Source organism: Ambystoma mexicanum, chromosome 10 (assembly GCF_040938575.1).
Source record: "Ambystoma mexicanum isolate Mex_15411 chromosome 10, UKY_AmexF1_1, whole genome shotgun sequence".
NCBI lineage: Eukaryota > Metazoa > Chordata > Amphibia > Caudata > Ambystomatidae > Ambystoma > Ambystoma mexicanum.
This window is the reverse complement of record NC_090932.1, coordinates 581,868,856-581,940,944: the sequence shown is the minus strand read 5'-3', so window position 1 is coordinate 581,940,944 and position 72,089 is coordinate 581,868,856.

Below are 72,089 nucleotides of genomic sequence, written 5' to 3'. Positions count from 1 at the left end.
CAAACCTGAGATCCTTCCTATAACATGAGATGTGATATCCAACTCCTTCCATTCCAATCCTGAGACCCTTCCTATAGCATGAGATTTGATATCTCAATGCTTATACCAAACCTGAGACCCTTCCTATAGCATGAGATGTGATATCCAAGTCTTTCCCATTCCAATCCTTAGACCCTTCCTACAGCATGCAAAATGATATCTCAATGATTCTAATAACAATCCTGAGACCCGTCCTATAACATGAGATGGGATATCCAATTCCTTCCCATTCCAATCCTGAGACACTTCCTATAGCAGAGATGTGATATCTCAATGCTTATACCAAACCTGAGACCCTTCCTATAACATGAGATCGGATATCCAACTCCTTCCCGTTCCAAACCTGAGACCCTTCCTTTAGCATGAGATGTAATATCCAGCTCCTTCCCATTCCAATCCTGAGACACTTCCGATAGCATGAGATGTGATATCTCAATGCTTCTAATATCAAAACTGAAACCCTCCCTATAGCATGATATGTGATATCTAAGTCCTTCCCATTCCAAACCTGAGACCCTTCCTATAGCATGAGATGTGATATCTCAATGCTTCTACCAAACCTGAGACCCTTCCTTTAGCATGAGATGTGATATCCAACTCCTTCCCATTCCAACCTGAGACCCTTCCTATAGCATGAGAAGGGATATCCAACTCCTTCCCAATCCAATCCTGAGACCCTTCCGATAGCAGAGATGTGATATCTCAATGCTTATACCAAACCTGAGACCCTTCCTATGGCATGAGATGTGATATCCAACTCCTTGCCATTCAAATCCTGAGACCCTCCCTATAACAAGAGATGTCATATCCAACTCCTTCCCATTCCAAACCTGAGACCCTTCCTTTAGCATGAGATGTGATATCCAAATCCTTCACATTCCAATCCGGAGACCCTTCCTATAACATGAGATGTGATATCCAACTCCTTCCCAATCCAATCCTGAGACCCTTGCAGAGATGTGATATCTCAATGCTTATACCAAACCTGAGACCCTTCCTATGGCATGAGATGTGATATCCAACTCCTTGCCATTCAAATCCTGAGACCCTCCCTATAACAAGAGATGTCATATCCAACTCCTTCCCATTCCAAACCTGAGACCCTTCCTTTAGCATGAGATGTGATATCCAAATCCTTCACATTCCAATCCGGAGACCAATCCTATAGCATAAGATGTGATATCTCAATGCTTCTAATACCAAACCTGAGACCCTTCCGATAGCATGAGATGTGATATCTCAATGGTTCAAAAACCAAACATGAGAACCATCCTATAACATGAGATGTGAAATCCAAATCCTTCCCTTCCCAAACCTGAGACTCTTCCTATAGCATGAGATGTGATATCTCAATGCTTCTACCAAACCTGAAACCCTTCCTATAGCATGAGATGTGATATCCAACTCCTTCCCATTCCAATCCTGAGACACTTCCTATAGCATGAGATGTGATATCACAATGCTTCTAATACCAAACCTGAGACCCATCCTATAACATGAGATGTGATATCCAAATCCTTCCCCTTCCAAACCTGAGACCCTTCCTTTAGCATGAGATGTGATATCCAGCTCCTCCCATTCCAATCCTGAGACCCTTCCGATAGCATGAGATGTGATATCTCAATGCTTCTAATATCAAAACTGAGACCCTCCCTATAGCATGAGATGTGATATCTAAGTCCTTCCCATTCCAATCCTGAGACCCTTCCGATAGCAGAGATGTGATATCTCAATGCTTATACCAAACCTGAGACCCTTCCTATGGCATGAGATATGATATCCAACTCCTTGCCATTCAAATCCTGAGACCCTCCCTATAACAAGAGATGTCATATCCAACTCCTTCCCATTCCAAACCTGAGACCCTTCCTTTAGCTTGAGATGTGATATCCAAATCCTTCACATTCCAATCCGGAGACCAATCCTATAGCATGAGATGTGATATCTCAATGCTTCTAATACCAAACCTGAGACCCTTCCGATAGCATGAGATGTGATATCTCAATGCTTCAAAAACCAAACATGAGAACCATCCTATAACATGAGATGTGAAATCCAAATCCTTCCCTTCCCAAACCTGAGACTCTTCCTATAGCATGAGATGTGATATCTCAATGCTTCTAATATCAAACTTGAGACCCTCCCTATAGCATGAGATGTGATATCCAAGTCCTTCCCATTCCAATCCTGAGACACTTCCTATAGCATGAGATGTGATATCTCAATGCTTCTAATACCAAACCTGAGACTCTTCCTATAACATGAGATGGGATATCCAACTCCTTCCCATTCCAATCCTGAGACTCTTCTGATAGCAGAGATGTGATATCTCAATGCTTATACCAAACCTGAGACCCTTCCTACGGCATGAGATGTCATATACAACTCCTTCCCATTCCAATCCTGAGACCCTTCCTATAGCATGAGATGTGATATCTCAATGCTTATACCAAACCTGAGACCCTTCCTATAGCATGAGATGTGATATCCAACTCCTTCCCATTCCAATCCTGAGACCCTTCCTATAGCATGAGATGTGATGTCTCAATGCTTCTAATACCAAATCTGAGATCCTTCCTATAACATGAGATGTGATATCCAACTCCTTCCATTCCAATCCTGAGACCCTTCCTATAGCATGAGATTTGATATCTCAATGCTTATACCAAACCTGAGACCCTTCCTATAGCATGAGATGTGATATCCAAGTCTTTCCCATTCCAATCCTTAGACCCTTCATACAGCATGCAATATGATATCTCAATGATTCTAATAACAATCCTGAGACCCGTCCTATAACATGAGATGGGATATCCAATTCCTTCCCATTCCAATCCTGAGACACTTCCGATAGCAGAGATGTGATATCTCAATGCTTATACCAAACCTGAGACCCTTCCTATAACATGAGATCGGATATCCAACTCCTTCCCGTTCCAAACCTGAGACCCTTCCTTTAGCATGAGATGTAATATCCAGCTCCTTCCCATTCCAATCCTGAGACACTTCCGATAGCATGAGATGTGATATCTCAATGCTTCTACCAAACCTGAGACCCTTCCTTTAGCATGAGATGTGATATCCAACTCCTTCCCATTCCAACCTGAGACCCTTCCTATAGCATGAGAAGGGATATCCAACTCCTTCCCAATCCAATCCTGAGACCCTTCCGATAGCAGAGATGTGATATCCCAATGCTTCTACAAAACCTGAGACCCATACCATGGCATGATGTGATATCAAACTCCCGTCCTATACCATGAGACTTGATATCTCAATGCTTCTAATACCAAACCTGAGACCGGTCAAATAACATGAGATGTGATATCCAAATCCTTCCCCTTCCAAACCTGAGACCCTTCCTTTAGCATGAGATGTGATATCCAAATCCTTCCCATTCCAATCCTTAAACCCTTCCTATAGCATGAGATGTGATATCTCAATGTTTCTAATAAAAAACCTGAGACCCTTCCTATAGCAAGAGATGTGATATCCAAATCCTTCCCATTCCAACCTGAGACCCTTCCTATAGCATGAGAAGGGATATCCAAATCCTTCCCATTCCAATCCTTAAACCCTTCCTATAGCATGAGATGTGATATCTCAATGTTTCTAATAAAAAACCTGAGACCCTTCCTATAGCAAGAGATGTGATATCCAAATCCTTCCCATTCCAACCTGAGACCCTTCCTATAGCATGAGAAGGGATATTCAACTCCTTCCCATTCCAATCCTGAGATCCTTCCTATAACATGAGATGTGATATCCAATTCCTTCCCATTCCAAACCTGAGACCCTTCCTATTGGATGAGATGTGATATCCAACTCCTTCCCATTGCAAACCTGAGACCCTTCCTATACCATAAGATGTGATATCTCAATGCTTCTAATACCAAACCTGGGACCCGTCCTATAACATGAGATATGATATCCAAATCCTTCCCATTCCAATCCTGAAACCCTTCCGATAGCATGAGATGTGATATCTCAATGTTTCTAATAAAAAACCTGAGACCCTTCATATAGCAAGAGATGTGATATCCAAATCCTTCCCATTTCAATCTTGAGACCCTTCCTATAACATGAGATATGATATCCAACTCCTTCCCATTCCAACATGAGACCCTTCCTATAGCATGAGAAGGGATGTCCAACTCCTTCCCAATCCAATCCTGAGACCCTTCCGATAGCAGAGATGTGATATCTCAATGCTTATACCAAACCTGAGACCCTTCCTTTAGCATGAGATTTGATATCCAAATCCTTCACATTCCAATCCTGAGACCCTTCCTATAGCATGAGATGTGATATCTCAATGCTTCTAATACCAAACCTGAGATGCTTCCTATAACATGAGATGTGATATCCAACTCCTTCCCATTCCAAACCTGAGACCCTTCCGATAGCATGAGATGTGATATCTCAATGCTTCTAAAACCAAACATGAGAACCATCCTATAACATGAGATGTGAAATCCCAATCCTTCCCTTCCCAAACCTGAGACCCTTCCTATAGCTTGAGATGTGATATCAAACTCCTTCCCATTCCAATCCTGAAATAGCTTGAGATGTGATATCCAACTCCTTCCCATTCCAATCCTGAGACCCTTATTATACCATGAGATGTGATATCTCAAGGCTTCTAATACCAAACCTGAGACCCTTCCTATGGCATGAGATGTGATATCCAACTCCTTGCCATTCAAATCCTGAGACCCTCCCTATAACAAGAGATGTCATATCCAACTCCTTCCCATTCCAAACCTGAGAAGCTTCCTTTAGCATGAGATGTGATATCCAAATCCTTCACATTCCAATCCAGAGACCAATCCTATAGCATGAGATGTGATATCTCAATGCTTCTAATACCAAACCTGAGACCCTTCCGATAGCATGAGATGTGATATCTCAATGCTTCAAAAACCAAACATGAGAACCATCCTATAACATGAGATGTAAAATCCAAATCCTTCCCTTCCCAAACCTGAGACTCTTCCTATAGCATGAGATGTGATATCTCAATGCTTCTACCAAACCTGAAACCCTTCCTTTAGCATGAGATGTGATATCCAGCTCCTCCCATTCCAATCCTGAGACCCTTCCGATAGCATGAGATGTGATATCTCAATGCTTCTAATATCAAAACTGAGACCCTCCCTATAGCATGAGATGTGATATTTAAGTCCTTCCCATTCCAATCCTGAGACCCTTCCGATAGCAGAGATGTGATATCTCAATGCTTATACCAAACCTGAGACCCTTCCTATGGCATGAGATGTGATATCCAACTCCTTGCCATTCAAATCCTGAGACCCTCCCTATAACAAGAGATGTCATATCCAACTTCTTCCCATTCCAAACCTGAGACCATTCCTTTAGCATGAGATGTGATATCCAAATCCTTCACATTCCAATCCGGAGACCAATCCTATAGCATGAGATGTGATATCTCAATGCTTCTAATACCAAACCTGAGACCCTTCCGATAGCATGAGATGTAATATCTCAATGCTTCAAAAACCAAACATGAGAACCATCCTATAACATGAGATGTGAAATCCAAATCCTTCACTTCCCAAACCTGAGACTCTTCCTATAGCATGAGATGTGATATCTCAATGCTTCTAATATCAAACTTGAGACCCTCCCTATAGCATGAGATGTGATATCCAAGTCCTTCCCATTCCAATCCTGAGACACTTCCTATAGCATGAGATGTGATATCTCAATGCTTCTAATACCAAACCTGAGACTCTTCCTATAACATGAGATGGGATATCCAACTCCTTCCCATTCCAATCCTGAGACCCTTCCTATAGCATGAGATGTGATATCTCAATGCTTATCCCAAACCTGAGACCCTTCCTATAGCTTGAGATGTGATATCAAACTCCTTCCCATTCCAATCCTGAAATAGCTTGAGATGTGATATCCAACTCCTTCCCATTCCAATCCTGAGACCCTTATTATACCATGAGATGTGATATCTCAAGGCTTCTAATACCAAACCTGAGACCCTTCCTATGGCATGAGATGTGATATCCAACTCCTTGCCATTCAAATCCTGAGACCCTCCCTATAACAAGAGATGTCATATCCAACTCCTTCCCATTCCAAACCTGAGACCCTTCCTTTAGCATGAGATGTGATATCCAAATCCTTCACATTCCAATCCGGAGACCCTTCCTATAACATGAGATGTGATATCCAACTCCTTCCCAATCCAATCCTGAGACCCTTCCGATAGCAGAGATGTGATATCTCAATGCTTATACCAAACCTGAGACCCTTCCTATGGCATGAGATGTGATATCCAACTCCTTGCCATTCAAATCCTGAGACCCTCCCTATAACAAGAGATGTCATATCCAACTCCTTCCCATTCCAAACCTGAGACCCTTCCTTTAGCATGAGATGTGATATCCAAATCCTTCACATTCCAATCCAGAGACCAATCCTATAGCATGAGATGTGATATCTCAATGCTTCTAATACCAAACCTGAGACCCTTCCGATAGCATGAGATGTGATATCCAACTCCTTCCCATTCCAATCCTGAGACACTTCCTATAGCATGAGATGTGATATCACAATGCTTCTAATACCAAACCTGAAACCCATCCTATAACATGAGATGTGATATCCAAATCCTTCCCCTTCCAAACCTGAGACCCTTCCTTTAGCATGAGATGTGATATCCAGCTCCTCCCATTCCAATCCTGAGACCCTTCCGATAGCATGAGATGTGATATCTCAATTCTTCTAATATCAAAACTGAGACCCTCCCTATAGCATGAGATGTGATATCTAACTCCTTCCCATTCCAATCCTGAGACCCTTCCGATAGCAGAGATGTGATATCTCAATGCTTATACCAAACCTGAGACCCTTCCTATGGCATGAGATGTGATATCCAACTCCTTGCCATTCAAATCCTGAGACCCTCCCTATAACAAGAGATGTCATATCCAACTCCTTCCCATTCCAAACCTGAGACCCTTCCTTTAGCATGAGATGTGATATCCAAATCCTTCACATTCCAATCCGGAGACCAATCCTATAGCATGAGATGTGATATCTCAATGCTTCTAATACCAAACCTGAGACCCTTCCGATAGCATGAGATGTGATATCTCAATGCTTCAAAAACCAAACATGAGAACCATCCTATAACATGAGATGTGAAATCCAAATCCTTCCCTTCCCAAACCTGAGACTCTTCCTATAGCATGAGATGTGATATCTCAATGCTTCTAATATCAAACTTGAGACCCTCCCTATAGCATGAGATGTGATATCCAAGTCCTTCCCATTCCAATCCTGAGACACTTCCTATAGCATGAGATGTGATATCTCAATGCTTCTAATACCAAACCTGAGACTCTTCCTATAACATGAGATGGGATATCCAACTCCTTCCCATTCCAATCCTGAGACTCTTCTGATAGCAGAGATGTGATATCTCAATGCTTATACCAAACCTGAGACCCTTCCTACGGCATGAGATGTCATATACAACTCCTTCCCATTCCAATCCTGAGACCCTTCCTATAGCATGAGATGTGATATCTCAATGCTTATACCAAACCTGAGACCCTTCCTATAGCATGAGATGTGATATCCAACTCCTTCCCATTCCAATCCTGAGACCCTTCCTATAGCATGAGATTTGATGTCTCAATGCTTCTAATACCAAACCTGAGATCCTTCCTATAACATGAGATGTGATATCCAACTCCTTCCATTCCAATCCTGAGACCCTTCCTATAGCATGAGATTTTATATCTCAATGCTTATACCAAACCTGAGACCCTTCCTATAGCATGAGATGTGATATCCAAGTCTTTCCCATTCCAATCCTTAGACCCTTCCTACAGCATGCAATATGATATCTCAATGATTCTAATAACAATCCTGAGACCCGTCCTATAACATGAGATGGGATATCCAATTCCTTCCCATTCCAATCCTGAGACACTTCCGATAGCAGAGATGTGATATCTCAATGCTTATACCAAACCTGAGACCCTTCCTATAACATGAGATCGGATATCCAACTCCTTCCCGTTCCAAACCTGAGACCCTTCCTTTAGCATGAGATGTAATATCCAGCTCCTTCCCATTCCAATCCTGAGACACTTCCGATAGCATGAGATGTGATATCTCAATGCTTCTAATATCAAAACTGAAACCCTCCCTATAGCATGATATGTGATATCTAAGTCCTTCCCATTCCAATCCTGAGACCCTTCCTATAGCATGAGATGTGATATCTCAATGCTTCTACCAAACCTGAGACCCTTCCTTTAGCATGAGATGTGATATCCAACTCCTTCCCATTCCAACCTGAGACCCTTCCTATAGCATGAGAAGGGATATCCAACTCCTTCCCAATCCAATCCTGAGACCCTTCCGATAGCAGAGATGTGATATCTCAATGCTTATCCCAAACCTGAGACCCTTCCTATAGCTTGAGATGTGATATCAAACTCCTTCCCATTCCAATCCTGAAATAGCTTGAGATGTGATATCCAACTCCTTCCCATTCCAATCCTGAGACCCTTATTATACCATGAGATGTGATATCTCAAGGCTTCTAATACCAAACCTGAGACCCTTCCTATGGCATGAGATGTGATATCCAACTCCTTGCCATTCAAATCCTGAGACCCTCCCTATAACAAGAGATGTCATATCCAACTCCTTCCCATTCCAAACCTGAGACCCTTCCTTTAGCATGAGATGTGATATCCAAATCCTTCACATTCCAATCCGGAGACCCTTCCTATAACATGAGATGTGATATCCAACTCCTCCCCAATCCAATCCTGAGACCCTTCCGATAGCAGAGATGTGATATCTCAATGCTTATACCAAACCTGAGACCCTTCCTATGGCATGAGATGTGATATCCAACTCCTTGCCATTCAAATCCTGAGACCCTCCCTATAACAAGAGATGTCATATCCAACTCCTTCCCATTCCAAACCTGAGACCCTTCCTTTAGCATGAGATGTGATATCCAAATCCTTCACATTCCAATCCAGAGACCAATCCTATAGCATGAGATGTGATATCTCAATGCTTCTAATACCAAACCTGAGACCCTTCCGATAGCATGAGATGTGATATCCAACTCCTTCCCATTCCAATCCTGAGACACTTCCTATAGCATGAGATGTGATATCACAATGCCTCTAATACCAAACCTGAAACCCATCCTATAACATGAGATGTGATATCCAAATCCTTCCCCTTCCAAACCTGAGACCCTTCCTTTAGCATGAGATGTGATATCCAGCTCCTCCCATTCCAATCCTGAGACCCTTCCGATAGCATGAGATGTGATATCTCAATTCTTCTAATATCAAAACTGAGACCCTCCCTATAGCATGAGATGTGATATCTAACTCCTTCCCATTCCAATCCTGAGACCCTTCCGATAGCAGAGATGTGATATCTCAATGCTTATACCAAACCTGAGACCCTTCCTATGGCATGAGATGTGATATCCAACTCCTTGCCATTCAAATCCTGAGACCCTCCCTATAACAAGAGATGTCATATCCAACTCCTTCCCATTCCAAACCTGAGACCCTTCCTTTAGCATGAGATGTGATATCCAAATCCTTCACATTCCAATCCGGAGACCAATCCTATAGCATGAGATGTGATATCTCAATGCTTCTAATACCAAACCTGAGACCCTTCCGATAGCATGAGATGTGATATCTCAATGCTTCAAAAACCAAACATGAGAACCATCCTATAACATGAGATGTGAAATCCAAATCCTTCCCTTCCCAAACCTGAGACTCTTCCAATAGCATGAGATGTGATATCTCAATGCTTCTAATATCAAACTTGAGACCCTCCCTATAGCATGAGATGTGATATCCAAGTCCTTCCCATTCCAATCCTGAGACACTTCCTATAGCATGAGATGTGATATCTCAATGCTTCTAATACCAAACCTGAGACTCTTCCTATAACATGAGATGGGATATCCAACTCCTTCCCATTCCAATCCTGAGACTCTTCTGATAGCAGAGATGTGATATCTCAATGCTTATACCAAACCTGAGACCCTTCCTACGGCATGAGATGTCATATACAACTCCTTCCCATTCCAATCCTGAGACCCTTCCTATAGCATGAGATGTGATATCTCAATGCTTATACCAAACCTGAGACCCTTCCTATAGCATGAGATTTGATGTCTCAATGCTTCTAATACCAAACCTGAGATCCTTCCTATAACATGAGATGTGATATCCAACTCCTTCCATTCCAATCCTGAGACCCTTCCTATAGCATGAGATTTGATATCTCAATGCTTATACCAAACCTGAGACCCTTCCTATAGCATGAGATGTGATATCCAAGTCTTTCCCATTCCAATCCTTAGACCCTTCCTACAGCATGCAATATGATATCTCAATGATTCTAATAACAATCCTGAGACCCGTCCTATAACATGAAATGGGATATCCAATTCCTTCCCATTCCAATCCTGAGACACTTCCGATAGCAGAGATGTGATATCTCAATGCTTATACCAAACCTGAGACCCTTCCTATAACATGAGATCGGATATCCAACTCCTTCCCGTTCCAAACCTGAGACCCTTCCTTTAGCATGAGATGTAATATCCAGCTCCTTCCCATTCCAATCCTGAGACACTTCCGATAGCATGAGATGTGATATCTCAATGCTTCTAATATCAAAACTGAAACCCTCCCTATAGCATGATATTTGATATCTAAGTCCTTCCCATTCCAATCCTGAGACCCTTCCTATAGCATGAGATGTGATATCTCAATGCTTCTACCAAACCTGAGACCCTTCCTTTAGCATGAGATGTGATATCCAACTCCTTCCCATTCCAACCTGAGACCCTTCCTATAGCATGAGAAGGGATATCCAACTCCTTCCCAATCCAATCCTGAGACCCTTCCGATAGCAGAGATGTGATATCTCAATGCTTATACCAAACCTGAGACCCTTCCTATGGCATGAGATGTGATATCCAACTCCTTGCCATTCAAATCCTGAGACCCTCCCTATAACAAGAGATGTCATATCCAACTCCTTCCCATTCCAAACCTGAGACCCTTCCTTTAGCATGAGATGTGATATCCAAATCCTTCACATTCCAATCCGGAGACCCTTCCTATAACATGAGATGTGATATCCAACTCCTTCCCAATCCAATCCTGAGACCCTTCCGATAGCATGAGATGTGATATCTCAATGCTTCAAAAACCAAACATGAGAACCATCCTATAACATGAGATGTGAAATCCAAATCCTTCCCTTCCCAAACCTTAGACTCTTCCTATAGCATGAGATGTGATATCTCAATGCTTCTACCAAACCTGAAACCCTTCCTTTAGCATGAGATGTGATATCCAGCTCCTCCCATTCCAATCCTGAGACCCTTCCGATAGCATGAGATGTGATATCTCAATGCTTCTAATATCAAAACTGAGACCCTCCCTATAGCATGAGATGTGATATTTAAGTCCTTCCCATTCCAATCCTGAGACCCTTCCGATAGCAGAGATGTGATATCTCAATGCTTATACCAAACCTGAGACCCTTCCTATGGCATGAGATGTCATATACAACTCCTTCCCATTCCAATCCTGAGACCCTTCCTATAGCATGAGATGTGATATCTCAATGCTTATATCAAACCTGAGACCCTTCCTATAGCATGAGATGTGATATCCAACTCCTTCCCATTCCAATCCTGAGACCCTTCCTATAGCATGAGATGTGATGTCTCAATGCTTCTAATACCAAACCTGAGATCCTTCCTATAACATGAGATGTGATATCCAACTCCTTCCATTCCAATCCTGAGACCCTTCCTATAGCATGAGATTTGATATCTCAATGCTTATACCAAACCTGAGACCCTTCCTATAGCATGAGATGTGATATCCAAGTCTTTCCCATTCCAATCCTTAGACCCTTCATACAGCATGCAATATGATATCTCAATGATTCTAATAACAATCCTGAGACCCGTCCTATAACATGAGATTTGATATCCAATTCCTTCCCATTCCAATCCTGAGACACTTCCGATAGCAGAGATGTGATATCTCAATGCTTATACCAAACCTGAGACCCTTCCTATAACATGAGATCGGATATCCAACTCCTTCCCGTTCCAAACCTGAGACCCTTCCTTTAGCATGAGATGTAATATCCAGCTCCTTCCCATTCCAATCCTGAGACACTTCCGATAGCATGAGATGTGATATCTCAATGCTTCTACCAAACCTGAGACCCTTCCTTTAGCATGAGATGTGATATCCAACTCCTTCCCATTCCAACCTGAGACCCTTCCTATAGCATGAGAAGGGATATCCAACTCCTTCCCAATCCAATCCTGAGACCCTTCCGATAGCAGAGATGTGATATCTCAATGCTTATACCAAACCTGAGACCCTTCCTATGGCATGAGATGTGATATCCAACTCCTTGCCATTCAAATCCTGAGACCCTCCCTATAACAAGAGATGTCATATCCAACTCCTTCCCATTCCAAACCTGAGACCCTTCCTTTAGCATGAGATGTGATATCCAAATCCTTCACATTCCAATCCGGAGACCCTTCCTATAACATGAGATGTGATATCCAACTCCTTCCCAATCCAATCCTGAGACCCTTCCGATAGCAGAGATGTGATATCTCAATGCTTATACCAAACCTGAGACCCTTCCTATGGCATGAGATGTGATATCCAACTCCTTGCCATTCAAATCCTGAGACCCTCCCTATAACAAGAGATGTCATATCCAACTCCTTCCCATTCCAAACCTGAGACCCTTCCTTTAGCATGAGATGTGATATCCAAATCCTTCACATTCCAATCCAGAGACCAATCCTATAGCATGAGATGTGATATCTCAATGCTTCTAATACCAAACCTGAGACCCTTCCGATAGCATGAGATGTGATATCTCAATGCTTCAAAAACCAAACATGAGAACCGTCCTATAACATGAGATGTGAAATCCAAATCCTTCCCTTCCCAAACCTGAGACTCTTCCTATAGCATGAGATGTGATATCTCAATGCTTCTAATATCAAACTTGAGACCCTCCCTATAGCATGAGATGTGATATCCAAGTCCTTCCCATTTCAATCCTGAGACACTTCCTATAGCATGAGATGTGATATCTCAATGCTTCTAATACCAAACCTGAGACTCTTCCTATAACATGAGATGGGATATCCAACTCCTTCCCATTCCAATCCTGAGACTCTTCTGATAGCAGAGATGTGATATCTCAATGCTTATACCAAACCTGAGACCCTTCCTACGGCATGAGATGTCATATACAACTCCTTCCCATTCCAATGCTGAAACCCTTCCTATAGCATGAGATGTGATATCTCAATGCTTATACCAAACCTGAGACCCTTCCTATAGCATGAGATGTGATATCCAACTCCTTCCCATTCCAATCCTGAGACCCTTCCTATAGCATGAGATGTGATGTCTCAATGCTTCTAATACCAAACCTGAGATCCTTCCTATAACATGAGATGTGATATCCAACTCCTTCCATTCCAATCCTGAGACCCTTCCTATAGCATGAGATTTGATATCTCAATGCTTATACCAAACCTGAGACCCTTCCTATAGCATGAGATGTGATATCCAAGTCTTTCCCATTCTAATCCTTAGACCCTTCCTACAGCATGCAATATGATATCTCAATGATTCTAATAACAATCCTGAGACCCGTCCTATAACATGAGATGGGATATCCAACTCCTTCCCATTCCAATCCTGAGACACTTCCGATAGCAGAGATGTGATATCTCAATGCTTATACCAAACCTGAGACCCTTCCTATAACATGAGATCGGATATCCAACTCCTTCCCGTTCCAAACCTGAGACCCTTCCTTTAGCATGAGATGTAATATCCAGCTCCTTCCCATTCCAATCCTGAGACACTTCCGATTGCATGAGATGTGATATCTCAATGCTTCTAATATCAAAACTGAAACCCTCCCTATAGCATGAGATGTGATATCCAACTCCTTCCCTTTCCAACCTGAGACCCTTCCTATAGCATGAGAAGGGATATCCAACTCCTTCCCAATCCAATCCTGAGACCCTTCCGATAGCAGAGATGTGATATCTCAATGCTTATACCAAACCTGAGACCCTTCCTATGGCATGAGATGTGATATCCAACTCCTTGCCATTCAAATCCCGAGACCCTTCTTATAGCATGAGAAGGGATATCCAACTCCTTCCCAATCCAATCCTGAGACCCTTCCGATAGCAGAGATGTGATATCTCAATGCTTATACCAATCCTGAGACCCTTCCTATAGCATGAGATGTGATGTCTCAATGCTTCTAATACCAAACCTGAGATCCTTCCTATAACATGAGATGTGATATCCAACTCCTTCCATTCCAATCCTGAGACCCTTCCTATAGCATGAGATTTGATATCTCAATGCTTATACCAAACCTGAGACCCTTCCTATAGCATGAGATGTGATATCCAAGTCTTTCCCATTCCAATCTTTAGACCCTTCATACAGCATGCAATATGATATCTCAATGATTCTAATAACAATCCTGAGACCCGTCCTATAACATGAGATGGGATATCCAATTCCTTCCCATTCCAATCCTGAGACACTTCCTATAGCAGAGATGTGATATCTCAATGCTTATACCAAACCTGAGACCCTTCCTATAACATGAGATCGGATATCCAACTCCTTCCCGTTCCAAACCTGAGACCCTTCCTTTAGCATGAGATGTAATATCCAGCTCCTTCCCATTCCAATCCTGAGACACTTCCGATAGCATGAGATGTGATATCTCAATGCTTCTACCAAACCTGAGACCCTTCCTTTAGCATGAGATGTGATATCCAACTCCTTGCCATTCAAATCCTGAGACCCTCCCTATAACAAGAGATGTCATATCCAACTCCTTCCCATTCCAAACCTGAGACCCTTCCTTTAGCATGAGATGTGATATCCAAATCCTTCACATTCCAATCCGGAGACCCTTCCTATAACATGAGATGTGATATCCAACTCCTTCCCAATCCAATCCTGAGACACTTCCGATAGCAGAGATGTGATATCTCAATGCTTATACCAAACCTGAGACCCTTCCTATGGCATGAGATGTGATATCCAACTCCTTGCCATTCAAATCCTGAGACCCTCCCTATAACAAGAGATGTCATATCCAACTCCTTCCCATTCCAAACCTGAGACCCTTCCTTTAGCATGAGATGTGATATCCAAATCCTTCACATTCCAATCCAGAGACCAATCTATAGCATGAGATGTGATATCTCAATGCTTCTAATACCAAACCTGAGACCCTTCCGATAGCATGAGATGTGATATCTCAATGCTTCAAAAACCAAACATGAGAACCGTCCTATAACATGAGATGTGAAATCCAAATCCTTCCCTTCCCAAACCTGAGACTCTTCCTATAGCATGAGATGTGATATCTCAATGCTTCTAATATCAAACTTGAGACCCTCCCTATAGCATGAGATGTGATATCCAAGTCCTTCCCATTCCAATCCTGAGACACTTCCTATAGCATGAGATGTGATATCTCAATGCTTCTAATACCAAACCTGAGACTCTTCCTATAACATGAGATGGGATATCCAACTCCTTCCCATTCCAATCCTGAGACTCTTCTGATAGCAGAGATGTGATATCTCAATGCTTATACCAAACCTGAGACCCTTCCTACGGCATGAGATGTCATATACAACTCCTTCCCATTCCAATCCTGAGACCCTTCCTATAGCATGAGATGTGATATCTCAATGCTTATACCAAACCTGAGACCCTTCCTATAGCATGAGATGTGATATCCAACTCCTTCCCATTCCAATCCTGAGACCCTTCCTATAGCATGAGATGTGATGTCTCAATGCTTCTAATACCAAACCTGAGATCCTTCCTATAACATGAGATGTGATATCCAACTCCTTCCATTCCAATCCTGAGACCCTTCCTATAGCATGAGATTTGATATCTCAATGCTTATACCAAACCTGAGACCCTTCCTATAGCATGAGATGTGATATCCAAGTCTTTCCCATTCCAATCCTTAGACCCTTCCTACAGCATGCAATATGATATCTCAATGATTCTAATAACAATCCTGAGACCCGTCCTATAACATGAGATGGGATATCCAACTCCTTCCCATTCCAATCCTGAGACACTTCCAATAGCAGAGATGTGATATCTCAATGCTTATACCAAACCTGAGACCCTTCCTATAACATGAGATCGGATATCCAACTCCTTCCAGTTCCAAACCTGAGACCCTTCCTTTAGCATGAGATGTAATATCCAGCTCCTTCCCATTCCAATCCTGAGACACTTCCGATAGCATGAGATGTGATATCTCAATGCTTCTAATATCAAAACTGAAACCCTCCCTATAGCATGAGATGTGATATCCAACTCCTTCCCATTCCAACCTGAGACCCTTCCTATAGCATGAGAAGGGATATCCAACTCCTTCCCAATCCAATCCTGAGACCCTTCCGATAGCAGAGATGTGATATCTCAATGCTTATACCAAATCTGAGACCCTTCCTATGGCATGAGATGTCATATCCAACTCCTTCCCATTCCAAACCTGAGACCCTTCCTTTAGCATGAGATGTGATATCCAAATCCTTCACATTCCAATCCGGAGACCCTTCCTATAACATGAGATGTGATATCCAACTCCTTCCCAATCCAATCCTGAGACCCTTCCGATAGCAGAGATGTGATATCTCAATGCTTATACCAAACCTGAGACCCTTCCTATAGCATGAGATGTGATATCCAACTCCTTCCGATTCCAATCCTGAGACCCTTCCTATAGCATGAGATGTGATATCGCAATGCTTCTACCAAAACTGAGACCCTTCCTTTAGCATGAGATGTGATATCCAAGTCCTTCCCATTCCAATCCTGAGACCCTTCCTATAGCATGAGATGTGATATCACAATGCTTCTAATACCAAACCTGAAACCCATCCTATAACATGAGATGTGATATCCAAATCCTTCCCCTTCCAAACCTGAGACCCTTCCTTTAGCATGAGATGTGATATCCAACTCCTTCCCATTCCAATCCTGAGACCCTTATTATACCATGAGATGTGATATCTCAAGGCTTCTAATACCAAACCTGAGACCCTTCCTATGGCATGAGATGTGATATCCAACTCCTTGCCATTCAAATCCTGAGACCCTCCCTATAACAAGAGATGTCATATCCAACTCCTTCCCATTCCAAACCTGAGAAGCTTCCTTTAGCATGAGATGTGATATCCAAATCCTTCACATTCCAATCCAGAGACCAATCCTATAGCATGAGATGTGATATCTCAATGCTTCTAATACCAAACCTGAGATCCTTCCGATAGCATGAGATGTGATATCTCAATGCTTCTAATACCAAACCTGAGATCCTTCCTATAACATGAGATGTGATATCCAAATCCTTCCCCATCCAAACCTGAGACCCTCCCTTTAGCATGAGATGTGATATCCAACTCATTCCCATTCCAATCCTGATACCCTTCTGATAGCATGAGATGTGATATCTCAATGCCTCTAATACCAAACCTGAGATCCTACCTCTAACATGAAATGTGATATCCAACTCCTTCCCTTTCCAAACCTGAGAGCCTTCCTACAGCATGAGATGTGATATCCAAGTCCTTCCCATTCCAATCTTGAGACCCTTCCTATAACATGAGATGTGATATCCAACTCTTTCCCATTCCAACCTGAGACCTTTCCTATAGCATGAGATGGGATATCCAACAACTCCTTCCAAATCCAATCCTGATACCCTTCCGATAGCATGAGATGTGATATCCCAATGCTTCTACAAAACCTGAGACCCATACCATGGCATGATGTGATATCAAACTCCCGTCCTATACCATGAGACTTGATATCTCAATGCTTCTAATACCAAACCTGAGACGGGTCAAATAACATGAGATGTGATATCCAAATCCTTCCCCTTCCAAACCTGAGACCCTTCCTTTAGCATGAGATGTGATATCCAAATCCTTCCCATTCCAATCCTTAAACCCTTCCTATAGCATGAGATGTGATATCTCAATGTTTCTAATAAAAAACCTGAGACCCTTCCTATAGCAAGAGATGTGATATCCAAATCCTTCCCATTCCAACCTGAGACCCTTCCTATAGCATGAGAAGGGATATCCAACTCCTTCCCATTCCAATCCTTAAACCCTTCCTATAGCATGAGATGTGATATCTCAATGTTTCTAATAAAAAACCTGAGACCCTTCCTATAGCAAGAGATGTGATATCCAAATCCTTCCCATTCCAAACCTGAGACCCTTCCTATTGGATGAGATGTGATATCCAACTACTTCCCATTCCAAACCTGAGACCCTTCCTATACCATAAGATGTGATATCTCAATGCTTCTAATACCAAACCTGGGACCCGTCCTATAACATGAGATATGATATCCAAATCCTTCCCATTCCAATCCTGAAACCCTTCCGATAGCATGAGATGTGATATCTCAATGTTTCTAATAAAAAACCTGAGACCCTTCATATAGCAAGAGATGTGATATCCAAATACTTCCCATTTCAATCTTGAGACCCTTCCTATAACATGAGATATGATATCCAACTCCTTCCCATTCCAACATGAGACCCTTCCTATAGCCTGAGAAGGGATGTCCAACTCCTTCCCAATCCAATCCTGAGACCCTTCCGATAGCAGAGATGTGATATCTCAATGCTTATACCAAACCTGAGACCCTTCCTTTAGCATGAGATTTGATATCCAAATCCTTCACATTCCAATCCTGAGACCCTTCCTATAGCATGAGATGTGATATCTCAATGCTTCTAATACCAAACCTGAGATGCTTCCTATAACATGAGATGTGATATCCAACTCCTTCCCATTCCAAACCTGAGACCCTTCCGATAGCATGAGATGTGATATCTCAATGCTTCTAAAACCAAACATGAGAACCATCCTATAACATGAGATGTGAAATCCCAATCCTTCCCTTCCCAAACCTGAGACACTTCCTATAGCTTGAGATGTGATATCAAACTCCTTCCCATTCCAATCCTGAAATAGCTTGAGATGTGATATCCAACTCAATCCCATTCCAATCCTGAGACCCTTATTATACCATGAGATGTGATATCTCAAGGCTTCTAATACCAAACCTGAGACCCTTCCTATGGCATGAGATGTGATATCCAACTCCTTGCCATTCAAATCCTGAGACCCTCCCTATAACAAGAGATGTCATATCCAACTCCTTCCCATTCCAAACCTGAGACCCTTCCTTTAGCATGAGATGTGATATCCAAATCCTTCACATTCCAATCCAGAGACCAATCCTATAGCATGAGATGTGATATCTCAATGCTTCTAATACCAAACCTGAGACCCTTCCGATAGCATGAGATGTGATATCTCAATTCTTCAAAAACCAAACATGAGAACCATCCTATAACATGAGATGTGAAATCCAAATCCTTCCCTTCCCAAACCTGAGACTCTTCCTATAGCATGAGATGTGATATCTCAATGCTTCTACCAAACCTGAAACCCTTCCTATAGCATAAGATGTGATATACAACTCCTTCCCATTCCAATCCTGAGACACTTCCTATAGCATGAGATGTGATATCACAATGCTTCTAATACCAAACCTGAGACCCATTCTATAACATGAGATGTGATATCCAAATCCTTCCCCTTCCAAACCTGAGACCCTTCCTTTAGCATGAGATGTGATATCCAGCTCCTCCCATTCCAATCCTGAGACCCTTCCGATAGCATGAGATGTGATATCTCAATGCTTCTAATATCAAAACTGAGACCCTCCCTATAGCATGAGATGTGATATCTAAGTCCTTCCCATTCCAATCCTGAGACCCTTCCGATAGCAGAGATGTGATATCTCAATGCTTATACCAAACCTGAGACCCTTCCTATGGCATGAGATGTGATATCCAACTCCTTGCCATTCAAATCCTGAGACCCTCCCTATAACAAGAGATGTCATATCCAACTCCTTCCCATTCCAAACCTGAGACCCTTCCTTTAGCATGAGATGTGATATCCAAATCCTTCACATTCCAACCCCTAGACCAATCCTATAGCATGAGATGTGATATCTCAATGCTTCTAATACCAAACCTGAGACCCTTCCGATAGCATGAGATGTAATATCTCAATGCTTCAAAAACCAAACATGAGAACCATCCTATAACATGAGATGTGAAATCCAAATCCTTCCCTTCCCAAACCTGAGACTCTTCCTATAGCATGAGATGTGATATCTCAATGCTTCTAATATCAAACGTGAGACCCTCCCTATAGCATGAGATGTGATATCCAAGTCCTTCCCATTCCAATCCTGAGACACTTCCTATAGCATGAGATGTGATATCTCAATGCTTCTAATACCAAACCTGAGACTCTTCCTATAACATGAGATGGGATATCCAACTCCTTCCCATTCCAATCCTGAGACTCTTCTGATAGCAGAGATGTGATATCTCAATGCTTATACCAAACCTGAGACCCTTCCTACGGCATGAGATGTCATATACAACTCCTTCCCATTCCAATCCTGAGACCCTTCCTATAGCATGAGATGTGATATCTCAATGCTTATACCAAACCTGAGACCCTTCCTATAGCATGAGATGTGATATCCAACTCCTTCCCATTCCAATCCTGAGACCCTTCCTATAGCATGAGATGTGATGTCTCAATGCTTCTAATACCAAACCTGAGATCCTTCCTATAACATGAGATGTGATATCCAACTCCTTCCATTCCAATCCTGAGACCCTTCCTATAGCATGAGATTTGATATCTCAATGCTTATACCAAACCTGAGACTCTTCCTATAGCATGAGATGTGATATCCAAGTCTTTCCCATTCCAATCCTTAGACCCTTCCTACAGCATGCAATATGATATCTCAATGATTCTAATAACAATCCTGAGACCCGTCCTATAACATGAGATGGGATATCCAATTCCTTCCCATTCCAATCCTGAGACACTTCCGATAGCAGAGATGTGATATCTCAATGCTTATACCAAACCTGAGACCCTTCCTATAACATGAGATCGGATATCCAACTCCTTCCCGTTCCAAACCTGAGACCCTTCCTTTAGCATGAGATGTAATATCCAGCTCCTTCCCATTCCAATCCTGAGACACTTCCGATAGCATGAGATGTGATATCTCAATGCTTCTAATATCAAAACTGAAACCCTCCCTATAGCATGATATGTGATATCTAAGTCCTTCCCATTCCAATCCTAAGACCCTTCCTATAGCATGAGATGTGATATCTCAATGCTTCTACCAAACCTGAGACCCTTCCTTTAGCATGAGATGTGATATCCAACTCCTTCCCATTCCAACCTGAGACCCTTCCTATAGCATGAGAAGGGATATCCAACTCCTTCCCAATCCAATCCTGAGACCCTTCCGATAGCAGAGATGTGATATCTCAATGCTTATACCAAACCTGAGACCCTTCCTATGGCATGAGATGTGATATCCAACTCCTTGCCATTCAAATCCTGAGACCCTCCCTATAACAAGAGATGTCATATCCAACTCCTTCCCATTCCAAACCTGAGACCCTTCCTTTAGCATGAGATGTGATATCCAAATCCTTCACATTCCAATCCGGAGACCCTTCCTATAACATGAGATGTGATATCCAACTCCTTCCCAATCCAATCCTGAGACCCTTCCGATAGCAGAGATGTGATATCTCAATGCTTATACCAAACCTGAGACCCTTCCTATGGTATTAGAAGCATTGAGATATCACATCTCATGCTATAGGAAGGGTCTCAGGATTGGAATGGGAACGAGTTGGATATCACATCTCATGCTATAGGAAGGGTCTCAGGATTGGATTGGGAAGGAGTCGGATATCACATCCCATGCTATAGGAAAGGTCTCAGGTTTGGAATGGGAATGATTTGTATATCACATCTCTTGCTATAGGAAGGGCCTCAGGTTTGGTATCAGAAACATTGAGATATCACATCTCATGGTATAGGAAGGATCTCAGTATTGGAATGGAAAGGGGTTGGATATCACATCTCATGTTATAGCAAGGATATCAGGTTTGGTATTAGAAGCATTGAGATATCACATCTCAAGCTATAGGAAGGGTCTCCGGATTGGAATGGGAAGTAGTTGTATATGACATCTCATGCCATAGGAAGGGTAGCACATATGTGTTAAGACGGATTTCTGAACTCTGTCCTGGTGGCGCAGAGGTTCAGAAGGCCAACCTAATTACTTGGAACAGGGTAACCTCTGGACAAGCCAGACCAATCAAGGTAGCGATCGCGGCGGTCAAGACTAGGTCTCAAGAGGGGTGAGGGTGACTGAAAGCCCGCAATGAGCACACAAAGCAAGAGCGCTTACAAACTACTCCAAACAGTTGTTTATATCAAAAATAGATACACATTTATTATAAGGCCTTGAAACTAATAACCACAGTAAAAGCAGCAATATACAACGATATTAAACCAACACATACACTATCCACCCAATATATATACAGAATACACAGTTTCACAGCATTAGCAGCACGAAATATGTTATCCACCTGCAGGGGAAGGAAAACAGGCAGTGCGAACCAATGCGAGTGATATGTCCGCCTTCTGAGGCCCCTAACTGGATGGTAGTCCAATCCCTACGAAGAGTGGAGCCTAGCGCTCAAAAGTACCTGCACACGCCGGTGCCAATGGGCAGAAGGTGAAGCTCTTCGGAGGACGTTGAACAGCTCTGTAGGGAGCTCTAATGAAGGAGAACACGGTCCGCGACTCTAGCGCAGCCTCCACTGTGAGGCAGAAGCAGGGCGCGAGTACGGACAAGGGGTGCTGTATTCACAGCGGGGAAAAGCAAAGGGCACTGCAGGAGGGCGACCAGATCCTAGCTAATCTACTCACCGGTCCCCGAAGCAAGCAGGCCCGAGCTTCTCCTCGATAGATGCAGCTTCTGGCAGGTTCTGAAGAGCAGGGAACGTCTCGTCGTCGTGCAGAGTAAAAAGACGTCCCGATCGAAGAAACAAGCACAGTTTTGTCGCCACCGCAGGGCAACGGGACGGCCGGGTGTATTCAAGCCAAACGAGCACCGCTCACCTCTAGCTTAGGACTGCTAAGCAAACGAAGCGTGTGAGCATGCCCCGGACTCAGAATACCACCCAACCTGTCGGCGATTACAGAGCAGGCCTCCTTAGTAAGCTGGTCAGTCAACTGGATGGCCCAGAGACACTTCCGAAGGCTTACAGCAGGAGTTGATGAAGGTGCCGGGAATAGCTGGTCCTGCTATTCCAATAGGTCGAAGCGCCAGTACAGGCCTTCTTGTTCGATCTTAGGTGGAAAGGGCTTCACCGGACGACAGCAATGAGGAGCAGAAGTTCTTCAGGGGGTCACCAGCGATTCCTCGGTCCAGCCTCGTGTTCGCAGGATACTTGGCTCCTGTATCCCTGGGTTCGTAAGAACTCAGGAGATCGACATGGCAGTGGTGTTTCCAGCTCCCTCTTATCCACGGTTCCCTTCGCGCCAAAACGGAGGGGAGCCAATGGGAGATCCGCTCATCAACACACATACCATACGTGGACCAATCACGGACCACAGTGGTCCCAGGCATTCACACCACCCTAGACTCTCTGGCACCCAGGATGTGTATTGGGACCAGACAGCCCAGCCCACATCCTGGGGGCACTCAAACGACATGTAGAAGCCCGCGAAAGCAACCGTGTTTCGCGGGAAACTACATGCCCAAATAAGGAAGGCCCCGGGTCGCCTGACCCGGGGGAAGGTAAAGGGAGCAAGACGGACAGTGGACGAGACAAAGGAGCCTCGTGGTCCGGCCATTTTGGGTAGCCGGGCCACCCTTTTGTGTTCGCGGCAAAAAGGTGCTCAGAACGGCAAAAGGAGCTCAAAATAAACCAAATGATCGCTGCCACCAGTCCAGTCCCTGAATGACTTGCACCGATCCAAAAACCATCCTACAAGAGTGTCTAGGGTCTGTAGAAGGCTAGAGACCCAAGAGAGCTGTAACTTAGCTTACAGTGCCCTCTTGTGTCGTGTTGCACTAAAATGGCGACACGATAAAAGAAACTACGGGAAACAGCGTTCCCCGGTACTGACTGTCTTAAGGGCATGTCAGTTTCCCCGTAAGAAAGGAGCGAAAGCCCAGAGGAGTACAGCAGAAGGCTGCACTTCTCTGGCAAAGTCAAGAAAACAGGTTGAAAACAATAGCAAAAAGTTTAGGGGTTGCCACATGGAAGGAAAGTTCCCTACAATAACGAAATCTTTCCTAACACTCGCCCCTCCCAGACTATGGACAGGGGGAACTAATCCACCCCTGGATGAGTCTCTTGTTCAGGTCGGTAAAACATTCTGGACAACCCATCAGCATTGCTATGTTGGACACCTGGCCTATGCTCAATAGTGAAGTCGAAGCCTTGTAGACTTATGGACCACCTAAGCAACTTTGGATTCTCCCCCTTCATGTTCATTAGCCACTTTAACGGCTTATGGTCAGTCTGCACAGTGAAGTGGGTCCCATAGAGGTAGGGCCGCAGCTTCCTTAGGGCCCACACAACAGAGAAACATTCTTTCTCTACCGTGGACCATCTGAGCTCTCTGTCCTTAAGCTGGCGACTAATAAAACCGATAGGGTGTTCCTTACCCTTCTCATCTACTTGTGATAGTACAGCTCCTATCCCAGTGTCAGAGGCATCCGTCTGCACGATAAAAGGTCTTTGATAATCAGGGGCCCTGAGCACAGGGGCCTGGCACAAGGAGTCTTTCAAGCCATTGAAGGCCTTCTCACACTCGTCAGTCCAAGTTACCTTCTTGGGTTTCTTCGGAGTTGTGAGGGCAGTCAGAGGAGCAGCTATGGTGCCATAGTCTGCCATAAAATTGCGGTAATAACCCGTGAGTCCTAAGAAGGCTCTCACTTGGGTTTGTGTAGTGGGGGTAGGCCAGTCTTGTACTGCTTGTACTTTACTGGGGAGAGGCTGTATCCTTCCTCCACCTACTTCATGCCCAAGGTAAACCACTGAGCCTTGTCCAATCTGGCATTTACTCGCCTTTATGGTCAAGTGGGCTTTCTGAAGAGCCTGGAGCACAATCCCGAGGTGTTTCACATGGTCTTCCCAGGTGGCACTGAAAACTGCTATATCGTCCAGATATGCAAGACAGAATTCGTCCAACCCATTCAACACATGATTCACAAGCCTCTGGAAAGTGGCAGGTGCATTCTTCAATCCGAACGGCATTACCCGGAATTGGTAAAGCCCGTCGGGAGTTGAAAATGCTGTCTTCTCCTTGGCATGTTCTGCTAAAGCTATTTGCCAATAGCCCGCAGTCAGGTCAAACGTGCTGAGGTACTTGGAGGCACCCAAGGTATCCACCAGCTCGTCAGTTCGAGGCAAGGGGTGAGCGTCTGTCTTGGTGACAGCATTCAGAGCCCTGTAATCCACGCAGAACCTCAATTCAGAAGTGCCTGCTTTTGGAACCAGAACCACAGGACTGGACCAAGGACTACTAGAGGGTTCAATCACCCCAAGGTCTAACATCTTGTTGACCTCGGTCTTAATATAAGACCGTACTTTATCCGACATCCTGTATCCCCTACTTTTGGTAGGTACACTGTCTCCTGTGTCAATGTTATGTTTGCACCAAGGTGTCAAACCAGGCGACTGTGAAAACAGGGGGGAAAACTGCCTAAGCAAACTTTTCACCTCAGCCTGCTGATCAGAAGTCAGGTGAGGGGCCACTCGGACACCCTCAACGGAGCTATCTGAAGGACCGCTTTGGAACAGGTCGGGAAGAGGTTCTGACTCCTCTTCCTCAACGTCTGACGCCAGTAGCAGTGCTGCGATTTCGACTCTTGGGACGAAAGCCTTCAGCCTATTTACGTGGAACACTTTTGGAGCCTGTCCAGGCCTTCCAAGGTCCACTAAATAGTTCACCTCACCCAGGGGCTCCACCACTGTGTAAGGGCCTGACCATTTGTCCTGTAAAGCGCGAGGCCTTATAGGGTTCATGATCAGGACTTGCTGACCAGGGGTAAAGTGAATTAAGGAAGCTTTCTGGTCGTACCAATGTTTCACCAGCGCTTGTCCGGCCTTCAACTTTTCACTAGCCAAGCCCATCAGGAGTACCATCCGTTTTCTGAGCCCTAGCACATAGTCAACTACATTGGTAGTAACAGGGGGAGTGGGCATCTCCCATCCCTCTTTGACGATGGCTAAGGGTCCCCGTACGGGATGACCGAACAGAAGTTCGAAGGGGCTGAAGCCAACACCCTCCTGTGGTACCTCTCTGTAGGCAAACAACAAGCATGGTAAAAGAAGGTCCCATTTCCTCCTCTGGGGCTCCTCCAGAGCCCCAATCATGCTCTTTAGCGTTCTGTTGAAACGCTCCACCAGACCATTGGTCTGGGGGTGGTATGCAGAAGAGAACTTGTAGGTGACCCCACATTCTTTCCACATAGCCTGCATATACTTCGACATAAAGTTGCTGCCACGATCTGACACAACTTCTTTAGGGAAGCCAACCCTAGTAAATATGCCGAGTAACGCTTTTGCAACTGACTTGGCAGTTACAGTCTTTAATGGGATGGCCTCAGGATACCTGGTTGCATGGTCGACCAGCACCAGGATAAACCTATTGCCTGAGGATGTTTGCGGGTCAAGGGGACCAACGATGTCGATCCCTACCCTTTCAAATGGTACCCCCACAACTGGGAGCGGTACCAACGGAGCTTGGATTGTCGCGCCAACCTTACCAGACAACTGGCAGGAGGCACAACTCCGGCAGTGACTTTCTACTTGCACCCCCATCTTGGGCCAGTAGAAGTGCATAGATAACCTTTGCTTGGTCCTCTTCATTCCAAGGTGACCAGCAAGGGGAACTTCATGCGCCAACTGCAGGAGGAAGGGTCTAACAGAAAGGGGAACCACCAACCTCCTATGGTCTCCTTCTGTAGACTCTGTGGGCTCACTGTACAGGAGTCCACCTTCCCAATAAATCCGATGCTTCCCAGGAGGTTCACCCTCAAGCTGGGAGCAGGCCTGTCTCCTTAGGCCTTCCAGAGATGGGCACTCACGTTGGCCCTTACTGAAGTCGTCCCTATCAGGACCTCCTTCAACTAACAAGTCTTTTAGTTCAGGATGGTCGTTGGGGTCGAACACTTCAGGCATCGCCACCTCCTCGTCAGGCTCGGGCGATTGACCAACTCCCTCCACCGCAGTGGTAGGCGAGTTCGGGGGAATATTCTCTTTCCCCCGTCGGGACTTGTTGACTCCTTTCGCCTTGGGTTTCCCCTTCGGCTGGGGCGGCGTATTGGACTTGGCCAATGCTGCCCGTGCTTGAGACCGTGTGTAGGGTCTTTCGGCAGTGTCTCCTACGAGCCCTAGAGCTCTGAGATCATTGCCCAACAAGACCTTTCCCGGGACGTTTCTCTGAATGCTCACTGGAATCCTAACTGCTGTACCATTTAAAGTTAGATTAACAGGGATCACGGGAAACATACGGAGGGGGCCGTCAGCCAACTTAGTGGGCATCAGAGTAGCTCTGGCAACTTCCTCTGAGTCTACCAAGGTAGAATCCACTACAGTTCGACTGCACCCACTATCCCTAAGAGCTGGAGTATCCACTCCATTGATCAGCACACTGTCTTTAAAGTAGTGCTTGGTATTATCCGGAATCCTAGCATACGCCTCTGCGACTTTAGGCTCCCAGGAACCCAGGGACACTAAAACTACCTCAGCCTCTATTCCGCTGGGAAATGAGTCTGAGGAGAAGGATGCTCCTGTAATCTCTTCTTCCTCGTAGGAGGAGAAGGCCAGATTAGCGGAGTGGACCCCCAAAGGTCTAACCTTACAACGGGGATCCCCCTTCACATGGTCAGTTGCTCCACAAGAAAAACAAGCCCCATTGGGTCTGTTTACGTAGGGAGGCTTATTATAACCAGAGTTCTGTTTCGGAGGCGAACCTCCACTACCCTGTGAGTTCTCGGATGGCTTACCCTTATTTTTCTTTTTGTGGCCCTTATGGGAAGAAGATTTAGCAGATTCCCCACCCTCCACATCTTTGGACTTTTTCCCTTCCTCCTGCTTACCAGGATGAGTTTTGTCCTTATGGGACACTCGATGTGACACCCATAAGTCTGCTGCAATGGCCAGCTTCTTAGGATCTATCTCCTTTGAATCGGCCAAATGCTGCTTAAGCTCCGGGGAAGAAGAAGCAAAAATGTGTTCCAGCATGACCAGATTGATCATGCCTTCGAAGGTAGAAACCTTATAACCTTCAACCCAGCCAGTCAAGTTTTTCAGGGACTCAGCTACATACGACACCCAAGTACCACCTTCCTTTTTCTTATACTCTCTAAACCTTTTCAAATATTGGGTCGGAGTCTTCCCAAACTTTAAAATGAGAGTCTGCTTCAACATTGCAAAATCAGCGCGCTCAGCCTTCGACATTTCCATAATGGCACTGCAACCAGAATGGGGCAGTCTGCTGAGTAACCATGCAATCTTATCCGCATTATCAACCTCTTGAACCTCGCATGCATACTCAAACGCATTTAACCAGTCCATAATGTCATTTCGTTCCTCATACACACTGAGCAGATCTTTTGGAAACCGTGGATGAGAGGAAGCCCCAGAACCATGTCCAGGACCCTTGGACCCATTTGCGAACTGAAGCTTGGCCAGTTCCAACTGGTGATCCCTGTCTTTTTGTTTTTCTGCCTGGTCGATTTTCAGTTTGGCTATGCTGAATTCAAGCTCCTGCTGCCTAAACCGCAGCTCTTGCTTCTTGAATTCAAGCATAGCCTCCCCATCAACACTGGCAGAGGAAACGTTAGACATTACATCCTCCCTGTCCTCGTGGTCGTGATGGATCAGTGCAGCGGCAGAACCGTCGGTTCTGCCAGTGAGAGCAGCCCCACCACCTTCTGCACTGTCCTCGGAAGTTATAGCGTCAAGCTGCGCTTCTTGCCACGCCACGATTCTCTGGATCATTTCCAATTTAGTGCCTTGAGAGGAAACCCCTCTCTCCGCACACATCTTCTTCAATGTTTCAGATTTCGAAGCATTTAAGGTTAATAAAGTATTCGTTTCCATACTGTCGATAGGACTATGGCCTTTTTAACGTTATATTCAATACTTTACTGCGTGTCCTGGTTGGAATAACCTGAAAACGCCTTAGCTCGTGCGCAACACTGGATACCTTCAGTCGGATCCCACCGCTGTACACCAATTTGTTAAGACGGATTTCTGAACTCTGTCCTGGTGGCGCAGAGGTTCAGAAGGCCAACCTAATTACTTGGAACAGGGTAACCTCTGGACAAGCCAGACCAATCAAGGTAGCGATCGCGGCGGTCAAGACTAGGTCTCAAGAGGGGTGAGGGTGACTGAAAGCCCGCAATGAGCACACAAAGCAAGAGCGCTTACAAACTACTCCAAACAGTTGTTTATATCAAAAATAGATACACATTTATTATAAGGCCTTGAAACTAATAACCACAGTAAAAGCAGCAATATACAACGATATTAAACCAACACATACACTATCCACCCAATATATATACAGAATACACAGTTTCACAGCATTAGCAGCACGAAATATGTTATCCACCTGCAGGGGAAGGAAAACAGGCAGTGCGAACCAATGCGAGTGATATGTCCGCCTTCTGAGGCCCCTAACTGGATGGTAGTCCAATCCCTACGAAGAGTGGAGCCTAGCGCTCAAAAGTACCTGCACACGCCGGTGCCAATGGGCAGAAGGTGAAGCTCTTCGGAGGACGTTGAACAGCTCTGTAGGGAGCTCTAATGAAGGAGAACACGGTCCGCGACTCTAGCGCAGCCTCCACTGTGAGGCAGAAGCAGGGCGCGAGTACGGACAAGGGGTGCTGTATTCACAGCGGGGAAAAGCAAAGGGCACTGCAGGAGGGCGACCAGATCCTAGCTAATCTACTCACCGGTCCCCGAAGCAAGCAGGCCCGAGCTTCTCCTCGATAGATGCAGCTTCTGGCAGGTTCTGAAGAGCAGGGAACGTCTCGTCGTCGTGCAGAGTAAAAAGACGTCCCGATCGAAGAAACAAGCACAGTTTTGTCGCCACCGCAGGGCAACGGGACGGCCGGGTGTATTCAAGCCAAACGAGCACCGCTCACCTCTAGCTTAGGACTGCTAAGCAAACGAAGCGTGTGAGCATGCCCCGGACTCAGAATACCACCCAACCTGTCGGCGATTACAGAGCAGGCCTCCTTAGTAAGCTGGTCAGTCAACTGGATGGCCCAGAGACACTTCCGAAGGCTTACAGCAGGAGTTGATGAAGGTGCCGGGAATAGCTGGTCCTGCTATTCCAATAGGTCGAAGCGCCAGTACAGGCCTTCTTGTTCGATCTTAGGTGGAAAGGGCTTCACCGGACGACAGCAATGAGGAGCAGAAGTTCTTCAGGGGGTCACCAGCGATTCCTCGGTCCAGCCTCGTGTTCGCAGGATACTTGGCTCCTGTATCCCTGGGTTCGTAAGAACTCAGGAGATCGACATGGCAGTGGTGTTTCCAGCTCCCTCTTATCCACGGTTCCCTTCGCGCCAAAACGGAGGGGAGCCAATGGGAGATCCGCTCATCAACACACATACCATACGTGGACCAATCACGGACCACAGTGGTCCCAGGCATTCACACCACCCTAGACTCTCTGGCACCCAGGATGTGTATTGGGACCAGACAGCCCAGCCCACATCCTGGGGGCACTCAAACGACATGTAGAAGCCCGCGAAAGCAACCGTGTTTCGCGGGAAACTACATGCCCAAATAAGGAAGGCCCCGGGTCGCCTGACCCGGGGGAAGGTAAAGGGAGCAAGACGGACAGTGGACGAGACAAAGGAGCCTCGTGGTCCGGCCATTTTGGGTAGCCGGGCCACCCTTTTGTGTTCGCGGCAAAAAGGTGCTCAGAACGGCAAAAGGAGCTCAAAATAAACCAAATGATCGCTGCCACCAGTCCAGTCCCTGAATGACTTGCACCGATCCAAAAACCATCCTACAAGAGTGTCTAGGGTCTGTAGAAGGCTAGAGACCCAAGAGAGCTGTAACTTAGCTTACAGTGCCCTCTTGTGTCGTGTTGCACTAAAATGGCGACACGATAAAAGAAACTACGGGAAACAGCGTTCCCCGGTACTGACTGTCTTAAGGGCATGTCAGTTTCCCCGTAAGAAAGGAGCGAAAGCCCAGAGGAGTACAGCAGAAGGCTGCACTTCTCTGGCAAAGTCAAGAAAACAGGTTGAAAACAATAGCAAAAAGTTTAGGGGTTGCCACATGGAAGGAAAGTTCCCTACAATAACGAAATCTTTCCTAACACTTATAGGAAGGGTCTCAGGTTTGGAACACGGGAAGGAGTTGGATATCACATCTCATGCTTTAAGAAGGGTCTCAGTTTTGGTATTAGAAGCATTGAGATATCACATCTCATGCTATAGGAAGGGTCTCAGGATTGGAATGGGAACGAGTTGGATATCACATCTCATGCTATAGGAAGGGTCTCAGGATTGGATTGGGAAGGAGTCGGATATCACATCCCATGCTATAGGAAAGGTCTCAGGTTTGGAATGGGAATGATTTGTATATCACATCTCTTGCTATAGGAAGGGCCTCAGGTTTGGTATCAGAAACATTGAGATATCACATCTCATGGTATAGGAAGGATCTCAGTATTGGAATGGAAAGGGGTTGGATATCACATCTCATGTTATAGGAAGGATATCAGGTTTGGTATTAGAAGCATTGAGATATCACATCTCATGCTATAGGAAGGGTCTCAGGATTGGAATGGGAAGGAGTTGGATATCACATCTCATGCTATAGGAAGGGTCTCAGGTTTGGTAGAAGCATTGAGATATCACATCTCATGCTATAGGAAGGGTCTCAGGATTGGAATGGGAAGGAGTAGTATATGACATCTCATGCCATAGGAAGGGTCTCAGGTTTGGTATAAGCATTGAGATATCACATCACTGCTATCGGAAGGGTCTCGGTATTGGAATGGGAAGGAGTTGGATATTACATTCTTGCTATAGGAAGGGTCTCAGGTTTGGAATGGGAAGGAGTTGGATATCCCATCTCTTGTCATAGGAAGGATCTCAGGTTTGCTATTAGAAGCACTGAGATATCACATCTCATGCTATAGGAATGGTCTCAGGATTGGAATGGGAAGGAGTTGGATATTACATTCTTGCTATAGGAAGGGTCTCAGGTTTGGAACGGGAAGGAGTTGGATATCACATCTCATGCTTTAAGAAGGGTCTCAGTTTTGGTATTAGAAGCATTGAGATATCACATCTCATGCTATAGGAAGGGTCTCAGGATTGGAATGGGAAGGAGTTGGATATCACATCTCATGCTATAGGAAGGGTCTCAGGTTTGGTATTACAAGCATTGCGATATTACATCTCATGCTATAGGAAGGGTCTCAGGTTTGGAATGGGGAGGATTTGTATATCACATCTCTTGCTATAGGAAGGGCCTCAGGTTTGGTATGAGAAACATTGAGATATCACATCTCATGGTATAGGAAGGATCTCAGGATTGGAATGGGAAGGAGTTGGATATCACATCTCATGTTATAGGAAGGATATCAGGTTTGGTATTAGAAGCATTGAGATATCACATCTCATGCTATAGGAAGTGTCTCTGTTTTGGATGGGAAGGAGTTGGAGATAACATCTCATGCTATATGAAGGGTCTCAGGTTTGGTATTAGAAGCTTTGAGATATCACATTTCATACTATAGGAAGGGTCTCTGGTATGGGATCGGAAGGAGTTGATTATCACATCTCATGCTATAACAAGGGTCTCAGGTTTGGTATTAGAAGCATTGAGATATCACATCTCATGCTATAGGAAGGGTCTCAGTTTTGGAATGAGAAGGAGTTGGATATCACATATCATGTTATATGAAGGCTCTCAGGTTTGGTATTAGAAGCATTGAGATATCACATCTCATGCTATAGTAAGGGTCTCAGGATTGGCATGGGAAGGAGTTTGATATCACATCTCATGCTAAAGGAAGGGTCTCCGGTTTGGAATGGGAAGGAGTTGGATATCACATCTCAGGCTATAGGAAGGATCTCAGTTTTGGAATGAGAAGGAGTTGGATATCACATCTCATGCTATAGGAAGTATCTCAGGTTTGGTGTTAGAAGCATTGAGATATCAGATCTCATGCTATCGGAAGGATCTCAGGTTTGGTATTAGAAGCATTGAGATATCACATCTCATGCTACCAGAAGGGTCTCAGGATTGGAATGGGAAGGAGTCGGATATCACATCTCATGCTAAAGGGAGGGTTTTAGGTTTGGAAGTGGAAGGATTTGGATATCACATCTCATGTTATAGGAAGATCTCAGGTTTGGTATTAGAAGCATTGAGATATCACATCTCATGCTATCGGAAGGATCTCAGGTTTGGTATTAGAAGCATTGAGATATCACATCTCATGCTATAGGAAGGGTCTCAGGATTGGAATGGGAAGGAGTTGGATATCACATCTCATGCTATAGGAAGGGTCTCAGGTTTGGTATTACAAACATTGTGATATTACATCTCATGCTATAGGAAGGGTTTCAGGATTGGATTGGGAAGGAGTTGGATATCACATCTCATGCTATAGGAAGGGTCTCAGGTTTGGAATGGGAAGGATTCGTACATCACATCTCTTGCTATAGGAAGGGCCTCAGGTTTGGTAAGAGAAACATTAAGATATCACATCTCATGCTATCGGAAGGGTCTCAGGATTGGAATGGGAAGGAGTTGGATATCACATCTCAAGCTATCTCAGGATTGGAATGGGAAGGAGTTTGATATCACATCTCAAGCTATAGGAAGGGTCTCAAGTTTGGAAGGGGAAGGATTTGGATTTCACATCTCATGTTTTAGGACGGGTCTCAGGTTTGGTATTAGAAACATTGAGATATCAACCAAAACTGAGACCCTTCTTAAAGCATGAGATGTGATATCCAACTCCTTACCGTGTTCCAAACCTGAGACCCTTCCTATAGCATATGTGCTACCCTTCCTATGGCATGAGATGTCATATACAACTACTTCCCATTCCAATCCAGAGACCCTTCCTATAGCATGAGATGTGATATCTCAATGCTTCTACCAAACCTGAGACCCTTCCTATAGCATGAGATGTGATATCCAACTCCTTCCCATTCCAATCCTGAGACCCTTCCTATATCATGAGATGTGATATCTCAATGCTTCTAATACCAAACCTGATATCCTTCCTATAACATGAGATGTGATATCTCAATGTTTCTCATACCAAACCTGAGGCCCTTCCTATAGCAAGAGATGTGATGTACAAACCCTTCCCATTCCAAACCTGAGACCCTTCCTATAGCATGAGATGTGATATCCAACTCCTTCCCAATCCAATCCTGAGACCCTTCCTATAGCATGAGATATAATATCACAATGCTTGTAATACCAAACCTGAGACCCTTCCTATAGCATAAGATGTGATATTCAACTCCTTCCCATTCCAATCCTTAGACCCTTCCTATAGCATGAGATGTGATATCTCAATGCTTCTAATACCAAACCTGAGACCCTTCTTAAAGCATGAGATGGGATATCCAACTCCTTCCTATTCCAATCCTGAGACCCTTACGATAGCAGAGATGTGATATCTCAATGCTTATACCAAACCTGAGACTCTTCCTATGGCATGAGATGTGATATCCAACTCCTTCCCATTCCAATCCTGAGACCCTTCCTATAGCATGAGATGTGATATCTCAATGCTTCTATCAAACCTGAGAACCTTCCTATTGCATGAGATGTGATATCCAACTCCTTCCCATTCCAATCCTGAAACCCTTCCTATACCATGAGATGTGATATCTCAATGTTTCTAATACCAAACCTGAGACCCGTCCTAAAACATGAGATGTGAAATCCAAATCCTTCCCCTTCCAAACTTGAGACCCTTCCTATAGCTTGAGATGTGATATCAAACTCCTTCCCATTCCAATCCTGAGATAGCTTGAGATGTGATATCCAACTCCTTCCCATTCCAATCCTGAGACCCTTCCGATAGCATGAGATGTGATATCTTAATGTTTCTCTTACCAAACCTGAGGCCCTTCCTATAGCAAGAGATGTGATGTACAAATCCTTCCCATTCCAAACCTGAGACCCTTCCTATAGCATGAGATGTGATATCCAACTCCTTCCCAATCCAATCCTGAAACCCTTCCTATAGCATGAGATGTAATATCACAATGTTTGTAATACCAAACCTGAGACCCTTCCTATAGCATGAGATGTGATATCCAACTCCTTCCCATTCCAATCCTGAGACCCTTCCTATAGCATGAGATGTGATATCTCAATGCTTCTAATACCAAACCTGAGATCCTTCCGATAGCATGAGATGTGATATCTCAATGCTTCTAATACCAAACCTGAGATCTTCCTATAACATGAGATGTGATATCCAAATCCTTCCACTTCCAAACCTGAAACCCTCCCTTTAGCATGAGATGTGATATCCGACTCCTTCCCATTCCAATCCTGAGACCCTTCTGGTAGCATGAGATGTGATATCTCAATGCTTCTAATACCAAAACTGAGATCCTTCCGATAGCATGAGATCTGATATCTCAATGCTTCTAACACCAAACCTGAGATCCTTCCTATAGCATGAGATGTGATATCCAACTCCTTCCCATTCCAAACCTGAGACCCTTCCTATAGCATGAGATGTGATATCTCAATGCTTCTAATACCAAACCTGAGATCCTTCCTATAACATGAAATGTGATATCTCAATGCTTCTAAAACCAAACATGAGAACTATCCTGTAACATGTGAAATCCAAATCATTCCCTTTCCAAACCTGAGACCCTTCCTATAGCTTGAGATGTGATATCAAACTCCTTCCCATTCCAATCCTGAGATAGCTTGAGATGTGCTATCCAACTCCTTCCCATTCCAATCCTGAGACCCTTCCTATACTATGAGATGTGATATCTCAATGCTTCTAATACCAAACCTGACACCCGTCCTAAAACATATGTGAGATCCAAATCCTTCCCCTTCCAAACCTGAGACCTTTCCTTTAGCATGTGATGTGATATCCAACTCCTTCCCATTCCAATCCTGAGACCTTTCCTATAGCATGATATGTGATATCTCAATGCTTCTAATACCAAACCTGAGATCCTTCCTATAACATGAGATTTGTATCCAACTCCTTCCCATTCCAAACCTGAGACCCTTCCTATAGCATGAGATGTGATATCTTACTGCTTCTAAAACCAAACCTGAGAACCATCCTATAACATATGTGAAATCCAAATCCTTCCCTTTCCAAACCTGAGACCCTTCCGATAGCATGAGATGTGATATCTCAATGCTTCTAAAACCAAACATGAGAACCATCCTACAACATGAGATGTGAAATCCAAATCCTTCCCTTTCCAAACCTGAGACCCTTCCTATAGCTTGAGATGTGATATCAAACTCCTTCCCATTCCAATCCTGAGATAGCTTGAGATGTGATATCCAACTCCTTCCCATTCCAATCCTGGGACCCTTCCGATAGCATGAGATGTGATATCTCAATGCTTCTAATATCAAAACTGAGACCCTCCCTATAGCATGAGATGTGATATCTAAGTCCTTCCCATTCCTATCCTGAGACCCTTCCGATAGCAGAGATGTGATATCTCAATGCTTATACCAAATCTGAGACCCTTCCTATGGCATGAGATGTGATATCCAACTCCTTCCCATTCCAATCCTGAGACCCTTCCTATAGCATGAGATGTGAAATCTCAATGCTTCTATCAAACCTGAAACCCTTCCTTTAGCATGACATGTGATATCCAACTCCTTCCCATTCCAATCCTGAGACCCTTCCTATAGCATGAGTTGTGATATCTCAATGCTTCTAATACCAAACCTGGGACCCGTCCTATAACATGAGATGTGATATCCAAATCCTTCCCCTTCCAAACCTAAGACCCTTCCTTTAGCATGAGATGTGATATCCAAATCCGATCGCTACCTTGATTGGTCTGGTTCGTCCAGAGGTTACCCTGTTCCAAGTAATTAGGTTGGCCTTCTGAACTTCTGCGCCACCAGGACAGAGTTCAGAAATCCGTCTTAACAGCATGAGATGTCATATACAACTCCTTCCGATTCCAATCCTGAGACCCTTCCTATAGCATGAGATGTGATATCTCAATGCTTCTAATACCAAACCTGAGATCCTTCCTATAGCATGAGATGTGATATCAAACTCCTTCCCATTCCAAACCTGAGACCCTTCTGATAGCATGAGATGTGATATCTCAATGCTTCTAAAACCAAACATGAGAACCATCCTACAACATGAGATGTGAAATCCAAATCCTTCCCTTTCCAAACCTGAGACCCTTCCTATAGCTTGAGAAGTGATATCTCAATGCTTCTAATAGCAAACCTGAGATCCTTCCTATGACATGAGATGTGATATCCAATTCCTTCCCATTCCAAACCTGAGACCCTTCCTACAGCATGCGATGTGATATCTCAATCCTTCTAATACCACACCTGAGACCCGTCCTATAACATGAGATGAGATATCCAAGTCCTTCCCATCCCAATCCTGAGACCTTTCCTATAGCATGAGATGTGATATCTCAATGCTTCTAATACCAAACCTGAGACCCTTCCTATGGCATGAGATGTAATATACAACTACTACCCATTCCAATCTGGAGACCCTTCCTATAGCATGAGATGTGATATCTCAATGCTTCTACCAAACCTGAGACCCTTCCTATAGCATGAGATGTGATATCCAACTCCTTCCCACTCCAAACCTGAGACCCTTCCTATGGCATGAGATGTGATATCACAATGCTTCTAATACCAGACCTGAGATCCTTCCTATAACATGAGATGTGATATCCAATTCCTTCCCATTCCAAACCTGAGACCCTTCCTGTAGCATGAGATGTGATATCCAACTCCTTCCCATTCCAATACTGAGACCCTTCCTATAGCATGAGATGTGATATCTCAATGCTTCTAATACCAAACCTGAGAACCTTCCTATAGCATGAGACGTGATATCCAACTCCTTCCCTTTCCAAACCTGAGACCCTTCCGATAGCAGAGATGTGATATCTCAATGCTTGTACCAAACCTGAGACCATTCCTATGGCATGAGAGGTCATATACTACTCCTTCCCATTCCAATCCTGAGACCCTTCCTATAGCATGAGATGTGATATCTCAATGCTTCTACCAAACCTGAGACCCTTCCTATAGCATGAGATGTGATATCTCAATGCTTCTAATACCAAACTTGATATCCTTCCTATAACACGAGATGTGATATCCAACTCCTTCACATTCCAATCCTGAGATCCTTCCTATACCATGAGATGTGATATTTCAATGTTTCTCATACCAAACCTGAGGCCCTTCCTATAGCAAGAGATGTGATGTACAAATCCTTCCCATTCCAAACCTGAGACCCTTCATATAGCATCAGATGTGATATCCAACTACTTCCCAATCCAATCCTGAGACCCTTCCTATAGCATGAGATGTAATATCACAATGCTTGTAATACCAAACCTGAGACCCTTCCTATAGCATGTGTGATATCCAACTCCTTCCCATTCCAATCCTTAGACCCTTCCTATAGCATGAGATGTGATATCTCAATGCTTCTAATACCAAACCTGAGACCCTTCTTAAAGCATGAGATGGGATATCCAACTCCTTCTTATTCCAATCCTGAGACCCTTACGATAGCATGAGATGTGATATCCAACTCCTTCCCATTTCAATCCTGAGACCCTTCCTATAGCATGAGATGTGTTATCTCAATGTTTCTAATACCAAACCTGAGATCCTTCCTATAACATGAGATGTGATATCCAACTCCTTCCCATTCCAAACCGGAGACCCTTCCTTTAGCATGAGATGTGATATCAAACTCCTTCCCATGCCAATCCTGAGACCCTTACTATAGCATGAGATGTGATATCTCAATGCTTCTAATACCAAACCTGAGAGCCTTCATATAACATGATATGTGATATCCAACTCCTTCTCATTCCAAAACTGAGATCCTTCCTATAGCCTGAGATGTGATATCCAACTCCTTCCCATTCCAAACCGGAGACCGTTCCTTTAGCATGAGATGTGATATCCAACTCCTTCCCATTCCAATCCTGAGACCCTTATTATACCATGAGATGTGATATCTCAAGGCTTCTAATACCAAACCTGAGACCCTTCCTATGGCATGAGATGTGATATCCAACTCCTTGCCATTCAAATCCTGAGACCCTCCCTATAACAAGAGATGTCATATCCAACTCCTTCCCATTCCAAACCTGAGAAGCTTCCTTTAGCATGAGATGTGATATCCAAATCCTTCACATTCCAATCCAGAGACCAATCCTATAGCATGAGATGTGATATCTCAATGCTTCTAATACCAAACCTGAGATCCTTCCGATAGCATGAGATGTGATATCTCAATGCTTCTAATACCAAACCTGAGATCCTTCCTATAACATGAGATGTGATATCCAAATCCTTCCCCATCCAAACCTGAGACCCTCCCTTTAGCATGAGATGTGATATCCAACTCCTTCCCATTCCAATCCTGATACCCTTCTGATAGCATGAGATGTGATATCTCAATGCCTCTAATACCAAACCTGAGATCCTACCTCTAACATGAAATGTGATATCCAACTCCTTCCCTTTCCAAACCTGAGAGCCTTCCTACAGCATGAGATGTGATATCCAAGTCCTTCCCATTCCAATCTTGAGACCCTTCCTATAACATGAGATGTGATATCCAACTCTTTCCCATTCCAACCTGAGACCTTTCCTATAGCATGAGATGGGATATCCAACAACTCCTTCCAAATCCAATCCTGATACCCTTCCGATAGCATGAGATGTGATATCCCAATGCTTCTACAAAACCTGAGACCCATACCATGGCATGATGTGATATCAAACTCCCGTCCTATACCATGAGACTTGATATCTCAATGCTTCTAATACCAAACCTGAGACGGGTCAAATAACATGAGATGTGATATCCAAATCCTTCCCCTTCCAAACCTGAGACCCTTCCTTTAGCATGAGATGTGATATCCAAATCCTTCCCATTCCAATCCTTAAACCCTTCCTATAGCATGAGATGTGATATCTCAATGTTTCTAATAAAAAACCTGAGACCCTTCCTATAGCAAGAGATGTGATATCCAAATCCTTCCCATTCCAACCTGAGACCCTTCCTATAGCATGAGAAGGGATATCCAACTCCTTCCCATTCCAATCCTTAAACCCTTCCTATAGCATGAGATGTGATATCTCAATGTTTCTAATAAAAAACCTGAGACCCTTCCTATAGCAAGAGATGTGATATCCAAATCCTTCCCATTCCAAACCTGAGACCCTTCCTATTGGATGAGATGTGATATCCAACTACTTCCCATTCCAAACCTGAGACCCTTCCTATACCATAAGATGTGATATCTCAATGCTTCTAATACCAAACCTGGGACCCGTCCTATAACATGAGATATGATATCCAAATCCTTCCCATTCCAATCCTGAAACCCTTCCGATAGCATGAGATGTGATATCTCAATGTTTCTAATAAAAAACCTGAGACCCTTCATATAGCAAGAGATGTGATATCCAAATACTTCCCATTTCAATCTTGAGACCCTTCCTATAACATGAGATATGATATCCAACTCCTTCCCATTCCAACATGAGACCCTTCCTATAGCCTGAGAAGGGATGTCCAACTCCTTCCCAATCCAATCCTGAGACCCTTCCGATAGCAGAGATGTGATATCTCAATGCTTATACCAAACCTGAGACCCTTCCTTTAGCATGAGATTTGATATCCAAATCCTTCACATTCCAATCCTGAGACCCTTCCTATAGCATGAGATGTGATATCTCAATGCTTCTAATACCAAACCTGAGATGCTTCCTATAACATGAGATGTGATATCCAACTCCTTCCCATTCCAAACCTGAGACCCTTCCGATAGCATGAGATGTGATATCTCAATGCTTCTAAAACCAAACATGAGAACCATCCTATAACATGAGATGTGAAATCCCAATCCTTCCCTTCCCAAACCTGAGACACTTCCTATAGCTTGAGATGTGATATCAAACTCCTTCCCATTCCAATCCTGAAATAGCTTGAGATGTGATATCCAACTCAATCCCATTCCAATCCTGAGACCCTTATTATACCATGAGATGTGATATCTCAAGGCTTCTAATACCAAACCTGAGACCCTTCCTATGGCATGAGATGTGATATCCAACTCCTTGCCATTCAAATCCTGAGACCCTCCCTATAACAAGAGATGTCATATCCAACTCCTTCCCATTCCAAACCTGAGACCCTTCCTTTAGCATGAGATGTGATATCCAAATCCTTCACATTCCAATCCAGAGACCAATCCTATAGCATGAGATGTGATATCTCAATGCTTCTAATACCAAACCTGAGACCCTTCCGATAGCATGAGATGTGATATCTCAATTCTTCAAAAACCAAACATGAGAACCATCCTATAACATGAGATGTGAAATCCAAATCCTTCCCTTCCCAAACCTGAGACTCTTCCTATAGCATGAGATGTGATATCTCAATGCTTCTACCAAACCTGAAACCCTTCCTATAGCATAAGATGTGATATACAACTCCTTCCCATTCCAATCCTGAGACACTTCCTATAGCATGAGATGTGATATCACAATGCTTCTAATACCAAACCTGAGACCCATTCTATAACATGAGATGTGATATCCAAATCCTTCCCCTTCCAAACCTGAGACCCTTCCTTTAGCATGAGATGTGATATCCAGCTCCTCCCATTCCAATCCTGAGACCCTTCCGATAGCATGAGATGTGATATCTCAATGCTTCTAATATCAAAACTGAGACCCTCCCTATAGCATGAGATGTGATATCTAAGTCCTTCCCATTCCAATCCTGAGACCCTTCCGATAGCAGAGATGTGATATCTCAATGCTTATACCAAACCTGAGACCCTTCCTATGGCATGAGATGTGATATCCAACTCCTTGCCATTCAAATCCTGAGACCCTCCCTATAACAAGAGATGTCATATCCAACTCCTTCCCATTCCAAACCTGAGACCCTTCCTTTAGCATGAGATGTGATATCCAAATCCTTCACATTCCAACCCCTAGACCAATCCTATAGCATGAGATGTGATATCTCAATGCTTCTAATACCAAACCTGAGACCCTTCCGATAGCATGAGATGTAATATCTCAATGCTTCAAAAACCAAACATGAGAACCATCCTATAACATGAGATGTGAAATCCAAATCCTTCCCTTCCCAAACCTGAGACTCTTCCTATAGCATGAGATGTGATATCTCAATGCTTCTAATATCAAACGTGAGACCCTCCCTATAGCATGAGATGTGATATCCAAGTCCTTCCCATTCCAATCCTGAGACACTTCCTATAGCATGAGATGTGATATCTCAATGCTTCTAATACCAAACCTGAGACTCTTCCTATAACATGAGATGGGATATCCAACTCCTTCCCATTCCAATCCTGAGACTCTTCTGATAGCAGAGATGTGATATCTCAATGCTTATACCAAACCTGAGACCCTTCCTACGGCATGAGATGTCATATACAACTCCTTCCCATTCCAATCCTGAGACCCTTCCTATAGCATGAGATGTGATATCTCAATGCTTATACCAAACCTGAGACCCTTCCTATAGCATGAGATGTGATATCCAACTCCTTCCCATTCCAATCCTGAGACCCTTCCTATAGCATGAGATGTGATGTCTCAATGCTTCTAATACCAAACCTGAGATCCTTCCTATAACATGAGATGTGATATCCAACTCCTTCCATTCCAATCCTGAGACCCTTCCTATAGCATGAGATTTGATATCTCAATGCTTATACCAAACCTGAGACTCTTCCTATAGCATGAGATGTGATATCCAAGTCTTTCCCATTCCAATCCTTAGACCCTTCCTACAGCATGCAATATGATATCTCAATGATTCTAATAACAATCCTGAGACCCGTCCTATAACATGAGATGGGATATCCAATTCCTTCCCATTCCAATCCTGAGACACTTCCGATAGCAGAGATGTGATATCTCAATGCTTATACCAAACCTGAGACCCTTCCTATAACATGAGATCGGATATCCAACTCCTTCCCGTTCCAAACCTGAGACCCTTCCTTTAGCATGAGATGTAATATCCAGCTCCTTCCCATTCCAATCCTGAGACACTTCCGATAGCATGAGATGTGATATCTCAATGCTTCTAATATCAAAACTGAAACCCTCCCTATAGCATGATATGTGATATCTAAGTCCTTCCCATTCCAATCCTGAGACCCTTCCTATAGCATGAGATGTGATATCTCAATGCTTCTACCAAACCTGAGACCCTTCCTTTAGCATGAGATGTGATATCCAACTCCTTCCCATTCCAACCTGAGACCCTTCCTATAGCATGAGAAGGGATATCCAACTCCTTCCCAATCCAATCCTGAGACCCTTCCGATAGCAGAGATGTGATATCTCAATGCTTATACCAAACCTGAGACCCTTCCTATGGCATGAGATGTGATATCCAACTCCTTGCCATTCAAATCCTGAGACCCTCCCTATAACAAGAGATGTCATATCCAACTCCTTCCCATTCCAAACCTGAGACCCTTCCTTTAGCATGAGATGTGATATCCAAATCCTTCACATTCCAATCCGGAGACCCTTCCTATAACATGAGATGTGATATCCAACTCCTTCCCAATCCAATCCTGAGACCCTTCCGATAGCAGAGATGTGATATCTCAATGCTTATACCAAACCTGAGACCCTTCCTATGGTATTAGAAGCATTGAGATATCACATCTCATGCTATAGGAAGGGTCTCAGGATTGGAATGGGAACGAGTTGGATATCACATCTCATGCTATAGGAAGGGTCTCAGGATTGGATTGGGAAGGAGTCGGATATCACATCCCATGCTATAGGAAAGGTCTCAGGTTTGGAATGGGAATGATTTGTATATCACATCTCTTGCTATAGGAAGGGCCTCAGGTTTGGTATCAGAAACATTGAGATATCACATCTCATGGTATAGGAAGGATCTCAGTATTGGAATGGAAAGGGGTTGGATATCACATCTCATGTTATAGCAAGGATATCAGGTTTGGTATTAGAAGCATTGAGATATCACATCTCAAGCTATAGGAAGGGTCTCCGGATTGGAATGGGAAGTAGTTGTATATGACATCTCATGCCATAGGAAGGGTAGCACATATGCTATAGGAAGGGTCTCAGGTTTGGAACACGGGAAGGAGTTGGATATCACATCTCATGCTTTAAGAAGGGTCTCAGTTTTGGTATTAGAAGCATTGAGATATCACATCTCATGCTATAGGAAGGGTCTCAGGATTGGAATGGGAACGAGTTGGATATCACATCTCATGCTATAGGAAGGGTCTCAGGATTGGATTGGGAAGGAGTCGGATATCACATCCCATGCTATAGGAAAGGTCTCAGGTTTGGAATGGGAATGATTTGTATATCACATCTCTTGCTATAGGAAGGGCCTCAGGTTTGGTATCAGAAACATTGAGATATCACATCTCATGGTATAGGAAGGATCTCAGTATTGGAATGGAAAGGGGTTGGATATCACATCTCATGTTATAGGAAGGATATCAGGTTTGGTATTAGAAGCATTGAGATATCACATCTCATGCTATAGGAAGGGTCTCAGGATTGGAATGGGAAGGAGTTGGATATCACATCTCATGCTATAGGAAGGGTCTCAGGTTTGGTAGAAGCATTGAGATATCACATCTCATGCTATAGGAAGGGTCTCAGGATTGGAATGGGAAGGAGTAGTATATGACATCTCATGCCATAGGAAGGGTCTCAGGTTTGGTATAAGCATTGAGATATCACATCACTGCTATCGGAAGGGTCTCGGTATTGGAATGGGAAGGAGTTGGATATTACATTCTTGCTATAGGAAGGGTCTCAGGTTTGGAATGGGAAGGAGTTGGATATCCCATCTCTTGTCATAGGAAGGATCTCAGGTTTGCTATTAGAAGCACTGAGATATCACATCTCATGCTATAGGAATGGTCTCAGGATTGGAATGGGAAGGAGTTGGATATTACATTCTTGCTATAGGAAGGGTCTCAGGTTTGGAACGGGAAGGAGTTGGATATCACATCTCATGCTTTAAGAAGGGTCTCAGTTTTGGTATTAGAAGCATTGAGATATCACATCTCATGCTATAGGAAGGGTCTCAGGATTGGAATGGGAAGGAGTTGGATATCACATCTCATGCTATAGGAAGGGTCTCAGGTTTGGTATTACAAGCATTGCGATATTACATCTCATGCTATAGGAAGGGTCTCAGGTTTGGAATGGGGAGGATTTGTATATCACATCTCTTGCTATAGGAAGGGCCTCAGGTTTGGTATGAGAAACATTGAGATATCACATCTCATGGTATAGGAAGGATCTCAGGATTGGAATGGGAAGGAGTTGGATATCACATCTCATGTTATAGGAAGGATATCAGGTTTGGTATTAGAAGCATTGAGATATCACATCTCATGCTATAGGAAGTGTCTCTGTTTTGGATGGGAAGGAGTTGGAGATAACATCTCATGCTATATGAAGGGTCTCAGGTTTGGTATTAGAAGCTTTGAGATATCACATTTCATACTATAGGAAGGGTCTCTGGTATGGGATCGGAAGGAGTTGATTATCACATCTCATGCTATAACAAGGGTCTCAGGTTTGGTATTAGAAGCATTGAGATATCACATCTCATGCTATAGGAAGGGTCTCAGTTTTGGAATGAGAAGGAGTTGGATATCACATATCATGTTATATGAAGGCTCTCAGGTTTGGTATTAGAAGCATTGAGATATCACATCTCATGCTATAGTAAGGGTCTCAGGATTGGCATGGGAAGGAGTTTGATATCACATCTCATGCTAAAGGAAGGGTCTCCGGTTTGGAATGGGAAGGAGTTGGATATCACATCTCAGGCTATAGGAAGGATCTCAGTTTTGGAATGAGAAGGAGTTGGATATCACATCTCATGCTATAGGAAGTATCTCAGGTTTGGTGTTAGAAGCATTGAGATATCAGATCTCATGCTATCGGAAGGGTCTCAGGTTTGGAAAGGGAAGGATTTGGATTTCACATATGTTATAGGATGGTTCTCAGGTTTGGTTTTAGAAGCAGTAAGATATCACATCTCATGCTATAGGAAGGGTCTCAGGTTTGGAATGGGAAGGAGTTGGATACAAATCTCATGTTATAGGAAGGATCTCAGGTTTGGTATTAGAAGCATTGAGATATCACATATCATGCTATAGGAAAGGTCTCAGGATTGGAATGGGAAGGAGTTGGATATCACATCACATGCTAAAGGAAAGGTCTCAGGTTTGGAAGGGGAAGGATTTGGATCTCACATATGTTTTAGGACGGGTGTCAGGTTTGGTATTAGAAGCATTGAGATATCACATCTCATAGTATAGGAAGGGTCTCAGGATTGGAATGGGAAGGAGTTGGATAGCACATCTCAAGCTATCTCAGGATTGGAATGGGAAGGAGTTTGATATCACATCTCAAGCTATAGGAAGGGTCTCAGGTTTGGAAAGGGAATGATTTGGATTTCACATGTTACAGGATAGTTCTCATGTTTGGTTTTAGAAGCATTGAGATATCACATCTCATGTTATAGGAAGGATCTCAGGTTTGGTATTAGAAGCATTGAGATATCACATCTCATGCTATAGGAAGGGTCTCAGGTTTGGAATGGGAAGGAGTTGGATATCACATCTCATGCTATAGGAAGGATCTCAGGTTTGGTGTTAGAAGCATTGAGATATCAGATCTCATGCTATCGGAAGGATCTCAGTTTTGGTATTAGAAGCATTGAGATATCACATCTCATGCTACCAGAAGGGTCTCCTTCCCATTCCAAACCGGAGACCCTTCCTTTAGCATGAGATGTGATATCAAACTCCTTCCCATTCCAATCCTTAGACCCTTCCTATAGCATGAGATGTGATATCTCAATGCTTCTAATACCAAACCTGAGACCCTTCTTAAAGCATGAGATGGGATATCCAACTCCTTCTTATTCCAATCCTGAGACCCTTACGATAGCATGAGATGTGATATCCAACTCCTTCCCATTCCAAACCGGAGACCCTTCCTTTAGCATGAGATGTGATATCAAACTCCTTCCCATGCCAATCCTGAGACCCTTACTATAGCATGAGATGTGATATCTCAATGCTTCTAATACCAAACCTGAGAGCCTTCATATAACATGATATGTGATATCCAACTCCTTCTCATTCCAAAACTGAGATCCTTCCTATAGCCTGAGATGTGATATCCAACTCCTTCCCATTCCAAACCGGAGACCGTTCCTTTAGCATGAGATGTGATATCAAACTCCTTCCCATGCCAATCCTGAGACCCTTACTATAGCATGAGATGTGATATCTCAATGCTTCTAATACCAAACCTGAGAGCCTTCATATAACATGATATGTGATATCCAACTCCTTCTCATTCCAAAACTGAGATCCTTCCTATAGCCTGAGATGTGATATCCAACTCCTTCCCATTCCAAACCTGAGACCCTTCCTATAGCATGAGATGTGATATCTCAATGCTTCTAATACCAAACCTGAGACCCTTGTTATAGCATGAGATGTGATATCCAACTCCTTCCCATTCCAATACTGAGACCCTTCCTATAGCATGAGATGTGATATCTCAATGCTTCTAATACCAAACCTGAGAACCTTCCTATAGCATGAGACGTGATATCCAACTCCTTCCCTTTCCAAACCTGAGACCCTTCCGATAGCAGAGATGTGATATCTCAATGCTTGTACCAAACCTGAGACCATTCCTATGGCATGAGAGGTCATATACTACTCCTTCCCATTCCAATCCTGAGACCCTTCCTATAGCATGAGATGTGATATCTCAATGCTTCTACCAAACCTGAGACCCTTCCTATAGCATGAGATGTGATATCTCAATGCTTCTAATACCAAACTTGATATCCTTCCTATAACACGAGATGTGATATCCAACTCCTTCACATTCCAATCCTGAGATCCTTCCTATACCATGAGATGTGATATTTCAATGTTTCTCATACCAAACCTGAGGCCCTTCCTATAGCAAGAGATGTGATGTACAAATCCTTCCCATTCCAAACCTGAGACCCTTCATATAGCATCAGATGTGATATCCAACTACTTCCCAATCCAATCCTGAGACCCTTCCTATAGCATGAGATGTAATATCACAATGCTTGTAATACCAAACCTGAGACCCTTCCTATAGCATGTGTGATATCCAACTCCTTCCCATTCCAATCCTTAGACCCTTCCTATAGCATGAGATGTGATATCTCAATGCTTCTAATACCAAACCTGAGACCCTTCTTAAAGCATGAGATGGGATATCCAACTCCTTCTTATTCCAATCCTGAGACCCTTACGATAGCATGAGATGTGATATCCAACTCCTTCCCATTTCAATCCTGAGACCCTTCCTATAGCATGAGATGTGTTATCTCAATGTTTCTAATACCAAACCTGAGATCCTTCCTATAACATGAGATGTGATATCCAACTCCTTCCCATTCCAAACCGGAGACCCTTCCTTTAGCATGAGATGTGATATCAAACTCCTTCCCATGCCAATCCTGAGACCCTTACTATAGCATGAGATGTGATATCTCAATGCTTCTAATACCAAACCTGAGAGCCTTCATATAACATGATATGTGATATCCAACTCCTTCTCATTCCAAAACTGAGATCCTTCCTATAGCCTGAGATGTGATATCCAACTCCTTCCCATTCCAAACCTGAGACCCTTCCTATAGCATGAGATGTGATATCTCAATGCTTCTAATACCAAACCTGAGACCCTTGTTATAGCATGAGATGTGATATCCAACTCCTTCCCATCCCAAACCAGAGACCCTTCCTATAGTATGAAATGTGATATCTCAAAGCTTCTAATACCAAACCTGAGACCCTTCATATAGCATGAGATGTTATCTCCAACTCCTTCCCATCCCAAAACAGAGACACTTCCTATAGCATGAGATGTGATATCTCAATGCTTCTAATACCAAACCTGATATCCTTCCTATAACATGAGATGTGATATCCAACTCCTTCCCATTCCAATCCTCAGATCCTTCCTATACCATGAGATGTGATATCTCAATGTTTCTCATACCAAACCTGAGGCCCTTCCTATAGCAAGAGATGTGATATACAAATCCTCCCCATTCCAAACCTGAGACCCTTCCTATAGCATGAGATGTAATATCGCAATGCTTGTAATACCAAACCTGAGACCCTTCCTATAGCATGAGATGTGATATCCAACTCCTTCCCATTCCAATCCTGAGACCCTTCCTATAGCATGAGATGTGATATCTCAATGCTTCTAATACCAAAACTGAGACCCTTCTTAAAGCATGAGATGTGATATCCAACTCCTTCCCGTTCCAAACCTGAGACCCTTCCTATAGCAAGAATGTAATATCCAACTCCTTCCCATTCCAATCCTGAGACCATTCCTATAGCATGAGATGTGATATCTCAGTGCTTCTAATAGCAAACCTGAGATCCTTCCTATGACATGAGATGGGATATCCAACTCCTTCCCATTCCAAACCTGAGACCCTTCCTATAGCAAGAATGTAATATCCAACTCCTTCCCATTCCAATCCCAAGACCCTTCCGATAGCAGAGATGTGATATCTCAATGCTTATACCAAACCTGAGACCCTTCCTATGGCATGAGATGTCATATACTACTCCTTCCCATTCCAATCCTGAGACCCTTCCTATAGCATGAGATGTGATATCTCAATGCTTCTACCAAACCTGAGACCCTTCCTATAGCATGAGATGTGATATCCAACTCCTTCCCATTCCAATCCTGAGACCCTTCATATAGCATGAGATGTGATATCTCAATGCTTCTAATACCAAACCTGATATCCTTCCTATAACATGAGATGTGATATCCAACCCCTTTCCATTCCAATACTGAGATCCTTCCTATACCATGAGATGTGATATCTCAATGTTTCTGATACCAAACCTGAGGCCCTTCCTATAGCAAGAGATGTGATATACAAATCATTCCCATTCCAAACCTGAGACCTTTCCTATAGCATGGGATGTGATATCCGACTCCTTCCCAATCCAATCCTGAGACCCTTCCTATAGCATGAGATGTGATATCCAACTCGTTCCCATTCCAATCCTGAGACCCTTCCTATAGCATGAGATGTGATATCTCAATGCTTCTAATACCAAAACTGAGACCCTTCTTAAAGCATGAGATGTGATATCCAACTCCTTCCCGTGTTCCAAACCTGAGACCCTTCCTATAGCATATGTGCTACCCTTCCTATGGCATGAGATGTCATATACAACTACTTCCCATTCCAATCCGGAGACCCTTCCTATAGCTTGAGATGTGATATCTCAATGCTTCTAATACCAAACCTGATATCCTTCCTATAACATGAGATGTGATATCCAACCCCTTTCCATTCCAATACTGAGATCCTTCCTATACCATGAGATGTGATATCTCAATGTTTCTGATACCAAACCTGAGGAACTTCCTATAGCAAGAGATGTGATATACAAATCATTCCCATTCCAAACCTGAGACCTTTCCTATAGCATGGGATGTGATATCCGACTCCTTCCCAATCCAATCCTGAGACCCTTCCTATAGCATGAGATGTGATATCCAACTCGTTCCCATTCCAATCCTGAGACCCTTCCTATAGCATGAGATGTGATATCTCAATGCTTCTAATACCAAAACTGAGACCCTTCTTAAAGCATGAGATGTGATATCCAACTCCTTACCGTGTTCCAAACCTGAGACCCTTCCTATAGCATATGTGCTACCCTTCCTATGGCATGAGATGTCATATACAACTACTTCCCATTCCAATCCAGAGACCCTTCCTATAGCATGAGATGTGATATCTCAATGCTTCTACCAAACCTGAGACCCTTCCTATAGCATGAGATGTGATATCCAACTCCTTCCCATTCCAATCCTGAGACCCTTCCGATATCATGAGATGTGATATCTCAATGCTTCTAATACCAAACCTGATATCCTTCCTATAACATGAGATGTGATATCTCAATGTTTCTCATACCAAACCTGAGGCCCTTCCTATAGCAAGAGATGTGATGTACAAACCCTTCCCATTCCAAACCTGAGACCCTTCCTATAGCATGAGATGTGATATCCAACTCCTTCCCAATCCAATCCTGAGACCCTTCCTATAGCATGAGATATAATATCACAATGCTTGTAATACCAAACCTGAGACCCTTCCTATAGCATAAGATGTGATATTCAACTCCTTCCCATTCCAATCCTTAGACCCTTCCTATAGCATGAGATGTGATATCTCAATGCTTCTAATACCAAACCTGAGACCCTTCTTAAAGCATGAGATGGGATATCCAACTCCTTCCTATTCCAATCCTGAGACCCTTACGATAGCAGAGATGTGATATCTCAATGCTTATACCAAACCTGAGACTCTTCCTATGGCATGAGATGTGATATCCAACTCCTTCCCATTCCAATCCTGAGACCCTTCCTATAGCATGAGATGTGATATCTCAATGCTTCTATCAAACCTGAGAACCTTCCTATTGCATGAGATGTGATATCCAACTCCTTCCCATTCCAATCCTGAAACCCTTCCTATACCATGAGATGTGATATCTCAATGTTTCTAATACCAAACCTGAGACCCGTCCTAAAACATGAGATGTGAAATCCAAATCCTTCCCCTTCCAAACTTGAGACCCTTCCTATAGCTTGAGATGTGATATCAAACTCCTTCCCATTCCAATCCTGAGATAGCTTGAGATGTGATATCCAACTCCTTCCCATTCCAATCCTGAGACCCTTCCGATAGCATGAGATGTGATATCTTAATGTTTCTCTTACCAAACCTGAGGCCCTTCCTATAGCAAGAGATGTGATGTACAAATCCTTCCCATTCCAAACCTGAGACCCTTCCTATAGCATGAGATGTGATATCCAACTCCTTCCCAATCCAATCCTGAAACCCTTCCTATAGCATGAGATGTAATATCACAATGTTTGTAATACCAAACCTGAGACCCTTCCTATAGCATGAGATGTGATATCCAACTCCTTCCCATTCCAATCCTGAGACCCTTCCTATAGCATGAGATGTGATATCTCAATGCTTCTAATACCAAACCTGAGATCCTTCCGATAGCATGAGATGTGATATCTCAATGCTTCTAATACCAAACCTGAGATCTTCCTATAACATGAGATGTGATATCCAAATCCTTCCACTTCCAAACCTGAAACCCTCCCTTTAGCATGAGATGTGATATCCGACTCCTTCCCATTCCAATCCTGAGACCCTTCTGGTAGCATGAGATGTGATATCTCAATGCTTCTAATACCAAAACTGAGATCCTTCCGATAGCATGAGATCTGATATCTCAATGCTTCTAACACCAAACCTGAGATCCTTCCTATAGCATGAGATGTGATATCCAACTCCTTCCCATTCCAAACCTGAGACCCTTCCTATAGCATGAGATGTGATATCTCAATGCTTCTAATACCAAACCTGAGATCCTTCCTATAACATGAGATGTGATATCTCAATGCTTCTAAAACCAAACATGAGAACTATCCTGTAACATGTGAAATCCAAATCATTCCCTTTCCAAACCTGAGACCCTTCCTATAGCTTGAGATGTGATATCAAACTCCTTCCCATTCCAATCCTGAGATAGCTTGAGATGTGCTATCCAACTCCTTCCCATTCCAATCCTGAGACCCTTCCTATACTATGAGATGTGATATCTCAATGCTTCTAATACCAAACCTGACACCCGTCCTAAAACATATGTGAGATCCAAATCCTTCCCCTTCCAAACCTGAGACCTTTCCTTTAGCATGTGATGTGATATCCAACTCCTTCCCATTCCAATCCTGAGACCTTTCCTATAGCATCATATGTGATATCTCAATGCTTCTAATACCAAACCTGAGATCCTTCCTATAACATGAGATTTGTATCCAACTCCTTCCCATTCCAAACCTGAGACCCTTCCTATAGCATGAGATGTGATATCTTACTGCTTCTAAAACCAAACCTGAGAACCATCCTATAACATATGTGAAATCCAAATCCTTCCCTTTCCAAACCTGAGACCCTTCCGATAGCATGAGATGTGATATCTCAATGCTTCTAAAACCAAACATGAGAACCATCCTACAACATGAGATGTGAAATCCAAATCCTTCCCTTTCCAAACCTGAGACCCTTCCTATAGCTTGAGATGTGATATCAAACTCCTTCCCATTCCAATCCTGAGATAGCTTGAGATGTGATATCCAACTCCTTCCCATTCCAATCCTGGGACCCTTCCGATAGCATGAGATGTGATATCTCAATGCTTCTAATATCAAAACTGAGACCCTCCCTATAGCATGAGATGTGATATCTAAGTCCTTCCCATTCCTATCCTGAGACCCTTCCGATAGCAGAGATGTGATATCTCAATGCTTATACCAAATCTGAGACCCTTCCTATGGCATGAGATGTGATATCCAACTCCTTCCCATTCCAATCCTGAGACCCTTCCTATAGCATGAGATGTGAAATCTCAATGCTTCTATCAAACCTGAAACCCTTCCTTTAGCATGACATGTGATATCCAACTCCTTCCCATTCCAATCCTGAGACCCTTCCTATAGCATGAGTTGTGATATCTCAATGCTTCTAATACCAAACCTGGGACCCGTCCTATAACATGAGATGTGATATCCAAATCCTTCCCCTTCCAAACCTAAGACCCTTCCTTTAGCATGAGATGTGATATCCAAATCCGATCGCTACCTTGATTGGTCTGGTTCGTCCAGAGGTTACCCTGTTCCAAGTAATTAGGTTGGCCTTCTGAACTTCTGCGCCACCAGGACAGAGTTCAGAAATCCGTCTTAACAGCATGAGATGTCATATACAACTCCTTCCGATTCCAATCCTGAGACCCTTCCTATAGCATGAGATGTGATATCTCAATGCTTCTAATACCAAACCTGAGATCCTTCCTATAGCATGAGATGTGATATCAAACTCCTTCCCATTCCAAACCTGAGACCCTTCTGATAGCATGAGATGTGATATCTCAATGCTTCTAAAACCAAACATGAGAACCATCCTACAACATGAGATGTGAAATCCAAATCCTTCCCTTTCCAAACCTGAGACCCTTCCTATAGCTTGAGAAGTGATATCTCAATGCTTCTAATAGCAAACCTGAGATCCTTCCTATGACATGAGATGTGATATCCAATTCCTTCCCATTCCAAACCTGAGACCCTTCCTACAGCATGCGATGTGATATCTCAATCCTTCTAATACCACACCTGAGACCCGTCCTATAACATGAGATGAGATATCCAAGTCCTTCCCATCCCAATCCTGAGACCTTTCCTATAGCATGAGATGTGATATCTCAATGCTTCTAATACCAAACCTGAGACCCTTCCTATGGCATGAGATGTAATATACAACTACTACCCATTCCAATCTGGAGACCCTTCCTATAGCATGAGATGTGATATCTCAATGCTTCTACCAAACCTGAGACCCTTCCTATAGCATGAGATGTGATATCCAACTCCTTCCCACTCCAAACCTGAGACCCTTCCTATGGCATGAGATGTGATATCACAATGCTTCTAATACCAGACCTGAGATCCTTCCTATAACATGAGATGTGATATCCAATTCCTTCCCATTCCAAACCTGAGACCCTTCCTGTAGCATGAGATGTGATATCCAACTCCTTCCCATTCCAATACTGAGACCCTTCCTATAGCATGAGATGTGATATCTCAATGCTTCTAATACCAAACCTGAGAACCTTCCTATAGCATGAGACGTGATATCCAACTCCTTCCCTTTCCAAACCTGAGACCCTTCCGATAGCAGAGATGTGATATCTCAATGCTTGTACCAAACCTGAGACCATTCCTATGGCATGAGAGGTCATATACTACTCCTTCCCATTCCAATCCTGAGACCCTTCCTATAGCATGAGATGTGATATCTCAATGCTTCTACCAAACCTGAGACCCTTCCTATAGCATGAGATGTGATATCTCAATGCTTCTAATACCAAACTTGATATCCTTCCTATAACACGAGATGTGATATCCAACTCCTTCACATTCCAATCCTGAGATCCTTCCTATACCATGAGATGTGATATTTCAATGTTTCTCATACCAAACCTGAGGCCCTTCCTATAGCAAGAGATGTGATGTACAAATCCTTCCCATTCCAAACCTGAGACCCTTCATATAGCATCAGATGTGATATCCAACTACTTCCCAATCCAATCCTGAGACCCTTCCTATAGCATGAGATGTAATATCACAATGCTTGTAATACCAAACCTGAGACCCTTCCTATAGCATGTGTGATATCCAACTCCTTCCCATTCCAATCCTTAGACCCTTCCTATAGCATGAGATGTGATATCTCAATGCTTCTAATACCAAACCTGAGACCCTTCTTAAAGCATGAGATGGGATATCCAACTCCTTCTTATTCCAATCCTGAGACCCTTACGATAGCATGAGATGTGATATCCAACTCCTTCCCATTTCAATCCTGAGACCCTTCCTATAGCATGAGATGTGTTATCTCAATGTTTCTAATACCAAACCTGAGATCCTTCCTATAACATGAGATGTGATATCCAACTCCTTCCCATTCCAAACCGGAGACCCTTCCTTTAGCATGAGATGTGATATCAAACTCCTTCCCATGCCAATCCTGAGACCCTTACTATAGCATGAGATGTGATATCTCAATGCTTCTAATACCAAACCTGAGAGCCTTCATATAACATGATATGTGATATCCAACTCCTTCTCATTCCAAAACTGAGATCCTTCCTATAGCCTGAGATGTGATATCCAACTCCTTCCCATTCCAAACCGGAGACCGTTCCTTTAGCATGAGATGTGATATCAAACTCCTTCCCATGCCAATCCTGAGACCCTTACTATAGCATGAGATGTGATATCTCAATGCTTCTAATACCAAACCTGAGAGCCTTCATATAACATGATATGTGATATCCAACTCCTTCTCATTCCAAAACTGAGATCCTTCCTATAGCCTGAGATGTGATATCCAACTCCTTCCCATTCCAAACCTGAGACCCTTCCTATAGCATGAGATGTGATATCTCAATGCTTCTAATACCAAACCTGAGACCCTTGTTATAGCATGAGATGTGATATCCAACTCCTTCCCATTCCAATACTGAGACCCTTCCTATAGCATGAGATGTGATATCTCAATGCTTCTAATACCAAACCTGAGAACCTTCCTATAGCATGAGACGTGATATCCAACTCCTTCCCTTTCCAAACCTGAGACCCTTCCGATAGCAGAGATGTGATATCTCAATGCTTGTACCAAACCTGAGACCATTCCTATGGCATGAGAGGTCATATACTACTCCTTCCCATTCCAATCCTGAGACCCTTCCTATAGCATGAGATGTGATATCTCAATGCTTCTACCAAACCTGAGACCCTTCCTATAGCATGAGATGTGATATCTCAATGCTTCTAATACCAAACTTGATATCCTTCCTATAACACGAGATGTGATATCCAACTCCTTCACATTCCAATCCTGAGATCCTTCCTATACCATGAGATGTGATATTTCAATGTTTCTCATACCAAACCTGAGGCCCTTCCTATAGCAAGAGATGTGATGTACAAATCCTTCCCATTCCAAACCTGAGACCCTTCATATAGCATCAGATGTGATATCCAACTACTTCCCAATCCAATCCTGAGACCCTTCCTATAGCATGAGATGTAATATCACAATGCTTGTAATACCAAACCTGAGACCCTTCCTATAGCATGTGTGATATCCAACTCCTTCCCATTCCAATCCTTAGACCCTTCCTATAGCATGAGATGTGATATCTCAATGCTTCTAATACCAAACCTGAGACCCTTCTTAAAGCATGAGATGGGATATCCAACTCCTTCTTATTCCAATCCTGAGACCCTTACGATAGCATGAGATGTGATATCCAACTCCTTCCCATTTCAATCCTGAGACCCTTCCTATAGCATGAGATGTGTTATCTCAATGTTTCTAATACCAAACCTGAGATCCTTCCTATAACATGAGATGTGATATCCAACTCCTTCCCATTCCAAACCGGAGACCCTTCCTTTAGCATGAGATGTGATATCAAACTCCTTCCCATGCCAATCCTGAGACCCTTACTATAGCATGAGATGTGATATCTCAATGCTTCTAATACCAAACCTGAGAGCCTTCATATAACATGATATGTGATATCCAACTCCTTCTCATTCCAAAACTGAGATCCTTCCTATAGCCTGAGATGTGATATCCAACTCCTTCCCATTCCAAACCTGAGACCCTTCCTATAGCATGAGATGTGATATCTCAATGCTTCTAATACCAAACCTGAGACCCTTGTTATAGCATGAGATGTGATATCCAACTCCTTCCCATCCCAAACCAGAGACCCTTCCTATAGTATGAAATGTGATATCTCAAAGCTTCTAATACCAAACCTGAGACCCTTCATATAGCATGAGATGTTATCTCCAACTCCTTCCCACCCCAAAACAGAGACACTTCCTATAGCATGAGATGTGATATCTCAATGCTTCTAATACCAAACCTGATATCCTTCCTATAACATGAGATGTGATATCCAACTCCTTCCCATTCCAATCCTCAGATCCTTCCTATACCATGAGATGTGATATCTCAATGTTTCTCATACCAAACCTGAGGCCCTTCCTATAGCAAGAGATGTGATATACAAATCCTCCCCATTCCAAACCTGAGACCCTTCCTATAGCATGAGATGTAATATCGCAATGCTTGTAATACCAAACCTGAGACCCTTCCTATAGCATGAGATGTGATATCCAACTCCTTCCCATTCCAATCCTGAGACCCTTCCTATAGCATGAGATGTGATATCTCAATGCTTCTAATACCAAAACTGAGACCCTTCTTAAAGCATGAGATGTGATATCCAACTCCTTCCCGTTCCAAACCTGAGACCCTTCCTATAGCAAGAATGTAATATCCAACTCCTTCCCATTCCAATCCTGAGACCATTCCTATAGCATGAGATGTGATATCTCAGTGCTTCTAATAGCAAACCTGAGATCCTTCCTATGACATGAGATGGGATATCCAACTCCTTCCCATTCCAAACCTGAGACCCTTCCTATAGCAAGAATGTAATATCCAACTCCTTCCCATTCCAATCCCAAGACCCTTCCGATAGCAGAGATGTGATATCTCAATGCTTATACCAAACCTGAGACCCTTCCTATGGCATGAGATGTCATATACTACTCCTTCCCATTCCAATCCTGAGACCCTTCCTATAGCATGAGATGTGATATCTCAATGCTTCTACCAAACCTGAGACCCTTCCTATAGCATGAGATGTGATATCCAACTCCTTCCCATTCCAATCCTGAGACCCTTCCTATAGCATGAGATGTGATATCTCAATGCTTCTAATACCAAACCTGATATCCTTCCTATAACATGAGATGTGATATCCAACCCCTTTCCATTCCAATACTGAGATCCTTCCTATACCATGAGATGTGATATCTCAATGTTTCTGATACCAAACCTGAGGCCCTTCCTATAGCAAGAGATGTGATATACAAATCATTCCCATTCCAAACCTGAGACCTTTCCTATAGCATGGGATGTGATATCCGACTCCTTCCCAATCCAATCCTGAGACCCTTCCTATAGCATGAGATGTGATATCCAACTCGTTCCCATTCCAATCCTGAGACCCTTCCTATAGCATGAGATGTGATATCTCAATGCTTCTAATACCAAAACTGAGACCCTTCTTAAAGCATGAGATGTGATATCCAACTCCTTCCCGTGTTCCAAACCTGAGACCCTTCCTATAGCATATGTGCTACCCTTCCTATGGCATGAGATGTCATATACAACTACTTCCCATTCCAATCCGGAGACCCTTCCTATAGCTTGAGATGTGATATCTCAATGCTTCTAATACGAAACCTGATATCCTTCCTATAACATGAGATGTGATATCCAACCCCTTTCCATTCCAATACTGAGATCCTTTCTATACCATGAGATGTGATATCTCAATGTTTCTGATACCAAACCTGAGGAACTTCCTATAGCAAGAGATGTGATATACAAATCATTCCCATTCCAAACCTGAGACCTTTCCTATAGCATGGGATGTGATATCCGACTCCTTCCCAATCCAATCCTGAGACCCTTCCTATAGCATGAGATGTGATATCCAACTCGTTCCCATTCCAATCCTGAGACCCTTCCTATAGCATGAGATGTGATATCTCAATGCTTCTAATACCAAAACTGAGACCCTTCTTAAAGCATGAGATGTGATATCCAACTCCTTACCGTGTTCCAAACCTGAGACCCTTCCTATAGCATATGTGCTACCCTTCCTATGGCATGAGATGTCATATACAACTACTTCCCATTCCAATCCAGAGACCCTTCCTATAGCATGAGATGTGATATCTCAATGCTTCTACCAAACCTGAGACCCTTCCTATAGCATGAGATGTGATATCCAACTCCTTCCCATTCCAATCCTGAGACCCTTCCTATATCATGAGATGTGATATCTCAATGCTTCTAATACCAAACCTGATATCCTTCCTATAACATGAGATGTGATATCTCAATGTTTCTCATACCAAACCTGAGGCCCTTCCTATAGCAAGAGATGTGATGTACAAACCCTTCCCATTCCAAACCTGAGACCCTTCCTATAGCATGAGATGTGATATCCAACTCCTTCCCAATCCAATCCTGAGACCCTTCCTATAGCATGAGATATAATATCACAATGCTTGTAATACCAAACGTGAGACCCTTCCTATAGCATAAGATGTGATATTCAACTCCTTCCCATTCCAATCCTTAGACCCTTCCTATAGCATGAGATGTGATATCTCAATGCTTCTAATACCAAACCTGAGACCCTTCTTAAAGCATGAGATGGGATATCCAACTCCTTCCTATTCCAATCCTGAGACCCTTACGATAGCAGAGATGTGATATCTCAATGCTTATACCAAACCTGAGACTCTTCCTATGGCATGAGATGTGATATCCAACTCCTTCCCATTCCAATCCTGAGACCCTTCCTATAGCATGAGATGTGATATCTCAATGCTTCTATCAAACCTGAGAACCTTCCTATTGCATGAGATGTGATATCCAACTCCTTCCCATTCCAATCCTGAAACCCTTCCTATACCATGAGATGTGATATCTCAATGTTTCTAATACCAAACCTGAGACCCGTCCTAAAACATGAGATGTGAAATCCAAATCCTTCCCCTTCCAAACTTGAGACCCTTCCTATAGCTTGAGATGTGATATCAAACTCCTTCCCATTCCAATCCTGAGATAGCTTGAGATGTGATATCCAACTCCTTCCCATTCCAATCCTGAGACCCTTCCGATAGCATGAGATGTGATATCTTAATGTTTCTCTTACCAAACCTGAGGCCCTTCCTATAGCAAGAGATGTGATGTACAAATCCTTCCCATTCCAAACCTGAGACCCTTCCTATAGCATGAGATGTGATATCCAACTCCTTCCCAATCCAATCCTGAAACCCTTCCTATAGCATGAGATGTAATATCACAATGTTTGTAATACCAAACCTGAGACCCTTCCTATAGCATGAGATGTGATATCCAACTCCTTCCCATTCCAATCCTGAGACCCTTCCTATAGCATGAGATGTGATATCTCAATGCTTCTAATACCAAACCTGAGATCCTTCCGATAGCATGAGATGTGATATCTCAATGCTTCTAATACCAAACCTGAGATCTTCCTATAACATGAGATGTGATATCCAAATCCTTCCACTTCCAAACCTGAAACCCTCCCTTTAGCATGAGATGTGATATCCGACTCCTTCTCATTCCAATCCTGAGACCCTTCTGGTAGCATGAGATGTGATATCTCAATGCTTCTAATACCAAAACTGAGATCCTTCCGATAGCATGACATCTGATATCTCAATGCTTCTAACACCAAACCTGAGATCCTTCCTATAGCATGAGATGTGATATCCAACTCCTTCCCATTCCAAACCTGAGACCCTTCCTATAGCATGAGATGTGATATCTCAATGCTTCTAATACCAAACCTGAGATCCTTCCTATAACATGAGATGTGATATCTCAATGCTTCTAAAACCAAACATGAGAACTATCCTGTAACATGTGAAATCCAAATCATTCCCTTTCCAAACCTGAGACCCTTCCTATAGCTTGAGATTTGATATCAAACTCCTTCCCATTCCAATCCTGAGATAGCTTGAGATGTGCTATCCAACTCCTTCCCATTCCAATCCTGAGACCCTTCCTATACTATGAGATGTGATATCTCAATGCTTCTAATACCAAACCTGACACCCGTCCTAAAACATATGTGAGATCCAAATCCTTCCCCTTCCAAACCTGAGACCTTTCCTTTAGCATGTGATGTGATATCCAACTCCTTCCCATTCCAATCCTGAGACCTTTCCTATAGCATATGTGATATCTCAATGCTTCTAACACCAAACCTGAGATCCTTCCTATAACATGAGATTTGTATCCAACTCCTTCCCATTCCAAACCTGAGACCCTTCCTATAGCATGAGATGTGATATCTTACTGCTTCTAAAACCAAACCTGAGAACCATCCTATAACATATGTGAAATCCAAATCCTTCCCTTTCCAAACCTGAGACCCTTCCGATAGCATGAGATGTGATATCTCAATGCTTCTAAAACCAAACATGAGAACCATCCTACAACATGAGATGTGAAATCCAAATCCTTCCCTTTCCAAACCTGAGACCCTTCCTATAGCTTGAGATGTGATATCAAACTCCTTCCCATTCCAATCCTGAGATAGCTTGAGATGTGATATCCAACTCCTTCCCATTCCAATCCTGGGACCCTTCCGATAGCATGAGATGTGATATCTCAATGCTTCTAATATCAAAACTGAGACCCTCCCTATAGCATGAGATGTGATATCTAAGTCCTTCCCATTCCTATCCTGAGACCCTTCCGATAGCAGAGATGTGATATCTCAATGCTTATACCAAATCTGAGACCCTTCCTATGGCATGAGATGTGATATCCAACTCCTTCCCATTCCAATCCTGAGACCCTTCCTATAGCATGAGATGTGAAATCTCAATGCTTCTATCAAACCTGAAACCCTTCCTTTAGCATGACATGTGATATCCAACTCCTTCCCATTCCAATCCTGAGACCCTTCCTATAGCATGAGTTGTGATATCTCAATGCTTCTAATACCAAACCTGGGACCCGTCCTATAACATGAGATGTGATATCCAAATCCTTCCCCTTCCAAACCTAAGACCCTTCCTTTAGCATGAGATGTGATATCCAAATCCGATCGCTACCTTGATTGGTCTGGTTCGTCCAGAGGTTACCCTGTTCCAAGTAATTAGGTTGGCCTTCTGAACTTCTGCGCCACCAGGACAGAGTTCAGAAATCCGTCTTAACAGCATGAGATGTCATATACAACTCCTTCCGATTCCAATCCTGAGACCCTTCCTATAGCATGAGATGTGATATCTCAATGCTTCTAATACCAAACCTGAGATCCTTCCTATAGCATGAGATGTGATATCAAACTCCTTCCCATTCCAAACCTGAGACCCTTCTGATAGCATGAGATGTGATATCTCAATGCTTCTAAAACCAAACATGAGAACCATCCTACAACATGAGATGTGAAATCCAAATCCTTCCCTTTCCAAACCTGAGACCCTTCCTATAGCTTGAGAAGTGATATCTCAATGCTTCTAATAGCAAACCTGAGATCCTTCCTATGACATGAGATGTGATATCCAATTCCTTCCCATTCCAAACCTGAGACCCTTCCTACAGCATGCGATGTGATATCTCAATCCTTCTAATACCACACCTGAGACCCGTCCTATAACATGAGATGAGATATCCAAGTCCTTCCCATCCCAATCCTGAGACCTTTCCTATAGCATGAGATGTGATATCTCAATGCTTCTAATACCAAACCTGAGACCCTTCCTATGGCATGAGATGTAATATACAACTACTACCCATTCCAATCTGGAGACCCTTCCTATAGCATGAGATGTGATATCTCAATGCTTCTACCAAACCTGAGACCCTTCCTATAGCATGAGATGTGATATCCAACTCCTTCCCACTCCAAACCTGAGACCCTTCCTATGGCATGAGATGTGATATCACAATGCTTCTAATACCAGACCTGAGATCCTTCCTATAACATGAGATGTGATATCCAATTCCTTCCCATTCCAAACCTGAGACCCTTCCTGTAGCATGAGATGTGATATCCAACTCCTTCCCATTCCAATACTGAGACCCTTCCTATAGCATGAGATGTGATATCTCAATGCTTCTAATACCAAACCTGAGAACCTTCCTATAGCATGAGACGTGATATCCAACTCCTTCCCTTTCCAAACCTGAGACCCTTCCGATAGCAGAGATGTGATATCTCAATGCTTGTACCAAACCTGAGACCATTCCTATGGCATGAGAGGTCATATACTACTCCTTCCCATTCCAATCCTGAGACCCTTCCTATAGCATGAGATGTGATATCTCAATGCTTCTACCAAACCTGAGACCCTTCCTATAGCATGAGATGTGATATCTCAATGCTTCTAATACCAAACTTGATATCCTTCCTATAACACGAGATGTGATATCCAACTCCTTCACATTCCAATCCTGAGATCCTTCCTATACCATGAGATGTGATATTTCAATGTTTCTCATACCAAACCTGAGGCCCTTCCTATAGCAAGAGATGTGATGTACAAATCCTTCCCATTCCAAACCTGAGACCCTTCATATAGCATCAGATGTGATATCCAACTACTTCCCAATCCAATCCTGAGACCCTTCCTATAGCATGAGATGTAATATCACAATGCTTGTAATACCAAACCTGAGACCCTTCCTATAGCATGTGTGATATCCAACTCCTTCCCATTCCAATCCTTAGACCCTTCCTATAGCATGAGATGTGATATCTCAATGCTTCTAATACCAAACCTGAGACCCTTCTTAAAGCATGAGATGGGATATCCAACTCCTTCTTATTCCAATCCTGAGACCCTTACGATAGCATGAGATGTGATATCCAACTCCTTCCCATTTCAATCCTGAGACCCTTCCTATAGCATGAGATGTGTTATCTCAATGTTTCTAATACCAAACCTGAGATCCTTCCTATAACATGAGATGTGATATCCAACTCCTTCCCATTCCAAACCGGAGACCCTTCCTTTAGCATGAGATGTGATATCAAACTCCTTCCCATGCCAATCCTGAGACCCTTACTATAGCATGAGATGTGATATCTCAATGCTTCTAATACCAAACCTGAGAGCCTTCATATAACATGATATGTGATATCCAACTCCTTCTCATTCCAAAACTGAGATCCTTCCTATAGCCTGAGATGTGATATCCAACTCCTTCCCATTCCAAACCGGAGACCGTTCCTTTAGCATGAGATGTGATATCAAACTCCTTCCCATGCCAATCCTGAGACCCTTACTATAGCATGAGATGTGATATCTCAATGCTTCTAATACCAAACCTGAGAGCCTTCATATAACATGATATGTGATATCCAACTCCTTCTCATTCCAAAACTGAGATCCTTCCTATAGCCTGAGATGTGATATCCAACTCCTTCCCATTCCAAACCTGAGACCCTTCCTATAGCATGAGATGTGATATCTCAATGCTTCTAATACCAAACCTGAGACCCTTGTTATAGCATGAGATGTGATATCCAACTCCTTCCCATTCCAATACTGAGACCCTTCCTATAGCATGAGATGTGATATCTCAATGCTTCTAATACCAAACCTGAGAACCTTCCTATAGCATGAGACGTGATATCCAACTCCTTCCCTTTCCAAACCTGAGACCCTTCCGATAGCAGAGATGTGATATCTCAATGCTTGTACCAAACCTGAGACCATTCCTATGGCATGAGAGGTCATATACTACTCCTTCCCATTCCAATCCTGAGACCCTTCCTATAGCATGAGATGTGATATCTCAATGCTTCTACCAAACCTGAGACCCTTCCTATAGCATGAGATGTGATATCTCAATGCTTCTAATACCAAACTTGATATCCTTCCTATAACACGAGATGTGATATCCAACTCCTTCACATTCCAATCCTGAGATCCTTCCTATACCATGAGATGTGATATTTCAATGTTTCTCATACCAAACCTGAGGCCCTTCCTATAGCAAGAGATGTGATGTACAAATCCTTCCCATTCCAAACCTGAGACCCTTCATATAGCATCAGATGTGATATCCAACTACTTCCCAATCCAATCCTGAGACCCTTCCTATAGCATGAGATGTAATATCACAATGCTTGTAATACCAAACCTGAGACCCTTCCTATAGCATGTGTGATATCCAACTCCTTCCCATTCCAATCCTTAGACCCTTCCTATAGCATGAGATGTGATATCTCAATGCTTCTAATACCAAACCTGAGACCCTTCTTAAAGCATGAGATGGGATATCCAACTCCTTCTTATTCCAATCCTGAGACCCTTACGATAGCATGAGATGTGATATCCAACTCCTTCCCATTTCAATCCTGAGACCCTTCCTATAGCATGAGATGTGTTATCTCAATGTTTCTAATACCAAACCTGAGATCCTTCCTATAACATGAGATGTGATATCCAACTCCTTCCCATTCCAAACCGGAGACCCTTCCTTTAGCATGAGATGTGATATCAAACTCCTTCCCATGCCAATCCTGAGACCCTTACTATAGCATGAGATGTGATATCTCAATGCTTCTAATACCAAACCTGAGAGCCTTCATATAACATGATATGTGATATCCAACTCCTTCTCATTCCAAAACTGAGATCCTTCCTATAGCCTGAGATGTGATATCCAACTCCTTCCCATTCCAAACCTGAGACCCTTCCTATAGCATGAGATGTGATATCTCAATGCTTCTAATACCAAACCTGAGACCCTTGTTATAGCATGAGATGTGATATCCAACTCCTTCCCATCCCAAACCAGAGACCCTTCCTATAGTATGAAATGTGATATCTCAAAGCTTCTAATACCAAACCTGAGACCCTTCATATAGCATGAGATGTTATCTCCAACTCCTTCCCATCCCAAAACAGAGACACTTCCTATAGCATGAGATGTGATATCTCAATGCTTCTAATACCAAACCTGATATCCTTCCTATAACATGAGATGTGATATCCAACTCCTTCCCATTCCAATCCTCAGATCCTTCCTATACCATGAGATGTGATATCTCAATGTTTCTCATACCAAACCTGAGGCCCTTCCTATAGTAAGAGATGTGATATACAAATCCTCCCCATTCCAAACCTGAGACCCTTCCTATAGCATGAGATGTAATATCGCAATGCTTGTAATACCAAACCTGAGACCCTTCCTATAGCATGAGATGTGATATCCAACTCCTTCCCATTCCAATCCTGAGACCCTTCCTATAGCATGAGATGTGATATCTCAATGCTTCTAATACCAAAACTGAGACCCTTCTTAAAGCATGAGATGTGATATCCAACTCCTTCCCGTTCCAAACCTGAGACCCTTCCTATAGCAAGAATGTAATATCCAACTCCTTCCCATTCCAATCCTGAGACCATTCCTATAGCATGAGATGTGATATCTCAGTGCTTCTAATAGCAAACCTGAGATCCTTCCTATGACATGAGATGGGATATCCAACTCCTTCCCATTCCAAACCTGAGACCCTTCCTATAGCAAGAATGTAATATCCAACTCCTTCCCATTCCAATCCCAAGACCCTTCCGATAGCAGAGATGTGATATCTCAATGCTTATACCAAACCTGAGACCCTTCCTATGGCATGAGATGTCATATACTACTCCTTCCCATTCCAATCCTGAGACCCTTCCTATAGCATGAGATGTGATATCTCAATGCTTCTACCAAACCTGAGACCCTTCCTATAGCATGAGATGTGATATCCAACTCCTTCCCATTCCAATCCTGAGACCCTTCCTATAGCATGAGATGTGATATCTCAATGCTTCTAATACCAAACCTGATATCCTTCCTATAACATGAGATGTGATATCCAACCCCTTTCCATTCCAATACTGAGATCCTTCCTATACCATGAGATGTGATATCTCAATGTTTCTGATACCAAACCTGAGGCCCTTCCTATAGCAAGAGATGTGATATACAAATCATTCCCATTCCAAACCTGAGACCTTTCCTATAGCATGGGATGTGATATCCGACTCCTTCCCAATCCAATCCTGAGACCCTTCCTATAGCATGAGATGTGATATCCAACTCGTTCCCATTCCAATCCTGAGACCCTTCCTATAGCATGAGATGTGATATCTCAATGCTTCTAATACCAAAACTGAGACCCTTCTTAAAGCATGAGATGTGATATCCAACTCCTTCCCGTGTTCCAAACCTGAGACCCTTCCTATAGCATATGTGCTACCCTTCCTATGGCATGAGATGTCATATACAACTACTTCCCATTCCAATCCGGAGACCCTTCCTATAGCTTGAGATGTGATATCTCAATGCTTCTAATACCAAACCTGATATCCTTCCTATAACATGAGATGTGATATCCAACCCCTTTCCATTCCAATACTGAGATCCTTCCTATACCATGAGATGTGATATCTCAATGTTTCTGATACCAAACCTGAGGAACTTCCTATAGCAAGAGATGTGATATACAAATCATTCCCATTCCAAACCTGAGACCTTTCCTATAGCATGGGATGTGATATCCGACTCCTTCCCAATCCAATCCTGAGACCCTTCCTATAGCATGAGATGTGATATCCAACTCGTTCCCATTCCAATCCTGAGACCCTTCCTATAGCATGAGATGTGATATCTCAATGCTTCTAATACCAAAACTGAGACCCTTCTTAAAGCATGAGATGTGATATCCAACTCCTTACCGTGTTCCAAACCTGAGACCCTTCCTATAGCATATGTGCTACCTTTCCTATGGCATGAGATGTCATATACAACTACTTCCCATTCCAATCCAGAGACCCTTCCTATAGCATGAGATGTGATATCTCAATGCTTCTACCAAACCTGAGACCCTTCCTATAGCATGAGATGTGATATCCAACTCCTTCCCATTCCAATCCTGAGACCCTTCCTATATCATGAGATGTGATATCTCAATGCTTCTAATACCAAACCTGATATCCTTCCTATAACATGAGATGTGATATCTCAATGTTTCTCATACCAAACCTGAGGCCCTTCCTATAGCAAGAGATGTGATGTACAAACCCTTCCCATTCCAAACCTGAGACCCTTCCTATAGCATGAGATGTGATATCCAACTCCTTCCCAATCCAATCCTGAGACCCTTCCTATAGCATGAGATATAATATCACAATGCTTGTAATACCAAACCTGAGACCCTTCCTATAGCATAAGATGTGATATTCAACTCCTTCCCATTCCAATCCTTAGACCCTTCCTATAGCATGAGATGTGATATCTCAATGCTTCTAATACCAAACCTGAGACCCTTCTTAAAGCATGAGATGTGATATCCAACTCCTTCCCATTCCAATCCTGAGACCCTTCCTATAGCATGAGATGTGATATCTCAATGCTTCTATCAAACCTGAGAACCTTCCTATTGCATGAGATGTGATATCCAACTCCTTCCCATTCCAATCCTGAAACATTTCCTATACCATGAGATGTGATATCTCAATGTTTCTAATACCAAACCTGAGACCCGTCCTAAAACATGAGATGTGAAATCCAAATCCTTCCCCTTCCAAACTTGAGACCCTTCCTATAGCTTGAGATGTGATATCAAACTCCTTCCCATTCCAATCCTGAGATAGCTTGAGATGTGATATCCAACTCCTTCCCATTCCAATCCTGAGACCCTTCCGATAGCATGAGATGTGATATCTTAATGTTTCTCTTACCAAACCTGAGGCCCTTCCTATAGCAAGAGATGTGATGTACAAATCCTTCCCATTCCAAACCTGAGACCCTTCCTATAGCATGAGATGTGATATCCAACTCCTTCCCAATCCAATCCTGAAACCCTTCCTATAGCATGAGATGTAATATCACAATGTTTGTAATACCAAACCTGAGACCCTTCCTATAGCATGAGATGTGATATCCAACTCCTTCCCATTCCAATCCTGAGACCCTTCCTATAGCATGAGATGTGATATCTCAATGCTTCTAATACCAAACCTGAGATCCTTCCGATAGCATGAGATGTGATATCTCAATGCTTCTAATACCAAACCTGAGATCTTCCTATAACATGAGATGTGATATCCAAATCCTTCCACTTCCAAACCTGAAACCCTCCCTTTAGCATGAGATGTGATATCCGACTCCTTCCCATTCCAATCCTGAGACCCTTCTGGTAGCATGAGATGTGATATCTCAATGCTTCTAATACCAAAACTGAGATCCTTCCGATAGCATGAGATCTGATATCTCAATGCTTCTAACACCAAACCTGAGATCCTTCCTATAGCATGAGATGTGATTTCCAACTCCTTCCCATTCCAAACCTGAGACCCTTCCTATAGCATGAGATGTGATATCTCAATGCTTCTAATACCAAACCTGAGATCCTTCCTATAACATGAGATGTGATATCTCAATGCTTCTAAAACCAAACATGAGAACTATCCTGTAACATGTGAAATCCAAATCATTCCCTTTCCAAACCTGAGACCCTTCCTATAGCTTGAGATGTGATATCAAACTCCTTCCCATTCCAATCCTGAGATAGCTTGAGATGTGCTATCCAACTCCTTCCCATTCCAATCCTGAGACCCTTCCTATACTATGAGATGTGATATCTCAATGCTTCTAATACCAAACCTGACACCCGTCCTAAAACATATGTGAGATCCAAATCCTTCCCCTTCCAAACCTGAGACCTTTCCTTTAGCATGTGATGTGATATCCAACTCCTTCCCATTCCAATCCTGAGACCTTTCCTATAGCATGATATGTGATATCTCAATGCTTCTAATACCAAACCTGAGATCCTTCCTATAACATGAGATTTGTATCCAACTCCTTCCCATTCCAAACCTGAGACCCTTCCTATAGCATGAGATGTGATATCTTACTGCTTCTAAAACCAAACCTGAGAACCATCCTATAACATATGTGAAATCCAAATCCTTCCCTTTCCAAACCTGAGACCCTTCCGATAGCATGAGATGTGATATCTCAATGCTTCTAAAACCAAACATGAGAACCATCCTACAACATGAGATGTGAAATCTAAATCCTTCCCTTTCCAAACCTGAGACCCTTCCTATAGCTTGAGATGTGATATCAAACTCCTTCCCATTCCAATCCTGAGATAGCTTGAGATGTGATATCCAACTCCTTCCCATTCCAATCCTGGGACCCTTCCGATAGCATGAGATGTGATATCTCAATGCTTCTAATATCAAAACTGAGACCCTCCCTATAGCATGAGATGTGATATCTAAGTCCTTCCCATTCCTATCCTGAGACCCTTCCGATAGCAGAGATGTGATATCTCAATGCTTATACCAAATCTGAGACCCTTCCTATGGCATGAGATGTGATATCCAACTCCTTCCCATTCCAATCCTGAGACCCTTCCTATAGCATGAGATGTGAAATCTCAATGCTTCTATCAAACCTGAAACCCTTCCTTTAGCATGACATGTGATATCCAACTCCTTCCCATTCCAATCCTGAGACCCTTCCTATAGCATGAGTTGTGATATCTCAATGCTTCTAATACCAAACCTGGGACCCGTCCTATAACATGAGATGTGATATCCAAATCCTTCCCCTTCCAAACCTAAGACCCTTCCTTTAGCATGAGATGTGATATCCAAATCCGATCGCTACCTTGATTGGTCTGGTTCGTCCAGAGGTTACCCTGTTCCAAGTAATTAGGTTGGCCTTCTGAACTTCTGCGCCACCAGGACAGAGTTCAGAAATCCGTCTTAACAGCATGAGATGTCATATACAACTCCTTCCGATTCCAATCCTGAGACCCTTCCTATAGCATGAGATGTGATATCTCAATGCTTCTAATACCAAACCTGAGATCCTTCCTATAGCATGAGATGTGATATCAAACTCCTTCCCATTCCAAACCTGAGACCCTTCTGATAGCATGAGATGTGATATCTCAATGCTTCTAAAACCAAACATGAGAACCATCCTACAACATGAGATGTGAAATCCAAATCCTTCCCTTTCCAAACCTGAGACCCTTCCTATAGCTTGAGAAGTGATATCTCAATGCTTCTAATAGCAAACCTGAGATCCTTCCTATGACATGAGATGTGATATCCAATTCCTTCCCATTCCAAACCTGAGACCCTTCCTACAGCATGCGATGTGATATCTCAATCCTTCTAATACCACACCTGAGACCCGTCCTATAACATGAGATGAGAT